This window comes from Mesoplodon bidens (assembly GCF_964165515.1).
Source record: "Mesoplodon bidens genome assembly, chromosome: 3".
In the NCBI taxonomy this organism is placed as follows: domain Eukaryota; kingdom Metazoa; phylum Chordata; class Mammalia; order Artiodactyla; family Ziphiidae; genus Mesoplodon; species Mesoplodon bidens.
In genome coordinates, this window is record NC_138178.1 from 102,806,338 (window position 1) to 102,867,285 (window position 60,948).

At 48.1% G+C, this 60,948-nt stretch overlaps 5 protein-coding genes across 11 annotated transcripts; 3 read left to right on the forward strand and 2 right to left on the reverse strand.

The window, feature by feature from the left end:
- The first annotated feature begins 24,178 nt into the window (after positions 1–24,178).
- On the forward strand, positions 24,179–30,843 carry METTL17 (methyltransferase like 17). Its single transcript, XM_081227661.1, is given in 15 exon segments — positions 24,179–24,371; positions 24,523–24,676; positions 24,765–24,899; positions 25,817–25,895; positions 26,132–26,213; positions 26,731–26,804; positions 27,267–27,361; positions 27,726–27,796; positions 27,988–28,095; positions 28,367–28,435; positions 29,131–29,181; positions 29,438–29,530; positions 29,755–29,939; positions 30,054–30,144; positions 30,146–30,843. Coding segments are annotated over 15 exon segments (1,395 nt in total). The 5' UTR covers positions 24,179–24,290; the 3' UTR covers positions 30,173–30,843.
- A 1,418-nt stretch (positions 30,844–32,261) lies between these two features.
- On the forward strand, positions 32,262–34,454 carry SLC39A2 (solute carrier family 39 member 2). The gene is made up of 4 exons (XM_081229174.1): positions 32,262–32,506; positions 32,695–32,825; positions 33,071–33,118; positions 33,565–34,454. Exons 1-4 carry the CDS (start codon positions 32,392–32,394, stop codon positions 34,195–34,197), a joined length of 927 nt encoding a protein of 308 aa, XP_081085300.1. The 5' UTR covers positions 32,262–32,391; the 3' UTR covers positions 34,198–34,454.
- Positions 34,455–40,493: 6,039 nt separating this feature from the next.
- Positions 40,494–49,476, reverse strand: NDRG2 (NDRG family member 2; the record flags this gene model as incomplete). Of its 7 annotated transcripts, none has more annotated exons than XM_081229269.1 (17): positions 40,494–41,483; positions 41,723–41,774; positions 41,928–41,963; positions 42,217–42,264; positions 42,505–42,556; positions 42,853–42,897; positions 43,361–43,464; positions 43,640–43,696; positions 43,890–43,976; positions 44,179–44,239; positions 45,190–45,252; positions 45,435–45,555; positions 45,786–45,891; positions 46,520–46,561; positions 46,903–46,983; positions 47,707–47,773; positions 49,409–49,476. In XM_081229269.1, the coding sequence occupies 15 exons, from the start codon at positions 46,975–46,977 to the stop codon at positions 41,317–41,319; spliced, it is 1,116 nt and encodes a 371-aa protein (XP_081085395.1). In that variant the 3' UTR covers positions 40,494–41,316. The 7 variants fall into 7 exon arrangements, with proteins under 7 accessions (XP_081085395.1, XP_081085396.1, XP_081085394.1 ...); XM_081229270.1 differs by lacking the exon at positions 49,409–49,476 and adding an exon at positions 49,128–49,344; XM_081229268.1 differs by lacking the exon at positions 49,409–49,476 and adding an exon at positions 48,768–48,850.
- A 4,676-nt stretch (positions 49,477–54,152) lies between these two features.
- On the forward strand, positions 54,153–55,718 carry TPPP2 (tubulin polymerization promoting protein family member 2; the record flags this gene model as incomplete). The annotated part of the gene is made up of 3 exons (XM_081228638.1): positions 54,153–54,325; positions 54,575–54,728; positions 55,530–55,718. 3 exons carry the CDS (start codon positions 54,153–54,155, stop codon positions 55,716–55,718), a joined length of 516 nt encoding a protein of 171 aa, XP_081084764.1.
- Positions 55,719–58,700: 2,982 nt separating this feature from the next.
- RNASE13 (ribonuclease A family member 13 (inactive)) lies at positions 58,701–59,162 on the reverse strand (the record flags this gene model as incomplete). The annotated part of the gene is made up of 1 exon (XM_081228962.1): positions 58,701–59,162. One exon carries the CDS (start codon positions 59,160–59,162, stop codon positions 58,701–58,703), a length of 462 nt encoding a protein of 153 aa, XP_081085088.1.
- Positions 59,163–60,948: the final 1,786 nt, after the last annotated feature.

Sequence of the window (60,948 nt, forward strand, 5' to 3'; positions counted from 1 at the left end):
GATTTGTTTTTGTCTGCTATTGAGATTTTAGGCACTGTTTCCATTTGAATCACATAAGGGAGAGAGACTGTGACAACATGGATGGACTTGGAGGGTATCATGCTTGGTGAAATAAGTCAGACAGAGAAAGACAAATACTGTATGATTTCACTTATATGTGGAACCTACAAAACAAAACAAATGAACAAGAATAACAAAATAGAAACAGAGTCATATAACAAACATTTCTGATTGTGTTAAGGGTTGATCTCAGAATCAACCACTGTGACCTAAGAAATGAGAGATGCATGCACTGATCAGGTCAAGTATGGTTCGAGGAACCTGGTGGTCCCACAAATCCTTTCACAGTATCTATTAGGTTCTTACCTTTCAAACCACATATCTATGTGAGGCCAGGTTCTCTTTACATAGTTTAGCAAAACAACATAGTACAATGGATGAATGCAAAAGCAGATGTGAGAATCCAGCTGTCGATATAGAGTCAGCCATTAAAGAAAATGTGAAACAACGGCATTCTTCTTATTACTATTTTTTGTTTTAGAAAATAAGTTTTTTAAAAAATATATAATAGGGCTTCCCTGGTGGTGCAGTGGTTGAGAGTCCGCCTGCCGATGCAGGGGACACGGGTTCGTGCCCCGGCCCGGGAAGATCCCACATGCCACGGAGCGGCTGGGCCCATGAGCCATGGCCGCTGAACCTGCGTGTACGGAGTCTGTGCTCCGCAACAGGAGAGGCCACAGCAGTGAGAGGCCCACGTACCGCAAAAAAAAAAAAAAAAAAAAAAAATATATATATATATATATATATAATATATATCAACATTTAATGATTCAATATTGTTATTAAATGATTTTTGAATTAATTACTAAGCATTCTAAAATTTCTTGGTTCAAATTTCTAATACAGTAAATATAAATAGGTATAATCAACATAAACAAAAGTTCTTTGCTGTTCTCAATAACTTTTAGAGTGTAAAGTGATACTGAGAGCAAAAACTTTTAGTCTTGCTGCTACGGAATACTGGGCAGAGTTTGGGGTGTATGGTCGAGGTGAGGTTGTCCCATACTGAAATCTGTGTTCATACCCACCCTGCTGCTCTCCTTTGACATTTTGTGAGGCCAGAAATCCAACCATGGTTTTTCTGGTATCAAGCTATTATTCTAGGCAATGGATATTGGTCATAGCCAACCAATATATACAACATTGTATCTGGTCACTCATCATGACCTCCACAGAGTCTCAGAATGGGGATTGTTTTACTGAGAGGTCAAATGAGGTTGAATTAGTGGGCACTTTCCATGGTCTTTATTAAGACTCCTTAGAAGAAACTAAGGCACTGTGGTGATCACCGATACCTAATCTTTGTGTTCCACTGAGTCACAAAGTGAATCTTGCCTATGCCCTTGTTCATGTAGAAAACTGCAGAGTTTGGGAGCTCAGGAGTCAGCACTTCCAAATCTTTCTTCAGGTGTTTCTGTTGTAACCTGTCCCCAGCCTGGCATTTGGGACTCACTTTAACTGATCCTGACTTCAGAAGCCTATGATGGAAATTGATAGTGTCTCGATATTGGGGCTATTCCAAGGTGAGAAGAAGTGGAGGTACCATTTGCCTTGGGAGCCCAAGACAACTCCAGCTACAAATACTTCTAATCATGCACCTATATCCTAGGATAAACCTGTGTTAACTTGACCCAATCATCACCTGAGTGCACACAACTGACCTACCTGTCATTATGACATTTTCCCGTTGAATAAAGGGAGAAATGATTAAAGGTTTTGGCTGAGACCCATTACATAGAATAAAAGGCCTCAGTACATTGCTACATCCCTTGTGCCTAGAATAGTACCTGGTACCGATCAGATGTTAAGTAAAGTTTTTGAAGGAATGAAGACACATAGATCGTATCAATTTTTCATTTTTGCATAATAAATTAATGAAAAGTTAGCAGCTTAAAAACAACATATAATTATTATCTCATGGTTTTTGTGGATCAGGAATCCAGGCACAGTTTTTCTGGGTCCTCCACTCAGGATCTCACAAGGCTGCAATCAAAGCGTTGGCCAGGCCACATTCTCATCTAAAGGGTTGATTAACAGAGAATCTATTCCCAAATTCATTCAGATTGTTGGAAGAATTTATTTCCTTGCAGCCATCAGGGTCCTTGGACCACACTTTGACAACTGCTTTACTAGAGTGCAAGTATTATACTATATGTTATTGCAAATATCCAAAAAGAAACACACGTTTACCTAAATTAAGGAGGAATAACAGAGGCTAATGAAACAACTGAACAGAAAGTATCTATGCCATGGTAAAACCATTTAACTCAGGTACTCAAAAGTATCACATAATAATTATACATATAATATATATATATATTATATGTGATCAATTAAAATGGCAAAAAATAATTTTATTACTTGTGTTTATAAACATAGCTTCTGCATGAAGGGAAAATAACAAGGGTCCTTGGGGGTATAAAAGGTGAGAGAACCATTAGAATGGAGATTCACATTCTATAAATACATTTTATTAAGGAAACATTATTACCTAGGAAACAAAACCCTGACATACCTGATGAAGCAGGTATTTCAGCCTGGATGATATGCCCATCTTAGACAAGGCACTCAAAGGCCAGCTGAATGGATGAAACTTACCTTAAACCTACTATGCATCCTGCCTCCTTCTAAGAAGCAGCCAACAATGAAGGAGAACATCATGCTTTGAAGGAGCCACCTGTGGCTCTGCTTCTACCTGCTATTACGTTCACTCTTTGGGCCTCAGTATAACCTCTAAAATGGGGATAATTATACCTGCCTTCTGGGCTATTGTGAGGGTCAGTTTAAATAAAGAAATTGTTTTACAAATGAGAACTTTCAATTTGCTCTAGAATATATTCAGTGTGAATATAAAAATAAGTTAGTTATCTATCTTTGCATCTTAGTTTGTCCTCCATATATAAACATGGTTATTATTTTAACCCTCTCCAGTATTAAAAGACCAAAGTTTGATCCAATTGATACTGACTCCTCAGATTCCCGTTACAAGAAAAAATAACTGAGTTGTGCTGAAAATGTTCCCTTTCCCTAGGCTTCATTAGATGCAGTGACACCATGTGCATCTGGAAGGCTTTTCTGTTGTCAGGCCACAGCATTCCCCACCCTCCACCCATGCAGGAGCTTCAGCACATAAGGCCCTAGGAAGCCCATGACAAGTATATGGGGTGACTTGCCAATAGCACATGCACTACAAGTAAACACATGGTGCTTAATGTTGCTGCTTTGTTCCACTATAATCATTCCAATTTGTTTATACTAGTAAAAGTTTGGAAACAAACAGAATATCCTGAATATGGGACTGGATAAAATACAATGGTATATCCTTACAAAAGAATACTATACAGCCACTAAATAGAATAAGGTACACTCTTGCTATGGGCATGGAATATGTCCAAAATATATTGTCGCTAGGAAAGAGGTAATGGTGTAGAACGCTGAATATAAAATGTTACTATTTGTGGGGGGAAAAAAAGAGGAGAGAAACACTCGCATCTATACTCATGTCAACAAACTTATAAATGTGTTTAACATGTGTAGATTATATAAAGACTGTAAAAGTATACCAAAAAAAACTGAAAAATTATTGCGTCTGGAAAATAAAATTTGGGCCTATTAGACAAGGACCCGACGAAGACATCCTTTTTACTAGATTTGCTCTCAACGTTTGAATTTACGTCTGCCATTTGCAGGTACAACGCATCTGTATTTTGAACGGAAAAAGTCAAATAGGCTACCTCACTGTAGCCCTTTCTCAGTCGAGTAAGGAAGGGTCCCTGGTCATAGAAAGTTCAAACAATGAAGTGATGAAATAAAACGTAAATTGCCTTGGTGATGCAGCATAGAGCTGACCTCGAAACTCCCACCTCTCCCCGCGAGGCGGAGAAGCAGAGCGCCACAGATACCCCTCCTTCCTCGCCCGGCCCTCCTTCCGCAGATCAGCCACCTTCGTGATGGAGAGTTCGTGGTACACAGTAGGCGCTCATTATCTGAAGCCTACTTACTTATTATCCTGCGGTTTTCCTCAGTGACTGAAGGAGGCTTTTGAAAGTTCGAAGCCATCACTAAGAACCAGGAGGTAAAAGTTCCTGGTCCCTCTCGGCCTCCGGGGTCCAGGCGGCGCAGCGCCCCGTGCCGGCCAAGGCGGCGGCCGTGGAAACCCGCCTGCTAGAGCATAGGCTAGTGGAGAGGTGGGGTCGCCCCTACTCCGCGCCCCCTCCTCTCCTGGCAGCGCCTTGTCCTCGGGCTGTGCTTGCAAGTCTGAGGTTATTTTCTATGAAGGAAGCAGAGACCCTCGGGGTAGAGCCTCCAGACCCCTCTCAGGAGCCCGTGATCTGCCCCCGCGGTGGCAGGGGCTTTGGGGGTGAAGAGACTCGAAGGAAAACGCTGTGGGCCCGGTCACTCGGGACTCAGGGTCAGCACCATCGGAGTTTTATTAGAGCGGCCGTGCGCACATCTGTCAGTGAGCCCGGAGAGCATCATCCCACGGTGGGAGCATGGCTTTCCGACTAGATGCCCACCGTCCCATCACCACAGTCGCGCGTACGCAAGAGCTTGCCGACTCTCCGGGCCCGGTTTTCTTCAATCCCGCCCAGGAAGAGGGCGCGAGGAGTTTGGGGAAGAGGGGAGAACTAGCCAAGAAAACCGGCAAGGCTGGAGCAAGGCGCGAGCCCAGCACACTATTTCGCAGCAGCACCTGCCCTCTGTTGGCGGGAAGGCGCATTTACACATGGCTCCGCTTTGCAGTCAAAGGCCCTCAGCCATCGGAGAGGCTGTGAGAGAGGCAGCCGGCTGGGGTCAGCGAGGGGTGCGGATTCCGGAGAGGAAGCGTTAGAAGGAAAGACTGAAGTTCACCGAACAAAAGGGGATTGGATCACCAGCACTTGTCCTACTAGGAAAGGGGGTGTCTACACCAGATCCCTATTAGGCCTCGTGGGTGATCAGTGTGGAGCTTCAGTTGCACAAGCAGCTAGCTAGTAAGGGCTGGCATGGAGCCTAAATCAGTCAGGGACCTTGACATCTCAGGAATATTGTGTCGTGGCAATTGATTTGAGGAGGCTTATTCAGCAAACATTTCTTGAGTACCTATGTGTGAGACACCGTTAGAGGTATATGGGAGTCATCAGAGAATACAGCAGACAAAAAAGAGACAATAAACATAATAAATATGTAAGTTATATAGACCGGGTGATGAGCTCTACGGGGGAAATAGAGCAGGAAGGAGAATGGAGGGGTGGGGAAACTACGGGTAGCATTTTATTTATTCATTTGCCAGGGCAGCTTGTGGGATTTTAGTTCCCCTACCAGGGATTGAACCCAGCCGCCCTCGGCAGCCAGAGCGCAGAGTCCTAACCACTGGACCACCATGGAATTCTCTACCTGTAGCATTTTAAATTAGGGGTCATGAAAGAGCCAGGAGACAGTGGTGTCCCAGACCCAACATGCAGATTGACACGACTATCTGTCTTGAGGGCATTGGGACTGATCTCACAATGCTTTTCACCCGTGTTTGTGTCACAAGAAGCCCCGTTGCCAGGTCAGCCTCATCAAGGAGGAGGGACTGATCAACCATGTCTGATGCTGCTGAGCCTGGAGAATCAACCCTACTGGGGTGGGGAGGTCTGACTTCAAATGCAAGGAGTGCCCCCTAACCCTTACTAATGATGCTGAGGAGTCATTTGAGGAAATTTACAAAGTTCTTGGCCTAGAAGAAGACTGTCTTGTCCAGAAGTGAGTACGAAGAGGATACGCATCTGAGTCATGTTCTCTGTCCTAGAAGAGGGAATGGAGAGATAGAAAGTAGGGCATCTCTGTCTCACTTCCCCTAGTTACCAGTCCCTCCTCCTCCAGACTCCAGGCCCTCAGGACTCTTCCTTTCTCCTCTTCCTCACTCATCTAAGTACTCACTTGAGAAGTTCACTTTGTCATACTTTCCTTCCTCTTGTGTATCGAGTTCCAGCTCCTCCCTCCTTCCTTCTCTCTGTCCCACTACCTTGATTCTGCACGTTCTCCTGGGGATCTCTACAGGTTGTACATAGACCCACCTTGTTTTTTAAATAGCCACGTAGTACTTATGGAATCCTTGTTTCAAGGAGCCATGTGTTTCCTTCCCAGTACTATCTCTACTTTTCTGTGTCAGCTAGATAAATCACTCTACCATTCTGGTCCTCAGATGTTAAATGAAGGACTTGGAACAAATGTCCAAGTTCCTTCTAACTGAGACTCTTGTAATTCTCTGAATTCCTGATAAAGGAGTAGGGTTGTGTGTGTGTGTGTGTGTGTGTGTGTGTGTAATGGAATGTCTACAGAAAATGCAATCCTCATTTCTGAATTTTTCTACTATGTAAATCTTTTTTTTTTTAAAGATTATACCTAAATCCAGAAGAAATAGCTCGATTACCTGAAATAAAATATATGTATGTATATGTGATGGTTAATTTTGTGTCATCTTGACTGGACCATGGGGTGTCCAGATGTTCAGTCAAACACTATCTTGGGTAGTTCTGTGAGAGTGGTTTTAGACGACATTAATATTTAAATTGGTAGATTGAGTAAAACAGATTGTCTCCCTAATGTGGGTGGGCCTCATCCAGTCAGTTGAAGGCCTGAATAGAACAAAAAGTCTGACCCTTCCCCCAGATAAGACAGAATTCTCCTGCCTGATGGCCTTCAAACTGGGACATCGGCTTTTTCCTGCCTTTTGACTCAAACTGAAACATCAGCTCTTCATGGGTCTACAGCCTGCCTGCCTGTCTTTGCATTAGAACTACACCAACAGCTCTCCTGGGTCTCTACCTTGCTGACTCACTCTGGAGATCTTAGAACTTGCCAGCCTCCATAATTGCATGAATTAATTCCTTACTACAAATCTCTTTATATATTTTTAATAACATTGGTTCTGTTTCTCTGGAGAAACCTGACTAATGGAGCATGTATATTTATTACTGTTATTGTTGCTTTACTATTATCGAGAAAAACATTTAACTATTATATTGCAGGCAGCATGCAAATCCCTACCCCTCAGAACTGTTGTTTAATTGAGCAAGATAAAAGATCATCACAGAAGACTACAGGGTGATCTTAGGCCTCTGAGGCTGTCTAGATGTGAAGACTGGCCAACTGGCTAATGCACTTGGGGATACCTGTCAGTCAGCAAACATTAATGGAGTAGTTCCATTCTTGGCACTCTCCAGTGAGGTTCACCAACCTCTGGTCTATGAGGAAAACAGAAGGCCTAAAACTTATGAAACCTAAGAGAAAGCTTTGATGGGTGCTAGACAGCCTAAAATATCTCAGCATCATTCACGATATTTATACCTTATGGAGTGTTGAAAATAAATGCAAAAAGGGTTGAAAATAACAAGAAAGCCACCACCTTATGATGCACGTATTTCATACAAGGCAATTGGGATTAAGCCTCACAATAATGCTGTCCAGTTGGTAACACTCCCCACACTTTCTAGTGTTTTCAGCGGTGCTCAACATCCAGCATGACCCACCATCAGACTAAGGATGTCTGTGTATCCAGAAAGAATTTTACTGCTTCCCTGGTAGAAAAGGGAAGGCAAACTCCTTGAGTGAGGTCACATGGTTGGTGAAGACCAGAGCTGTGAGTCAAACTCTGATCTGTCTTTTTTTTTAAAGCCCATGCACTTTAACAGACAAACAAGCTTGTTCTTCTCACGTGAGGCTGAGGTGAAGTAGGAGATAACATTCCACACAGGAAAATATCCTGGCTTTGGAGAAAGAACATACCTTAACAGTTAAGAGGCCCAAAATTAGCCTGAATGGCATCAAAAGGAAAGCCTTAACTACTAAAAATTATCAGCAGTAATGACTATTGTTGAGAAACAAGTGGAATAGCTCAAACTGAGAAACAAGACAATTAGGGCATAGACCCAGGTAAGCCTGACTGTTTATCTCAGGGTTTCCGAGACATCAGATATCCTGCACCATAGCTCCATTCCATCTGTATTATTAATATTTCCTTTTTATCAACTCAGTTTTTCACACAGTTTTGTTCTAAGCAGTAATACATATGAAACCACAGAGTTGACACACTGATAATTCATCACATTAAAATAAACCCATAACAATTAACACCTTAAATATTTCTCTGTGTACTCCATAACATCAGTCAGCTCACTTCTCAGCAGTTGTACACTTTTCATACTTTATACTTCTATAAACAGCTTTCATACTTTTATACTTTTATAAACAGCTTCATACTTTTATAAACAGCCGTATCTTGAGGTTTAAGATACTTTTAAAAGCAGCTGTATACTTTTCATACTTTTATAAACAGCTGTATCTTGAGGTTTAAGTTGAAAAATTCTACCTGGAAAAATGCTTTCACAGAAGAATAAAAAACCCAAGGACAGTAGAAAAAATGAAGCCCCAAATCAAAGATTTGGTCATATTTAATCAACTCTGTCCAAAAGAGAGGCTAAACCAAGCAGTGTTTATAATTATAAAATGTTATTACTGCATTAGGAAAGCCGTGTGCAGAAAGGAAATGTCAGTTGGCATCTCCCTTTCAGCAGGTTAAGGGCACACATCGCAAGAGTACCCTGGGGGTACTAGCAAGGGCTAGACATCAGATGACTTTGAGAAACCCTGTGGTCAATGTCCTCAACAGTTGTTTTTACCACAATGCAGAAGACTGTTTCTCAAGACTATATCTTACAATGCCCCTGGATTACAAATAATGGCATAATGACATTGGCTGATAATTCAGTGGCTGTTGATGTGGTGATTAAACTAATGAAATAACAGAACAAGCTCACATTTAGCAGTGTTTTGATACTAAAGACAAAATCATGCTGAGAATCCAGTATACTTTCAATATGGGTTTGCATTCATTTCTTTTCAAATAAACAGATCCTCAGCCCAAGATCTTTCCTGTCAACTAGGTCATTTGGATTTAATTTGAAGGCAATGGAGGGCAATTAAAAATGTGCAGAGGGAATCTATAGAAAAAAACTATCAGAAAATGTGTTTGGGGATGTTCTCTGAATACAATCTAAAGAAGAATGGTCAAGGATAGGGTAGAGTATCATCTAGACTTCTCTCAGGACACTTAACAAGTCTGATGGCTCATAAACACAAATGTCTACAGGAGCCAGATAGGTATCATCACTGAGTGAACAGACAGTATGGGAGTCAGGAGGGAGGAGTGGAATCAGGGAAGAGTTCTTGAGCTTTTTAGAAGTGGCAGTTGCTACTCTGCTCTAGCTGATGGTTACATGGCCACATTTTGGTGGGCTATTTTAAGGCAAACCAGGGATCCACATTTTCTGTGTGAGAATCCCTGTTGGGAAAGGTTATCATCAACTCCAAAAATTATTTTTAAATTATTTTAGATTGCTAACAACAACAACAAAACCCACTGACTAGGCCAATCAGATCAGCTCTTGAGCCAGGTAGACTGCTATGACTGTAGTATATGGGTTTTGCCTCATATTAGAAACACTTGAGTACAGCCTTGCTGCCCACTGAGACACTAAAGCATCTCAGAAGGGGTACAATATACCTAATTCACTTTTATACCCTCATCACCTATAAAAATGCTTAACACACAATATATATGAAAAAACTTGCTTAATAGTCAAAGGAATTAAGGAATTCCACAAAACAACATGACAAAACAGAGTTCTACTAGCTTTGCCTTCAGTCCTGTCTAGGTCAACATTTGTGTCCATATTTGTATAAGGACAACAATGGTAACAGGATCACATTTTCAGATGAGAATATAGAAAGGTAGTAAAAATTATGTGGATTAATTTTGCTGAACGATTATAGTATGCCAGTTCAAGAGTCTAATTCCAATTTTTCTCACCTAGAAGCTGGGCCAGTGATTTAACCTCTATCTCTTAGCACTCAGTCCTTTTCCACCTTTGTGCATTGTTCCACACCAATTCCTTCACCTAGAATGCCCAGCCTTTCCCTAATGCTGAGCAAACCCCTGCTTATCCTCATGGCCCTGCTCTGATGGAGTCTCCTCCTGGAAGCCTTCCTGGACCTATCAGGGAAAGTAACTTCCTCCACCCCTTGAACTCCCACTAAGTCATGTTTATACAAGTGATATTACTTCCATCACAAAATCAGTTTCTCTACTTTCCACAGGCCACTTGGGGATCTAGACTACCATTTCATGCATCCTGATATACCTTGTCGGTAACACAGTTTCAGGAATAGAGTACACTGTCCGTAAATGGGTGGTTTACAAAAAAAGATAAAATTCCCAATTTACATAGTGAAATACAAGCACTAAGAATGTACATGACAATTGTGTAGAAAACAGCACATGTGTGAATAAATGCAAGATTCTAGAAACCTAGATTGGAGTCCTTTATACAACACCAGATATTCATTCTTTTACAGATTTTACAGAAAGACTTTTGTGCTTTTTCAGGTTGTTAGTTGACATAGAGTAGAAGCAATGATCAGGTCCAGACTGAAAATTAGAGAAAGTAAATCCAATGCAAGTGAAACAGAGGAAGAAAACTCAAGAAGTACTTAACAAACTGTTCTAACACTTTGCAAAACTGAACAGCAAAAAAAATCAAAGACTCAAGTTTCCAGCATCAGGAGGTGATGAGATGCAGAATGTTTATGTGAAGAGGAAACAAGGGGCATTACTAAAAACAAAAAGGAAGCTGGGTTTCTCCTTTGCAAACAGCCTCCCCTGGCTCTATTTGTTCCAACTATTAGAACTCTTTTTTTGTTGGCCGCACCGTGGGGCTTGCGGGATCTTAGTTTCCCAGCCAGGGATTGAATCCGGGGCCTCAGCAGTGAAAACGCGTAGTCCTAACTACTGGACCACCAGGGAATTCTGGGCCTCTTTATATATAACATGGCTCTTTAGTGGGCTGGAGTAGGATTAAAGAGTTGAAGGGGGTTGGGGGAAGACTGAACTGACCTGTAGAACCTTAGGAGATTTTATTGATATCTGATGCCATAGTACTTTCAGAGCTTGAATAAAGGCACCTTACTGAGTTCAAAATGGAAATTTGGGGGCTTCCCTGGTGGAGCAATGGTTAAGAATCCGCCTGCAAATGCAGGGCACACGGGTTCGAACTCTGGTCTAGGCAGAGCCCACATGCTGCGGAGCAACTAACTACTGAGCCTGCGCTCTAGAGCCCGTGAGCCACAACTACTGAGCCCGTGAGCCACAACTACTGAAGCCCGCGTGCCTAGAGCCTGTGCTCCACAACAAGAGAAGCCACCGCAATGAGAAGCCCGCACACCACAACGAAGAGTAGCCCCTGCTCACTGCAACTAGAGAAAGCCCGCACACAGCAACGAAGACCCAATGCAGCCAATAAGTAAATAAATAAATGTTCCTTTTTAAAAAAATAAAAATGTAAATTTGGAACAAGGTTTGTACAAGAAAAAGAAGATAGCACCTCCCATAACACATTCCACTCCTCTCCTGGTTTTAGCCTTTAACACAAGACTTGGCACATCTAATGCAGTCAGTAAAGGATTCCACTAATTCAGAAATGAAAAATAATTTCCATATCATTAATAAATATATTTTCTCATTATATACCTTTCTCTCTTCTCTTTTTCCTCTCTCTTTTTCCATCCCTTTCTTCTCACATTTCTTCTTCATTTTCTAGACAACCTCCTGGGCTGAGTAGCTAGGTTGCCCATGTTGGTTCCTAGTGATTCTCAAAAACACTGACAGATCCTTCCAGAATTCTCTCTTGAATTAGTTCCTGTTGCAGGGCAGTATATTAGAAATGGTATTTCTAGAAGGCATGGAGAAGTTAATGATGAACCCAAGTTTCCTGGGGATTCCTCTCCGGAAACTGGAATAGAAACTGCTAAATAAGTAAGTTGTTGAACAACGGAGGCCCCTGGCCCAGATGACTACATTTGGGATAATTTTAAGATTTCCTTCAGAGAGTCATGAACTGAGAGCAGGAAGACTTCTACAGCCTCTCACTGCCATGGCCACTCTGGTGCCCATGTCGAAGTCCCAGGTCCTTAGGAGAGATATGGGAGATTCCCAGTGGGTATCCAATCCTTTGTACCTCTAGAGAAGCTCCTATATGAGCAAGACTCATGTTCTCAGGATGTCAGGTATCCATTCATGCCATCCCATGCAGAGATGAGCATTGCTGTGACACTATGTGGACTGGAGTTCTCCTACTCCCTTGTCCTATATCTGTAGGGAGCCCTGGCAGGGTCTACCCATTCAGTTTTTTTTAAATGTATGAGCCCTCTGGAACCAGCTTGCTCTCTTCAACATAGGTTTTTGCCAAAGGAGATACCCTAAACATACGGTGCACCCCAGCGCCCTCTTCAGAGGCAGCCTGGAATAAATGGGAACACTTGGCTTTTGAGGGAGACACTCCTGGTTCTGCCGCTATTGTCTGTTAACTGTGTGGGCCTCTGTTTGATCACCTTTAAAATGAGAATAATGGGGACTTCCCTGGTGGCACAGTGGTTAAGAATCCGCCTGCCAGGGCAGGGGACACGGGTTCGAGCCCTGGTCCGGGAAGATCCCACATGCCGCGGAGCAACTAGGCCCGTGCGCCACAACTACTGAGCCTGCGCTCTAGAGCCTGTGAGCCACAACTACTGAGCCCAAGTGCCACAACTACTGAAGCCCGTGAGCCGAGAGCCCATGCTCTGCAACAAGAGAAGCCACCCAATGAGAAGCCCGCACACCACAACGAAGAGTAGCCCCCGCTCACTGCAATTAGAGAAAGCCCGCACGCAGCAACAAAGACCCAAGGTAGCCAGAAATAAAATAAATAAATTTTTTTAAAAATGAGACTAATGGTAGCTACCTCATGGGTTGTCATGAGGGTTAAATGAGTCAATTTATGTAAAGTGCTTACCCCATAGAAGTTGCTTGAAAATGAGAGCTTGCAATTTGCTCTAAAATTCTCTCTATATGAAACTAAATTCGCGGTTCTTACTTGTATCTAATTTATCTAACACATATAAATAGGTATTTGCTTTCTCTAGTATTAAAAGACCAGAACTTTGAAACTATAATGCTGACTTCCACGTGCAGATATGTCGCTGGGCTCTCATAACAAGGAAACATTCCCTGGTCGTGTTGTTATGTTCTGAAAAATAATAGTCTCCCAGGCTTCCTTGGGGTCAACGATACTGGGTGCATCTGGAAGACTTGGTGCTGCCAACTCACAACTCCTCCCCCACCCCACAGCTTGCAGGAGCTTCAGTGCTGGGGTCTTGGGAACATTAATCATGTATGGGAGTGAGCTTGTCAACAGCTGAATACAAAGGGTTTCATGTTGCTATTTTGTTCCAGGATCTACATTCTATCTTGTTTCTAGCAGTAAAAGACTGGAACAAACTGTATGATTTTATCTATGATTAAATAGCCATAGATGAGAATACCACGCAGCCATTAACTAGAGTGAGGTACATCCTTCGCCAAAACATAGTAGTTAAAAAATAAGGTGCAGAACACTGTATATGATACCACTATGTGCGGGGTAAATGAAAGAGATACAAACACACACAAACCTCTATACATACCAATAAATGTATAGAGGTGTATAGGCATATATATTATGTATAGACTGTGAAAAGATACAAAGAAACTAAATATTTGTTGCTTTTAGAAAAGAAACTGGGGCCTAAAAGACAAATATTAAAGGAAGATATTCTTTTCACTGGATACACATTGCTAATGTTTGAGGTTATATTTTTACCATATGCCCGTACTATCAGAGATAGAGATACAAATGATGATAGTGAGAGAGAGAGAGAGACAGAGAGAGAGACAGAGAGAGGGAGAGAGAGAGAGACATGCTCACAGAGAACGCTTGCTCTTGGAGCAGAAAAGAGAAGCGTTCTGCTGATACTCTCTCCCTCCTCCCCTGGTCCTCCTCCATCTTCACTCTACTGTTGGCGGCTCATGGTACACAATGGATGCTCAGTAGACGTGTCTGCTTCTGCTTTTCTCTCTTTGAAAAAGTGTGACTATCCCAAGGCAGCAGGTAGAATAAGGCAGGGGGCCAGTTCGCCGCGGAAGGGTAAAAATATTGTACTTTGGCAGCTGATCTGTTTTAAGATATTTAAATCCTATGTGTCTATTTCTCTATTGTTCCTCTCAGGGCTCAAAAAGGCTTTTAAAAGAAAGCCGGTCTCAGGCTTGCTAAGCAGAGCCAAGAGGGAAATTTCGACCTGTTGCTCTCGGCTCGTGCGGAGCAAGCAGCATAGCGCCCCCTGCCTGCCAGTGCGGTGCGCGGCGCCTCCGCCAGAGAAGAGGATAGAGCCGCCAGAGGAAACGCTGCCAGCCAGGATCAGTTTTATGAGAACAGCTCCTGAACAAATTGCCTCCATGACTCTGAGAGCATAACCCTAGAGCGGGATCAAGGCTTCCCGAAGTTGATGCTGCCCCGCTCCCACCCCACGCACTGCGAACCCTGCCAAGATTCCCCAGGCGAAAGGGGGACCAGGGAAAAGCCGGACAAGTGGCAAGTCTGAGCCTAGGATGTCACGGGGGCCCTGCACTCATCTGACAGGAAGGGCGACAGCATAGCCATTCTCCCGTCGTACACTCACGTCTCCTCACCCCACTCCCTGTCACTTGAGGCGCCCTGAGAGAGATGGTGGGCTGGGGTCAGTGAGCTGTGCAGATTCGGGGAAGAAGTCTAACGAGGGAGAGCACCACAAAAGGCGGTCCAATGAAGGTGCTGGGGCGCTGAGATCCTCAGACGGCCCACGGAGGACCCGGTGACCCGGGAGTCCAGCCCTCCAGATGAACATGCTGGTTTGGCACAGAGGCCACTCGGATGTGCCAGGACCAGATCCTAAGACCTGTAAGGACAGTCAGAGCACTAGGACCCCAGAGGTACCACTTGGTGGTGAGTTTTCAGAGGTGGAAAACTCATTCCTTCCGGCACCTGGTAGGTATGGCGCTGCACGTCATTTATCCTTTGCAAGCTCTGGCGAAGGAAGGTCCTGAGGGACTTGCAGACCCTAGAGACCATTCCCCTGTGCTGCATCATCACGTGGTGGTACTGACTGGACCCATGCGGGATCCTGGACCTGGGGGAGTCATGATGACGCTGTGGGAGTCCTGGGCCTGGGAGAAAAACAGTCTGATCTAGCAGCAGAAACTGGATGAGGGTCCATGTCATAACCGTGTTTTCTGTGAAAGGCACTCAGCGAGAATGTCTCTTCCCCGAGATACAGTATCTTCCGTCCTCCTAGTCAGGAAATGTAGTACTGCAAGTTCTTGCCACTCTCTGTTGGAATTTTCTGACACTCCCTCTTCTGCACCAGTTCAGACACTCACTTGGCCACACCCTCTTCTACTTGACCCATATCCTTTTCTTCTCTAGGGCTTCCCCTTCCTTTATTCCCATCCCTCTGCACTGGCCCAGCACATTCCTAATCACAGTGCTGGGTCTAGATTTCTTCAAGGAACTGAGGTAGAGGGAGCTGTCACACAAGAAGAGGGCCACATCCCACCTCCTTCTAAACGTGGTGCAGAGATCCCACCTTATCCCAAAGCATCTATGATCCTCACCTAATCGCTCCTCAGTAATTGCCATAACTTACATTTGTGAAGTGGTTTAGGGATTACAGAGCTTTTTTTTTTTCCCCATCTGATCCTCACCACAACCTTATGAGTTAAGGCAAGCATTTTTACAATCCCATTTTATAAAGAGATAACTGACTCTCAGAAAGTTTCAGCCACCTGCCCGAAGTCAGACAGCTAAAAAGTGAGAGGCAGGCTAGAATAATGGTGAGCCCTTCAAATTCAATAAAAATAAAGTTCTCCACCATTAGAAACCTGCCTCATGCTGCAAACTAAGAAAGCCTCCCCAGCCTCCTCTTCCTCTCATGCTCACTTTGCCTTATTTATAACTACCTCACTCAACCCCTTACCCACTCTTCTCCCCAGGACCACAGAAGGGTCACCACAGCTATTGCTACCCCTCCAGTGAGAATCCTCACTTCCACAATCTTGATCTCATGTGTGCAGCCCCCTTTACTAGGCCCTGGGGCTGAGGATCTCGCAGAGTTACAGTTGAGGATTCTGTGGCTGGAGAAGTGTTGAGGGTCTTTCCTCCCAAGGTGTATTGTTATATTGCCCAGGGAGGGAGGGACTGGATGTGGTGGGGCTGAGTAAGGAGTACTGTCCCATTATCTTCCAGGGATGAAAGTTGAGACTTTTCAGTCTTGACACTCAAACGGGACCTCAAGCAATATGTGACGAGACTGCATAGCAGGAGCCCAATGGTCCTTGAGGAAATCAGACCCAGGCATGGCCTGGAGGGTGAAAAGAAGCAAAGAGAAGGCAGCCCCAACTCCCGGACTCCCCAGATAATTGTCTCCTCTCCTTGAGCCTCTTGTTTTTGCCACAGGTTGTAAGGGGAAGGAATCCAATTGTTCCATTTCATCTGGAAAAGCAGTGGTAAGGAAGAAGAGGGTCTGACTAGAAAGCATAAATCCTTTCACCAAATGCAACCCAGTCTGAGCAACAAGCCAGCCTCCACCCTGACTGTCCTCTCCCCTAAGTAGCCCTGGGGCTCTCTCATTTGAAGCCAGGAAATCAAAAGGGCCCGGGGAAAAGAATATTCATAGATTCCCAGTGAAGAAGAGCCCCTCAGAGTCAGCTGGAAGGAAGGGAAGAGGGCCTGAGGATGGAAGGTAGCAAGAGCAGGAGCTGAGACCTGAGGAAAAGAATTGGTGCTGACTGTGTAAATAACGCTGCTCCCTCAAATGCCCTCCCAGCTTCCATGAAGAAAAATCCTAACCCCCTAGTCCTGTTCTCCTTCCATCATGAGAGCCAGAACTTTAGTCTCAAGACGTTTTTGGTCACAGTCCACACTTGGGGACAGCTCTCTAAATGCCTCATCAACCTCATGCACTGCAGGCTGGGTCACCCTCTCGCTCAGCCAAGTCTTTGCTTTTCTATTAGTTGGTTCTTTCAGCCTGACCACTCAGCACTGATTGGCCTTCTTCCTCCTGATTCAGGGCTCCCGCTGTGATTCAGACCCTATTCTGATCTGCCACAGGCCTTTAGACAAGAATCATTATCCGTCATCTGGAAAATTGAAGTAAAAGATAGATACAGGGCTTCCCTGGTGGCGCAGTGGTTGAGAGTCCTCCTGCCGATGCAGGGCACACGGGTTCGTGCCCCGGTCCGGGAAGATCCCATATGTTGCAGAGCGGCTGGGCCCGTGAGCCATGGCCGCTGAGCCTGCGCGTCCGGAGCCTGTGCTCCGCAATGGGAGAGACCACAACAGTGAGAGGCCCGCGTAACGCAAAAAAAAAAAAAAAAAAAGATAGATACACATTCACTTATGATGCATGGTCCATAGCACTTGCTAAGCAGATCTTTACCGAATGAAATGGAGCCACCCCCTAGGTGAAAGGAGAGTGCCTGAGTCCCTAAACCTGGCATCTCAGCCATCTAGCCATTCACAGCATGGTGGGGTGATAACAGGGCTTCTCCTATTGATAGAGCTCTCCAGGGTCTCCCAGATTCCTTATGCTGGCATCTACATGATCACTGCTAGAGAGTGCTTTCTCATGTCTAAATGCCTTTGGGACCAATGTACTGCAATTGTGACCCCATTCAGCTTGCTCTTGTTTTGGAGGAAATGGAATATAAAAACAAACTACATGTTGACTCTTCTTAGTGTTGCAAAACTTTTTCTTCCCCAGGCCCTCTCCTTTAACTTTTCCTTTAGGTTATAATTCTCAGGCTTTCAATCTTCCCATCTCACTCTTGGCAATGCTGGTGAGCAGGATTAAGTCCATTCTTCTCTGGAGACAGTTAGTGTGTGTTCCCATCACTTTCTTCTATACTGTGGCCTGACTCTCTGCTCTGCCAAGGCACCAGGGGCCCCATGCCAGATGGAGCTGCCATGGGAAAGGGAAAGGATCATGTAGGTCTTGCCTGTCTTGTGCCCTGTGGCTCCAGCTGCCAGTCTCTCCTACCCAAGAAGTCATCTCTGCTTCATATTAGGGGCTCAGGGATCACTGAAGTCCTGCATTGTGTTAAAGAGACCCAGGGAATGCAGCTCATGCTTGCCAGCTGCTACTACAGGGGAGTTTGTAGCCAAGGTGGCATGATTTGCCTATGTCTATCCCAGGGAAGTGAAGGGATGAATATGTACCTCTAGGCAGAAAATAAAAGCCAGAGTCAAGAGAAAGAAACTAAACGTGTAAAAAGTTTTTCTAATGTCAGCCTTGAGAATGGTTGAATAACTTTCTGAAATCACTTCCAGGCCTATCCTCTAGCCAAGCTGAACCATGGACAGCCACCTCCAGGTCTTATTCTGGATCTGCCTGGAACATCCTTCCCCACATGGTTTTCTAGGGTAATTATTTATCCTCCCAGATTCAGAGTGGTGTCATCTCCTGCAGGAAACCTTCCCTGTCCCCTGCCACACACTCACCAGACCTGCAGTTAGGCCCCCATCTTCCCCATTCACCTTTGTATTATTATTATCTGATTATTGGTATGTTTTTCCCCAGTCGGCTGTCAGTTCCTGAAGGGCACAGTATGCAACACCAATCTCTGATGTCTCTGCCTAGAATGTTATCTGTCATTTGGAAGGGACTCTATAAATGTTTACAGAATAACAAAATTGGGATCAATGGATCAAAGAACACAAAAAATCCTTTTGGCTCTTGATATATTGCAAATTGCCCTCCAAAACGTTAACACCTATTTATAATGCCATCTGCTGTGGAATATAAGTTTCACTGCAACCTTGCTATTTTAATAGGAGAAACTGTGCCCTAATGCTTATTTTGTGTGCGGCGGGGGGGGGGGGGGGGGGACGGACGGTATTTTTGGCTGTGCCACACAGTGTGCGGGGATCTTAGTTCCCTGACCAGGGATCAGACCCGTGCCCTCTGCAGTGGAAGTGCAGAGTCTTAACCACTGGCCCATCAGGGAAGTCCCTATCCTAATGTTTTAATATGTATTTCTTTACTAGTGAGTTTAAATAGTTTCCCCAATGTTTATTTCACTAATCATAATCCTCTATTGTGAACTGTCTCTTTATATCTTAGTAATCATTTTCTGACAGCTTGTCAAGGCTACAGTCAAATTTCTTTCTCCCCTTCAGCAAGGAGCCACAGGCCCAACCTTGCAGTTGAATGAAGGACTTGTTTCCTAAGCTCTGTAGATCCATATCAACATGCCCCAGAAGGGCAGCTTACAACCTAAGTTTGCTACAAGGCCCAAGACAGGTAAGATTCACCACGTTACAGACTTTATTTTCTTGGTAGGAGCTACAGATAAGAATTACAGTCTGACAGTTTTCAGCAGATGCCTAAAATTTATGGAAATGTGCGTCTGTAAAAAAAAGATCCATCCCATCTATCCCTTGAAATTTGCCAAGTCTGTTCTCTAGAACTTCTTCCCTTAAACCTCTAGATGGAGAGGGAAAGCAGGAGTAGGCAGCAGGTGGTTTTGCCAGAGCACAGGTCAAGGACATGCCCACACTGAAAACTTCTTAGCCAGCTTTGCAGTCAGCTGGTTAAGTTGTTGCAATATAAATTTGAAAGGCAAAGTCTTTTTCTCCAAAAAATGTGGCCTGAGATCCTATTCTATCCCTATATCTCTCTGGCATGAGGGAGGCCTCTCCCGTTTCCTCTGACAGATAGTTATGTAAAGTGTGTTGTCACCATGGTGACGATGACTTTTCACAGTACATGCTAACTAGAGAGCATTAGGGCAAATTTCTGGGTACTGTCTCAAGCCACACAATGTGCTTGGCACACTCTCAGCCACCATTCAGGCTGTGAAGCCTGCTGCAGTTCATTTCAAAGTTCACATGTACGGCTAGTCCCCATCTTAGGCCAGAGCTCTTTATCCCTTGATCTCTGAAGAAGCAGGGTTCTTTCAATCTGAACTCTGGGTCCAGCCTTCATGGCTCAAGTAGAAACTACCCTCCTTAGGTCCATACAAAGTCAACCTGAGAGCTCATCTGTATTCTGTTTGGAGAACATTTCTAAACTAGTCTCTTCCTGGCCAACAATTCTAACCCTTTCCTGCCCTGAAAACATTCTCTTCTTTTTTGTTCATGCCGAGGCTGTTGAAACTTACTCCTGCAGCTTAGTTTTGTTTGTTTGTTTTGTTTTTTGCGGTATGTGGGCCTCTCACTGTTGTGGCCTCTCCCGTTGTGGAGCACAGGCTCCGGACGCACAGGCCCAGCGGCCATGGCTCACGGGCCCAGCCACTCCGCGGCATGTGGGATCCTCCCGGACCGGGGCACGAGTCTGCGTCCCCTGCATCAGCAGGCGGACTCTCAACCACTGCGCCACCAGGGAAGCCCTTCTCTTCTTTTTTAAAAGTTCACCAACTATAGAGCATCCAGAGAGCCAGCAACACATCTCTTTCAGGAACTCATCCAATTCACTCAAAAAATTTTTGATCAGATGCTTATTAGGAATCTGCTATGACTATATGCCTGACTTTGCCTAAGTGCTGAAGATATAGCCAGAACTACCCTTAGGCCCAAGAAAGGAGAGCCCCTTCCCTGGGCCTCACATTTGAGGAAGCCCCACAAGTAACTAATGTAGACATATAAATAATAAATTTACTAAACAACAGATGTGCTTCTGTTACTTGGGATCCAGTGCAACCTATCATCCTAAACTTCTGCTTTCAGGACTGACGTGGCTCTAATCCAGGCGAAACACTTTTCCACATCTCTTGCCCAAATCCTTAAAGGTGACTATGTCGAGTGACAAGACTCCTTATAGATTGTGCCTCTTCCAGGATAGGAGACAGGCACTGCTTCCAAATACAGGAAGGACTAGGCAGCAGAAGCATATAGGGAAAAAAAAAAAAGACAAATCTGTCAAATTCTTCCTCTCAGAGAGCATGACTGCAGTCCATTTTTATATTATGATGTAACATGGTACAAAGCACCTATTTCTTTTTTTCCTTCATGTTCCAATGCACAGTTCTGAAGGTACTCAAAAATTAGCACAATATCCCCAATAGTTGTACATAGCAGCTGAGGCACAGTTTGCAATAGCCAACAATGCCTTTACTCTTAAATTTGTATATGTAGGTCTGGACAATATGTGTGAACTTGATATGAATTCTTTATAACTATCTATGTATCTAGATAATGTTTTAAGAAATGGTAAAAATCACAATGTAAGTTATAGTACTTTATATAATAAAATAGTCCTTAATATTTAATGTGATCATGTTAATTTAACATATGCAAGCCCATTACAGTGTGAGAACATGGTATATAAAACTACCAATTTGGGGCTTCCCTGGTGGCTCAGTGGTTGAGTCTGCCTGCCGATGCAGGGGACGCGGGTTCGTGCCCCGGTCCGGGAAGATCCCACATGCCGCGGAGTGGCTGGGCCCGTGAGCCATGGCCACTGAGCCTGCGCGTCCGGAGCCTGTGCTCTGCAACGGAAGGGGCCACAAGAGTGAGAGGCCCGTGCAAAAAAAATAAAATTAAAAAAAAACAAAAAACAAACCTACCAATTCATTTCCAAATCTAAGTATTGCTTTAAGAACTGTATTAACAATGCCAGTTGCTATGGACTTAACAGAGCAAAATATTTTCAAATTGCATTAACTTTTAAAAACTAGTAACTACAATGATTCAAGAAAGACTGGCTAATTTGACATCAATTGCTGTCCAAAGAACACAAATTATGTAGAAATCTGGACTGTAACAACACAGTGATTTTGCTGAAATGAGGGCAAAAAAATTTTTCAGCTGTGCCTTTAGAAGGTCGATCTGTTTGCCCTGCTTCCTTTAAACAGAAGACGCCCCACACACCATCGATTCTCTGCTGCTTTCAACTCCAGTGACCTTGCCCAGACTTCGGAAGGAGAAATTGGAAGGGACACGATTATATGGAAGTTAGAGAGCTACTTCTGGTACAGAGGATTTGTATGACTGTAGAAAGGAGGCTTGAGGAGAAGCACATTAGGTTCCGAGGCTCTTCACATGTTTCTGGGTCACTGATGCTATCAGCATTTGAGGTCAGTGAGCAGAGGCTGGAGATTTCAAGCATGGGTGGGTCATGCATTTTTTGCCCCCTCCCATCCCAGGGGCCTGTAGATTCCCCTGTAGCCTCCTCTGCTTTCAGCCATACTTTCAATGACCATTTCCTTTTCTTTTCCCAAGATCCTTACCAACCAGGACTGGAATCATCTTTAGTTTGAACCATATTGTATCAAGAGCTGGAACAGAGCTAGAGAATGCTTCATAGAGAGAACATCAGGATCAGAAAAAGGAATAATCTTGATCATTTCCGAAAGCTCTGAATCCCCAGCAAGGAGCCAGAGAGGGCTCTAAGGAAACAGAAGATGAACAGAAGTGACTTCTGAATGAGCTGGAAATGAGGAAGAATGGAATAAGAACCAGAGGACAGGAGAGAGAGCTGAGTTAGTTGGGGCGTGGTAACTAGAAACCAAATTCAGGATTGACTCAGGAAGGGACCTGGGAGCTGGGGAAAGTTAGGAAGAACCATGCCAACCACAGGGGGGCACTGAATCCCCATGGGCTAGCCTGGAGTGTGCAGGACCAACAAAGTAGAGAGGTCAGTCAAGGACAGCAAAGCCCTTCTCCCTTGCTCCCAGCAGACAGCATTTCTCCCTCTACCTAACTCTTGGGTTTCTTATAGATGCAGAGGCATCTGTAAGAGAGAGACACACAGTCACCACCCATTTCACACACATCCTCCATGACAGATACACACACACACACACACACACACATACACACACACACACGCTCTCTCCTATGTACACACAACTGTAATTTATTCCCTCTTCCGAAGATTACCCTGCTAACAGTGTTATCTTTTTAGGCAAATGTACTGAGAAGACCTGCCCTCCCTTCCATAACAAGCAACAGCAGCTATTGCCAGTCAAGGCTGTTGAGTTCTTTGCCTTTTCCTCATGTTTATCTAGGAGCTGTTTGGTCCACTGATTCCAATTATGCTGTTTCTTTTCTTTAGTGTGGCATTTAAGCACTGCTTGCTGCCTGCCCTGTGTGTGGTTAGCCGCCCCGTTCCTGGCCATAATGGGGCCACCTGCTGCTGATCAAAGAAGTTTGATGATTTCTGGAAATTATTGGTAATCATGAGACAAACCCTCTTTTTTTTTTTTTTTTTTCCGGTACGCGGGCCTCTCACTGCTGTGGCCCAGGCTCCGGACGCGCAGGCTCAGCGGCCATGGCTCACGTGCCCAGACGCTCCGCGGCATGTGGGATCTTTCCAGACCGGGGCACGAACCCGTGTCCCCTGCATCGGCAGGCGGACTCTCAACCACTGCGCCACCAGGGAAGTCCAGAGTACCTCATTCTTGATCTCCACCCTGAACTCCTTTCAGAGAGTGTTAAAGTTCAGCAGCTGCAGCAGCTCATGATTTAATCCTTGTAGAGGTAAATGGCAAGTGCCAATTTGTAGTTGGCACTTCGTAACTTGCATTCTAAGTACCAACATTATGCAGTAGACCATATGTTTAAAGGTGACGATCAGACTTAGACTGCTGAGGTTTAAATCTTGTTTTCACCTAACAAGCTCTGGGATCTTGGGCGTAATAGCCACCTGAACACTCACTTTCCTTGGGTGCAAAATGGGGTTACAGTAACCTACCCTATAGAATTGTGGGGACTAAATAAGGTAGTGCCATATAAAGTGCTTGCCACACTATCTGGAACATAATGTTCTCATGGTGGCTATTCATCTAAGAGTACTGGTTTAATATTAAGAGAAACTAACATGCAAAAAACATTAAATATAGTATTACCTATTATTCTATTAAATTCGGACGCCTAAATCTGGCTTTCCTTATTTCACCTTTCCGATACTGCATTCTCTCCGTTTCACACAGGAGGTAAAAATCCCAAGATTTCAGCGTTCTCCAGAAGAGAAAAAAAAGAACACAGCTAGTTAATACAATCAGAAACTCTGCCTGTCTCCGCCGCGTTTCTAGAGACCGCAGCAAAGGGCCCGCCCCTTCCCCCTCCCGCCCTCGGAGGCGGAGACAAATCCCAACATAAGAGTCGAGGCCACCTCGCTTCCGGCTCGCTACGTCGGAACTGAGGAGCACGTATGCTCTTCAAGGAGATTTTACGTATCGATTGCTTATTGGCTACTAGCAAGCACTCGTTCTCCTCATTGGCTGATTCTGCTCCGCGCCGACGTGCCGCGGAGGTTGTTCGCCGCGGCGAGTGAGAGGGTCACTGCACCTACATTTCCGGTGCCGGTTCACCTCTGGCTCCATGGCGACCGCTAGAGGACCGGCGTGTCTGCTGACATTAGGCAGATGGCGCCGCGGCCTTGGAATCGCTCCCCAGTCCCGAGTGAGTGCTTACTTTCCCTGCAGTCGAAGAGTCTGTGGGTCTCAGAAACAGCTCCGCTCCGAGGAGGAGCGCTCTCGGCCGCCCCTCCCTTAGCCAGCGTCCGCAGCCATGCTTTCTGCCCCCCAATCAGCTTTTCTTTCCCCGCCTGCAGGCGCTCGCTGCCCTCGTGCCCGGCGTATCCCAGGTGGATAACAAATCTGATTTCCTGAGGAAGAGGCCCCATCGCCGGCACCCCGGCATCCTGCAGCTGTCGCGCGTGCGGCTGCCGCAAGTATTGGTTGACGCCACGCAGTTGCTGCTGCTGGGTGAGTAACGGGGGGAAATGGAGGCTCGAGAAGAAGTGGAAACTGGGCCTGCGTGCAAGTGATTCCACTTTTCATCTTTGGTCCTTAGAGAGCTCGATGCCCAATATGGAGAAGCAGGTGCAAGCACTGACCAATTATCTCTGGAGTCGGCATTTACCTGTAGAGCCAGAGGAGTTGCAAAGACGGGCTGTCCATCTTGAGAAAAAATTCCTGGAAAACGCAGGTAGGGCTTAAGAATAAAGAGTAGGCCAAATTGAAAAAGCAGAGGGAAATGAAGAGCAAGAAATAATTTCGCAGTCTCTTAAATAGATACTGCAATTTCTTATTTGACTTTCTGGCGAGAGCAGTTATTACAATGATGCCTTACTAAGAGAAGACAGATTATTTCAGAGATTGCGCTTGGGGCTTGAGTAAAAGTCAGTGAGTGCTTCAGTATCCTGTCAAAACTTAGATCTTTGGTTTTGTCCCCCAAGTCCACTGGATTAAGACCATCTAAGTTTTTGTTCAAGTAAAATAAAGTTCGTGTCCAGTACTAAAACCCACAACAGGGAAAGGAGAATAATTTATCAGGTTATTTTTATGGTTATGAGTTGTCTCTTATTAAGAGACCTGCCTTTTATTCATCTCGTATTCTCCAGACTTCTCATAGTATCTGGTTCATAGTAGGTGCTCGGTAGATAAGATAGTATTGAACAAAACACAATCATGAGACTTTAGTTTTTCAAGCCCCTTTCCTCCCTATAGGAGCATTAGAGACGTCACAATATTAAGTTTTGGGGAAGTGAAGAAATCCACAAAATACTGTGTTTATTCTAGCCTTTAAATTTTTGTTACACATCCTTTTAATATAGAACAAACTTGTGGGATAGAGTTGGTTGAGTTGAATAAACTGCTGTTAGAGAAAATATACTATCTGATACACTTTGGTGGTGGTGGTGGTCATTGTTATTCTTACCTGAAACTTTTCTCTAGGTTTGACTTCTCTCTTAAGCTTTGAGGCTTTTCCCAGATGGGAATTGGGGATGAATGGGCAGGCAGTCTATTCAAATATTGGATCTGAGGGCAGGCAGTCTATTCAAATATTGGATCTGAGCCCTGTTCTTCCTAGGTCCTCACTTCCAGTCCTTGTTCTCACCCCAGACTCATGTCAGATGGAAAAACTTTGTAGAGGAGTGCTGCATGCTCTGCGTAGAACTACCTATCATTGGCAAGAGTTGAGGTAAGTGAGACTAGAAGGGCTGCCGAAGAAGGAGACTTGGGGAAGTACAGTTACACAGTTTTGTGTTTGAAAAAGTGACCTGGCTTATAAGCCTCCCTAGGACTCTTCTGTGTTGAGAAGTGAAAGTGTTGAGCTGGAAGAGCACTTTCCAAAGATTTCATTTCCTAAAAGTCTAGAGGCTAGCTACGGGATAGAGGTTATTTCCCAATGGTATGACTCTCTGGTTTTTCTGGCAGCTACAATGAGGGACTGAGCCTGGTGTATATGGCAGCAAGACTGGATGGTGGCTTTGCAGCAGTCTCCAGGGCATTCCATGAGGTGAAATTTGCTCAATTTCCTACAGTCAGTTCCCTTATTCATAAAGTAGTTTTCTGGAGTAGGATACTTGGGACGTTGCATGTGCATTTTTTTTTTTTTTTTTTAGGAGGTTCTCTATCCTCTGAAAGGATTTTTTTTTTTTTTTTGCGGTGCGCGGGCCTCTCACTGTTGTGGCCTCTCCTGTTGCGGAGCAAGGCTCCGGACGCGCAGGCTCAGCGGCCATGGCTCACGGGCCCAGCCGCTCCGCGGCATGTGGGATCTTCCCGGACCAGGGCACAAACCCGTGTCCCCTGCATCGGCAGGCGGACTCTCAACCACTGTGCCACCAGGGAAGCCCGAAAGGAATTTTTGACCCAAGAAAGGTTTAGAAGCACTGTTTTAAGAGCTTTCTATTCTATAAAGCATTTACATTGAATCTTGAAAGGCATTCATATCTCATTTTCTCTGTTGTGGTCCCCTAATTCATGTTTACCAAGCGTCTACTTTCCCCACTGTGGGGTGTTGTATATTTCTTTAGATCCAAGCTCGACTTCCAGAGTTCCAGCCACAAACCTTGATGGACTTTGGCTCAGGTACTGGCTCTGTCACCTGGTGAGTATCTTTCTCTTTCTCTGTCACTTCTAGCTCTAGAGAGCCATGCTTACACCACATCAATATCAAGAGACTGGAGAACCAGAGGGAGAACAGGAAAGTTGGGGACTGGAATGTTTCTTCCCTCAGATTAGACAAGGCATGAGAAGGTATATGGATTAGGGCCAGAACATAAAGAAATGTCAAGTGAAAAAAAGATCCATGATTAGAAGGATAAAAAAGGAAAGAAATTTAGTCTAGGGTGGAGGTTTTACATATCATCAAGATTTTTTTGTGCACAAATAGTTTTTGAGTCTGCCTTTTTTTAAGGAGTTGTAAATGAAATAAGAAAATAACACTATTCGTTTTTCCAACTATTTTAACATAGCACTCTGTTTCTCCCGGGGTGGGTTGGGAACAGAGGGGTCTCTTGCAGGGATGACTCTGTCATGAGAGCTGGCGATTTATTTTTTGCCATTTTAGGGCTGCTCATAGTACTTGGGGCCAGAGCCTACGTGAATATATGTGCGTGGACAGCTCAACAGCCATGTTGGAATTGGCAGAAAAGCTACTGAAAGGTGAGGACAAAGTATAAGGAAGGGCTTTTCCAAAGTTGAAGGAATTAAAAGAGCAAAGGAGTACAAGAGAGGGTCTTTTATTGGGGAGGAGAGGAGAGGGCTAAAAGTTAAAAATGAGTCTGATCTTCCAGTGCGATAGTCCAGCAGAAGATGCTGGAGGCCTTTGTTGGACTGTGAGTGGGTAGGATAAGAATAACCGGACAGGTGACCCAATATTCTCCCGGCCCTTTTTTATAGTTGCTTACTTTATTGCATCTCACCCTCAGCTAGCGTTTTTCTTTGTTCTCGGGGCCATGTTTCTTATCGGAATGTCACTTCAGTTTACACCTGTACACTCATAGTTGCCACATCTCTACTTCTACAGGTGGTTCAGGATCCGGGATGCCTTATGTGCCAGGTGTCTTTTTCAGACAGTTTCTGCCTGTATCACCCAAGGCAAGTGGCGATGTTTTAAAGTATACTAAATGTGGAGTATGCACATGGAAAACTGTGGCCTTGGCTTTGCAACCTAGTGTTAAGTGTTAGAAAATAAAAGAAAGCAGAAGAAATTTAGTGGGATAGACCTTTGTTGTACTCTTGGAAGAGGGAGATGTCAGGTCTGTCATGTTCGTTGTCCTGTGCACCAGGTACAATTTGATGTGGTCGTATCAGCCTTTTCTCTCAGTGAACTTCCCAGCAAGGCCAACCGCACTGACGTAGTCCAAACCTTGTGGCGCAAGACAGGTCATTTTCTGGTGAGTAGAAACCCCTTTTTCCCTTCAAGTTTTAAAGCAGCTTCATGGGTTTCATGCCTTTCCTTCTCCCCATTGGAGCTTGTCTTCATTCTTGACCATATTTCTCTTACATAGATCCCTTTGTCCCTCTTTTAGGGTCTCCATCCACATCTTATATATAATGCCCATTTCTTTTAGGATCCCTATTCCATCTGGGAATGTTCTTACAGAGCTCCTGACATTTATGTTTTCATGTAATTCGGGGCTTCTTATTTTCCCCTTTTGTAATCAGATATTGGTGGAGAATGGAACAAAAGCTGGGCACTCCCTTCTCATGGACGCCAGGGACCTGGTCCTTAACGTAAGGTTCTTTCTCCTTTTTTCACCTTACCCTCCATACCCTACCTATTCTCACCAGTTACTGGCACGCCTGTGAAAACTGAAGGGACTCTGTCGTACAGTGGTGAGGATAACTCTCAAGATAGTAGGCATGTGAAGTCATTATGATATAGGGTAGTGGTTGGCAAACTTGGGCCTGTGGGTCAGATCCAGCCTGCCACCTGTTTTTATATGAGCCGTACTTGTTTGTGTGTCTGTGGCTGTATGTCTGTTGTCTATGGCTGTTTTCACAGTACAAACGGCAGTTGAATAGTTAGGAAAGAAACAGGCCTCCTCTGTGGGCCTTTTAAAAAAAACATGTTTGCCGACCCCTGATCCAGGGCATTTCTGAGCCGAGAACCTTATCTCTTTGGGACAGTATGAGCCAGTGTATAATCATAAATTTAATTGTTTTATAGTGGGATCTTTTTGAGAGTGGAGGTTGCTGACAAGGGAGAGCACCATACTATGTGCCAAGTTTCTGCCTTTCTCCTGCTGCAAAGAGAAAGTTCTTTGTCTGGAGTATTAAAGAAGCAGCCAGCTTAATTCAAAGAACATAGTTAATAATTACCAGAATTGAATGTTAGAGGAGTCCTCAATTTACTGAGTACAGAGATTGAGTTATGAGAATAGACCCCTCAGGCCCAACCTAATTTTTTTGATTTCCTTTGATTTCAGGGAAAAGAGAAGTCACCTTTGGACCCTCGACCTGGTTTTGTCTTTGCCCCGGTGAGTATTACTTCTCCCTTTCCCAGCACGCAAAGATCTGAACTCAGCTGTGGCCAGGAAAAATAAGAGAGTAAAGCTAAGCCACCTCCAGTACCTTGTGTCCCTATCCAGTTTCTCTCTTAGTGATTCCTCTGGCTTTCCTACCCTCTGCTCCTGTGCTCCCTTATCCCTAGCCCTTCCTGACTCTCACTCTTAGTTTTTCGGTTTTATGATCTGTTCTTTTGTCTTACCTCATGTCTTTTGTTTGTGTTCACAGTGTCCCCATGAACTTCCCTGTCCCCAGTTGACAGCCTCTAAGCCCCTGGCCTGTAGCTTTTCCCAGGCCTACCATCCCATCCCCTTCAGCTGGGTATGTACCCTGGGAATACTGTGGTAGGGAGAAAGTAGCCTGGGAGAGCACAATGAAAAAGACTCAGAGGCGGGAGGATTTGGAAAATTCAGAGAATAGCTTGGAGATTTTAGGCCCTGAATGTGCATGACTTATAGAATATGAAAAGGGCTGCATGAATGAGGTTCAAATTTTTTTTTTCCCTTGTCTTTTACCTCTAAGCCATCTCTATGTCCTTATCTTAGAACAAGAAGCCCAAAGAGGAAAAGTTCTCGATGGTAATCCTTGCCCGAGGGTCTCCGGAGGAGGCTAATCGCTGGCCCCGAATCACTCAGCCTGTTCTTAAACGGCCACGCCATGTGCATTGTCACCTGTGCTGTCCAGATGGGCATATGCAGCATGCTGTGATCACAGCCCGCAGACATGGCAGGTATAGAGGGTGCGACCAAAATTAGTGGAAGGTAGCAAGAACCTGCAGCCCACATTGACCCTCTGTTTTATATAGGAGAACCTGCAGCCCACATTGACCCTCTGTTTTATATAGGGATTTGTATCGCTGTGCCCGTGTCAGCTCCTGGGGAGATCGTTTACCTGTGATCACGCCGTCTGAGCTTCCTCCATCACCTGCTCAAGATCCCCCTGAGAGTTGACAAGGATGTGTAACGGGTTTTCTTCCATCATGACTGCCAAGGCTGAAGCTACCTGGTATCCAGGATAGGAGTGCTGGTACTTTTACAGCAAAAAACTAGTTAAAATAGCCTCCATTATAGTAGGCCTTATTCTTTTAGCTCACTTGGCCATCCTCTCACAGATGCTTTTCTTTCTTGTTTAATTGCACTTTGCAAATGATTGCCTTCTAGCTAGAATTGTACTATGCACCTGGTATTTACACCTCCAAGGAAACACTCCCTAACACTCCCTTCCCTTGTGAGCATTGTTCCTTCCATGAAAGAAGGTCACCGTGTGATAATCTCAAGGACCACCAGAACCAGTCCGGAGAGCACCTAACACGAGCTTTGAAATTGTCTAGAAGTGAAGAATGCAAGCTTGCATCTACCCTGATCCTTATCTATGGCCCTATTTTCCACTTGCAAACTATAAGACCCCTTGCTGTTCTCTCTTAAGGGAGGGCACAGTCTTTAGGGCATTAGCCTGCTGTGGCCTCTTTTGCCTGGCAAAGCAATAAAAGCTACTCTTTTATACTTCACCGAAAACTCTGTCTCTGCGTCTCTGTTCAGCACCGGTGAACAGGGCTGAGTTTCAGCAACAGTACCCCTATATATCTGTGTTTGCTTAGGTTTTAATAATAATTAAAAGTTTTCAAAGAATGGAAATGGATCTTGTGATTCTTAAAAGGTGTAGAAGTCTATTGTCTTGGCCTATCCTATAATGAAGAGAATCCTCAGATTTTCAGTGTTTCCCACGCAAATCTCCAGCTCACCCTGTCCTGGAAGAATCCTGCTGCTTCCACCAGATTCCAGGACTTCCCACGGAGTCCTGGAGATAATCTGGAGTAGTGGGGAAAGCCATCCCCAGCTCCCTGAGAACTGGCTCAACAGGTCTCAGGGTTGTTAGGCAGGCCACCTGAATAGGGGAATCAGCAGCTGCTTGGCTTCTATTTTTTTCTCCCTCTTTCCCTTTCAACTTTCTCAGCTCCCTCAGAGTTCAGTTCATACATTTCTCTCGAGTTGATTCCCCTCAGGCCTGAATCTATACCCTCATATATCCAGGCAGGAGCCTTCAGTTTTCCCTTAGGCCTTGCTGTTTCAGAGCTAGAGCAACTTTCTTTGTCTTAAAACTCTCAATCCCTCTTCTATAATTTATATTAGGAAACAGGCGTAGTCAAAAGTTACAACAGGGCTTCCCTGGTGGTGCAGTGGTTAAGAATCCGCCTGCCAATGCAGGGGACACGGGTTCGAGCCCTGGTCCGGGAAGATCCCACATGCCGCGGAGCAACTAAGCCCGTGTGCCACAACTGCTGAGCCTGCGCTCTAGAGCCCGTGAGCCACAACTACTGAGCCTGTGTGCCTAGAGCCCGTGCTCTGCACCAAGAGAAACTACCTCAGAGAGAAGCCCGCGCACCACAATGAAGAGTAGACCCTGCTCACCTCACCTAGAGAAAAGCCCGCGTGCAGCAACGAAGACCCAACGCAGCCAAAAATAATTTTTTTAAAAAAAAAAGTTATAACAGTATTGATGTAATACTAGAAATCTTCCTTCTAGCCATTTCCATGCCTGGAGCTATTTTTCTGGTGTTACAAGAGAGGGGAGCCCCCCTCCTCTGCTAGTTCCCACAGAGTGGTGGCAGCTCCACTTCCCAGGCCCTCCTTACCCCAAGTGGCCCCAAATCCCCTCTGAAAGGGTGCAGTTCAGGTATCAGCATAGCAACCTATAAGACTTGAGGTGGGGTAGAGAGGGTATGGAAGGCTTAGATCAAATGTCCTGAGTGAGCCAGGACCAGATTGTCCCCAACACAAAACAGCTGCGGAGAGCTACCATAGACTCCCGTTTTGGATTAGAACAGCCCCAGACTAGAACTAAGACTCCACAGCCCTTGGGTTAGAGCATTGAAAAGGAGGAGAAGACACAGCACCAGGCTGTGCCTGGCAGGGAGTCCGGAGTTTCTGATTTCTGAATTCAGGAAGGCGTCAGCCAGGGGAGGGGCCTCCATGTAGGGGAAGGGCGGGAAGCTGGGGCTGGGCAAGTTTTCTATGCAAGGCTGCGCAAGAAGAGGCCGCACAGACCAGAAAGAAGACCCAATAGCCTTCTGAAACTCCAAAGAGTGGACGCTCCAGCTTTGACCACCTGAGACACCACTCCTGCTGCAAAGATTGTCAATCCATTTGTTATCCTGAGGCCTCTACTTACCCTGTACCATAAGGATGGAGCCTCTACTAGGAGTAAAAGTTGGCTGCCTGTTTTCCCTGCTGGTTCTCACTCTGGTCTGTGGCCTTTTCCCCATCTGCTTCAAATGGTTCCAGACTGCTTCAGCCACAGGTACAGCCCGACCATGTCTTTGTCCCCATAACCTAAGTCTGACTCAGCCTTGTCACCCTATCCTGATATCTTGCTCTGATTCTCTCATCATCCCCAAGCTTGGGACGTGGGGTGCTGCCTGTGGCCCTTTAGTCATTGTTGTCTGTCTCCTCTTTGGCAGCTGGATTGTAACTCGTGCTTTTTATTAGGTCGTCACCGCCGGGTTCTCAGCCTCCTGAGCTGCACTTCTGCTGGCATTTTCCTGGGAGCGGGGTTCATGCACATGACTGCTGAAGCCTTGGAAGGAATTGAATCAGAGATCCAGAAGTTGGTGATACAGGTGAGCAGCAGAGTTGCTAAGCTGCAGGGCTGTGAGGCCAGAATGGTGAACAGAACCAGGAGTAGAAAGGGGGAAAGTAATGAAGCCAAGGACACAGGAGGAACAACAGGGAAGATGACAGCTCTTGCGTGGAATGATGGAAACAGATCAGATTGGCCTTTAAGGAAAGTGATGGAGCTGAAGGCACAGGACAGGAAGCTGAGCTGCTCTTTCCCTCGTCTAATTTGTGCTTTTTTTCCCCCTAGAACAGCACAAACAGTGAGGGGAATTCTGATGATGCTGATTCAGCTTACGTAAGTATCTCCCACCAGCCCCTACCTGGAGAGTAAGAACCAGAGATGCCGTTCATGCCCAGATCTTTTTGAGAGGATTTATGTGTGGAATTCCAGGAATTCCTTCTGCTCCTCAGCTGCGGCATTGTGGAGGAAAAGAGGAGCCACCCAATCCTTTTGGGCCTATGAAACCCCAGAAAGAACTCTTGTTTAGCCTTCCATTCTTTCTCTGGACCCTTTGACATGCTTCATATCATTTTCCCATATTTTTAAACCTATTGATATTGTTTCCCTTAGTTCCTCTGGTATTCTTGTTGTCGAATGTCCATGTCTACTCTTGGCTTCACTTCCCTTTTTTTTGTTCTATTACCACACTTCCCACTCTCTTCAGTCTCCCAATCCCATGTCCATCCAATGCAGTTTCTTCCCTTCCTTTCCCATCTCACAACCCCTCTTTCTGTTCCTAGATGGAGTATCCCTATGGAGAGCTCATCATCTCCCTGGGCTTCTTCTTTGTCTTCCTTTTGGAGTCCCTGGCATTGCAGTGCTGTCCTGGGGCTGCTGGAAGATCAAAAGTGCAGGAGCAAGAATGGGGTATGGCTAATGTCCTTGAACCCCATAGCCATGGACCTCTACCCTCACCATCACGAGGTCCCCTGCGAGCCCTTGTCCTCTTGCTCTCACTCTCCTTTCACTCCGTGTTTGAAGGTCTAGCTGTGGGACTGCAGCCAACAGTCGCAGCTACCGTGCAGCTCTGTCTTGCCATCCTGGCTCACAAGGGGCTCGTAGTGTTTAGTGTAGGACTGCGGCTGGTGCAGGTAGGCACTGGATCACGTTGGGCCGTGCTCTCCATACTGTCGTTAGCTCTCATGTCCCCCCTGGGCCTAGCCCTAGGGCTGGCTGTGCCTCAGGGAGTCTCTGAAGGGGGGCAAGGCTTGGCCCAGGCTGTGTTAGAAGGCATGGCAGCTGGCACCTTCCTGTATGTCACCTTCCTGGAAATTCTGCCCCGGGAGCTCGCAGGTCCTGAAGCCCCTCTGGCCAAGTGGGGCTGTGTAGCTGCCGGTTTTGCTTTCATGGCCTTTATTGCCTTGTGGGCCTGAGAGATTCCTGACTTTTCTGATGGATCTAAGATGATCTCCCTCCCCCCAAGAGATGCCTCCCAAATGACCTTAGCCCTCTGACATTTCTTCACTGAGACAAAGTGACATTCACTAGACCTCATTCCATAACCTGGACCCCAGCTTTTCCCTACGCGAGATGCCATTTCTCATGCAGGACTGAGAAAAGGATGTTTCAGTTGAGTGCCTATAAATTAGAGGACTGATATAAAGACCATCACTCCAGATTTGACTCTTGTCCCGTTTATCCTACTGTGTGTAATAAAATGTTCATTTTATCCTTCCCCTTCAGCCATGCTATCCTTCATTTCTCCAGGTTGCCTAGGAGGTACCTGGTACAGGAGGTGGTGGAGTGGAGAGCGGGAAGGGTGAGTGTGGGATGCAGTCTTATGTTCTGGAATTGGGCCTCCAGCTATTCTGTCAGTTGCAGGCCATGCCTCTCAAGACATGGGAGCACTGTTGAAATTGCAGCAACCTTCTACCACCTTATGCACAGGTGTTGAGAAATAGCCAGAGTTCCCAGCATTTAGAGAGAAGAGGTTAAAAAACAGAAACCACAGGGATCTAGATTTTTTTCCTGTGCTAACCACACCCACCTCACCCCCAGCGCCTATTATCCGTCTCCCACAAAGTGTCCAACAGACTCTTGAGATAAGGCTAAATGGAGCCTATTTCCATCGGGTTCCTATGTTTCACGCTGAGCCCTGTGTGGCTTCAGGGCCACTCTTGCTCTTCTTTGAGTCTCTGTCTCTCTCCAGCTGCCTTGTGCTGAGGGATTAAGAAGCAGTGTGTTTGGAGAGGGAGAAAGGCACCAGAGAAATGCCTGGGGTGATTACTTGGCTCTGCCACGACTTAGCGGTTTTCCTTCTGCATGCCTGACCCGCCGCTAGGGCTCCAGCCCCTCCCTGCTAGACAGTTTGCCTTTCAGTGGAGTAACTCCCACAGTGTGTTGCTTCTCTTAGAAGCTGCTAAGGACATATACATTATGTGCAACTGAGGAGGAACAGGATGGCTGTTGCCCAGCCCCTGACCCACGAGATGGAGGAATATATCAGACTTAGTGGAGAAATTGGGAAAGAGAAGGTGTGCCCTGTGAGCTCAACAGCTTACCACTTTGCCCCTTCTCATATTTTCGGTGTGGAAGCCCAAGTGGCCTTAACATGGACAAGGTCTCCTGAGTTTCATTCTTGTCTCAGTCTGTCCTCTGTCCATCCCATTCCCCTCCCCATAAATTAAGATACACAAACCTCCTCACCAGCCCAGCTTACACACACAGGGATCAGTGAGAAGGCAAGCTTCAGGCAAAGCTAACTAAAAATGTCTGACATGGGAAATAATTTCCCTGAAGCACCATCCTATTCCGTTTTCCCTTCAGTATTAAATGCTCTCACGTGGAATACACTCACAGGTAGTAATAATAGAATTTCTACATTGAGCACCTGGCACTGCACTAGTGCTTTCACATACATTATCTCACCTTCCCAACCCTGCCAGGTAGATCTTATCCCTGTTAAGTCTAGGGAAGTGCACTTAGAAAAGTGAAATAACTTGATAGCTAGCTGGGGTTCAAACCCGTGTCTCTGTGATTCTAAGAAAAGCTCAAGATGTAGATTCTCTTCTTCCTTACCTTTCCCTCCCCATCTTCTTCATTAGGGTCTCATAAGAAAGCAGAGAACACATTGGATAAGTGAGGCAAGTTTAATAAAGGCAGTATATAGAAAGGTGTGGGCAGGGTTTAGACAGAGCAACAAAAGATGGTGTAATTCCCTGGGGGTGAATAATAACAACGCTGTTACCTAGGCTGAACAGGGGGAGCAGCTACCAGAAACTAGAGGGCCATCCAGTAAGAGGTGTGGCCTTGGTGCAGGGATGCAAGCAACCTGCAGGGACTTGACCAGGAGGAAGCCAGAGGAATACCCTCACTCTCCTTCTACTCTCTGACCTACTGTCAACGTCTCCTGTTGGCCATACCCAAACCAGGAATGAAAGAAGCCAAACCAAAGAAGCCAAGGACGAAATTGTCTGTTGGTGCACTGCAGACGCGTCAGCCTTGTGAGGTACAGGTCCTAAAGAAGTCTGGAGAGGCAAACAGAAGACGCCCCCCACACCATCGATTCTCTGCTGCTTTCAACTCCAGTGACCTTGCCCAGACTTCGGAAGGAGAAATTGGAAGGGACATGATTATATGGAAGTTAGAGAGCTACTTCTGGTACAGAGGATTTGTATGACTATAGAAAGGAGGCTTGAGGAGAAGCACATTAGGTTCCGAGGCTCTTCACATGTTTCTGGGTCACTGATGCTATCAGCATTTGAGGTCAGTGAGCAGAGGCTGGAGATTTCAAGCATGGGTGGGTCATGCATTTTTTGCCCCCTCCCATCCCAGGGGCCTGTAGATTCCCCTGTAGCCTCCTCTGCTTTCAGCCATTCTTCCAATGACCATTTCCTTTTCCTTTCCCAAGATCCTTACCAACCAGGACTGGAACCATCTTTAGTTTGAACCATATTGTATCGAGAGCTAGAATAGAGCTAGGGAATGCTTCATAGAGAGAACATCGGGATCAGAAAAAGGAACAATCCTGATCATTTTCAAAAGCTCTGAATCTCCAGCAAGGAGCCAGAGAGGGCTCTAAGGGAGCAGAAGATGAACGTGATTTCTGAATGAGCTGGAAATGAGGAAGAATGGAATAAGAACAGGCGTGAGAACCATAGGACAGGAGGGACAGCTGAGTTAGCTGGGGCATGGTGACTAGAAGCCAGATTCAGGAGTGAACCTTGATTCTCTCAGCCTTGAGAGATAGGTTGTAACTGAAGAAAATTAGAATCATGAGAGTTGAAAGATAAAAATAGGAGTGAAGATATACAGGTTAGGAAAGTAGATAAGAGGAGAAGCTAGTTGGAATAGTCACAAGAGAGTTTACATGAATCAGTTTTCAAGTCTTCTCAACTCCTGTGTCCCTTCCCCACCCCTCGTTCTCCACCCCATCTATTTTTTATATATTTAAACAGAAACAAAAACAAAAGAATGAGACCTCCAATTGCCCTCCTGCTTTGAGCCAGCTTTCCATTTTTGCACCAATAAATGATTTTCTGAAGCAACTCCCTGGAGCTTTCCACCTTTCCTTTGCTTACAAGTTGAGGATTGGGTTTGGATATTGCAGTTGTAAGATAAGATAAGAATTTGTGAAGAAAGGGAGACGGGGAACAGCATCAAAGGGAAACCAGAGTTTTGTGAATACCCCAGAGCCAGGCGGGAGGCCAGTTAGAGAACACACATCAACAAGATACACCCAGGAACAAAAACCAAAGAGCTCCAGACTAATTCTTAGGAGACAATTCATGCCACTTCGCCCTTCCCTGAAGGACAGCTTTCCAGTGTTTTTCCTCCCTCACCAGAGGAAACGGTCCCTGGCTCTGGGTGACAGAGTACAAGAAACAGCTGCCAGATTTGGAGTGGGCTGGTACATGTGAGTGTGCTGACCGGCCAGATGCCCTCACATTCCCCCCGCTGACCTGAGGAAGAGCCCATGGTTACTAGCAAAGGTGAAGCCAAAGGGGTGCAGACAGGGGTTATGCCCACCCCCAGTCTGTGGGGATACTTAAGGACTAAATCTAAAGATGCCAGTTGTCAATGCTTTCCTTTTTATTTCAGTTTTATTCTGAGTTACTGTCTTTAGACTCATTGAATGTCAAAAACAGAAAGCATTCTACTTTTACTGTATATTTATCCAACTGGCCAAAAATTCTGATGTTGGTGAGGAGAAAGTGTGCAAACGACTACATTGTTCTGGGCATGGTTTACCCTGACCACACCCCTGGCTTCTGCTCAGAATAGACTCTCACTTTCCAGTTAGTCCTAAAATCTCCCTAGAAAGGTCATGTCTCCCACTTTGGCTTTTCCCTATCAGAGGAGTACTCTTTAAAGCTTAACATCTATCCCTCCTGCTGTAGTTTCACTGCTTTGTGTGTTCCTTTAGAGAATCACCCTTTAATATCTCTTTATGAGTTCCAGAATTTTCAAGCTGACAACCCAAGGCTCTCATGACCGTGTTCTTCTAGTTTTAATCTCCTTCCCATAGCACCGTTGCTTAGCTATCTTGGGCTTCTGTTCCTAAAGTCAGGGAAACATTCCTTGAAAATGAGAGGAAGGGAGAAACAGAGTCCTAAGCCTGAAGTTGAGACAAAAGGGTGGTAGTTTGCGGTTCAACATATGTGAAGTCGCCCCACCTCTCCTCTGAGCCTCTGAGCTCTGATCTTGAGAATGGGCAGGAGCCACAGACCACTGCTGACCATGGTATCAGGCCCTCCTGCCATAGCTACTGCTAGAATCACAAAGAACAGCGGGGGACTCAGGAAGGGACCTGGGAGCTGGGGAAAGTTAGGAAGAACCATGCCAACCACAGGGGGGCACTGAATCCCCATGGGCTAGCCTGGAGTGTGCAGGACCAACAAAGTAGAGAGGTCAGTCAAGGACAGCAAAGCCCTTCTCCCTTGCTCCCAGCAGACAGCATCTCTCCCTCTACCTAACTCTTGGGTTTCTTATAGATGCAGAGGCATCTGTAGGAGAGAGACACACACAGTCACCACCCATTTCACACACATCCTCCATGACAGATACATACACATGATCTCTCCTATGTACACACAACTGTAATTTACTCCCTCTTGCAAAGATTACCCTAACAGTGTTATCTTTTTAGGCAAATGTACTGAGAAGACCTGCCTTCCCTTCCATAACGAGCAACAGCAGCTATTGCCAGTCAAGGCTGTGAGTTCTTTGCCTTTTCCTCATGTTTATCTAGGAGCTGGTTGGTCTACTGACTCCAATTATGCTGTTTCTTTTCTTTAGTGTGGCATTTAAGCACTGCTTGCTGCCTGCCCTGTGTGTGGTTAGCCAACACCCTCCCCATCAATAACTAGCTCTATAACTTGTATAACTCTGCTGGTCACCTAATACTGCCGCCTTCTGCTCCTGGCCTACTGTATTTAAAATAGACTTGGTCCTGTGAGAGAGAGCGAGGAAAAGCTCAAGATTCAAGAACATATTCCATGCTCCACTTTTATGCCAGTGTATTGGCACCAGACACCAAGCTGCATTAGTCCTCAGCTCAGTTCCACTGAGGAAACTGTAATTGCCTGTGGGGTTTCTATAAGGTAATCTGGCAAATGACCTTGTAATAATCTATCCACAGTCCTCTTGCCAATAATGCTATATGGTTCCTTCTCATTTTTACTTATTATTTTTTTAAGTTTATCTTCATTTTTAATTATTTTTGGCTGTGTTGGGTGTCCGTTGCTGTGCACAGGCTTTCTCTAGTTGCAGTGAGCGGGGGCTACTCTTCGATGTGGTACGCAGGCTTCTCATTGCGGTGGCTTCTCTTGCTGCGGAGCACAGGCTCTAGGCACATGAGCTTCAGTAGTTGTGGCACGTGGGCTCAGTAGTCGTGGTTCACGGGCTCTAGAGCGCAGTCTCAGTAGTTGTGGCGCACGGGCTTAGTGGCTCCGCGGCACATGGGATCTTCCCAGACCAAGGCTCGAACCCGTGTCCCCTGCATTGGCAGGTGGATTCTTAACCACTGCACCACAAGGGAAGCCCTCATTTTTACTTCTTGTGCCCCAAGAGCCCAAGAATCAGCCTGCATCAGCCACAAAATATCTGAAGTCCTCTTGATGATTGTTCATACTTGAAAAGCTTCTCAGAGAATCACAAACATAGTCTAATTAACTCCCTGATTCAAAGGAGAGACTTCTGAGAGGAAGTCTTCTTTTTTGCTGTGACTCTCCTGAAGGAGTCTTCCTACTGGGATCAACTATGAGCAACCCAACCCCTCTAGCAACTGCATGAGGCCTGGTCTACTGATTGTATCCAACCATCTAAAATGGAATCTAGGTGACCCTAGGGAGGATCCTGCCGGAAAATGAGTCACAAGATGTCCCTGAACACTTCAGTCAGCTTTCTACGCTTCCTTAAGATCACAATGTTGGTGACATCTCTGAAATCCTGTGGCATTTCTCAATGGTCCATTCCACAGATAGGAAGTATCCTAAGATCTGAGTAGCTCCTCCCACCCCAAACTTGAAAATACTATCAATATCGAGGACAATGCCATTCTATTGGAATAGGGACCAGTAACTATGAGGTCACATTTTGTGGTGTGTCGATGCTATATAAGCCCTCTCCCATGGTTTTTGTCACTTTGAGAAGAGAATGTGAGAGCTGGGCAGGGAGAGGGCAGGAAAGGGGCATGAGGCAGGCATACTCAGACAAAGAATAATAGAACTCAGATTCATCTACAGTTTATTGTTACAGCAGAAGTTGTGGGAGACAGGAGGGCGCCCCCCACACATAACGCACTGTGGTCAGAACCCCAAGGCAGCCCTTCCCACCGCGATGCCAAGCCCCAAGCAGCCCTGCCCAGCTTGGCTCCCTCCCCCCCTCCCACTCTAGACACACACTGTCTAGACAGCTACCAAAGTTAGAGCAGCCAATGGCCCCAGCCCCCTTCCTATTGCCCAGCTCCAATCCTTCTGTCACACTTGTTCACTGCCCACCACTTCCCATTCCAGCTTCCAATTCTACACTGAATGTTTCTGTCACGTCCTGAGGACCGCTAACCCACAAGTAGTTCTCCCGACACACATTCATCGAGGCCCATACCCTTCAGCAGTTTGAAGGGTTCACGAGAAGCCATATCAGCTTTGGTGAGTTGTGCCCCAGCCCCGAGCCCCTGACTCCTGCAATATGGCAAAAGGAGGCAGAGTCTGGAGGAGGCGCCACGGACAACTACAACCCCCTCTTATCCCTTAGCTACAGACACCCAGAGTGGGGAGAGGGGATACGTGCCTTCTCTGCCTTAACACCATGATGGAGGGGGGTCATTTAGGGGTCTGGGTCCCTAAGAGATATTAGGACGTCTCTCCCAGGAGCTGAGGGGAATCACAGGTTAGAGGTCAAGGTTAGGGTAGCAATCAAAGATCAAGTTCCTCTCCGCACACGATCTGCCCCGCTTCCCTTGCTCACTCTGGCCCAGTGCCCTACGCACCTCCCAGGTTAGTGCTGGGGGAGATGAGGGCTGGGTCCTACACCAGGGCAACAAAGGTCATTCAACAGGAGACCTCCATGGTGTGCCCTGGGGGCCCTGAAGGGAGAGGCCCAGACTCGCTGCTCTGGGACAGGGTGCGAGAGCGGGATCGGTTGCCATCCAGGGATGCGGCACTGGTCAGGGAGGCTGTGCGAGACCGGGACAGGCGAGTCATGCAGGACGAGGCCACTGTGGAGACAGGAGAAGCAGGCAGTCAGAGAGGAGAGGAGAAGAGAGGCTGGGAACTCAGAGTCGGGTGCCTGGCTGGAGAAGAGAGTTACAAATGGGGCCAGGGGGTCAATGAGCTTGATTTGGCAGATGGTGGTAAATCCAGGAATTAGCCTAAATGGGTTGCTCCCCTCAGTGCCCCTCCCTCCTCCTATGCCAACACCCTTGTCCTCATGACAGCCTCTGACACACATACTCACTATAGCCCATGCCTTGCAGGAAGTACTTGAAGGCCTCGGTCAGCTTGCCTGGCTGTAAAAGTAAAACAAGGAGAGGGAGACAGCGAGGGGAGGTTAGAAGCTGAGCTAGAGCTCACGGCCGTGGCACGTTACAGATGGGGTGTGTGGCAAAGGCTATAGTTCAGGGCCACTAATATCCCACCCCACAGATGGCAGGGGTACTCACCTGAGTCAGCTGGGGCTGACCTCCGGAGTCAGCCATCTGTTCAGGAGAGAGCCATCCAGAAAAAGTGATACACACATAAATAAAAAGCCATGCCGAGAGGTAGAAGAGGCTCTCTCTTCCCCAGGTTCCCCACTCCAGGCCTTTAGGGTGTTTTATTTTTTTTTTTTACTCCATCCACCCACTTGCTTCCATGTAGGACCCTGGAAGCCTAGCAGCTGAATCTAGAGAGGATCTATGGCTCTGGATAGGGGGCCAGGAGTCAGGCTGGGCGTGGAGTACGGTTACTGACCTTGAGGAAAGAAGTCTGGGTGGGGTCCAGTTTTGAGTTACATTCCACCTGGAGTAAGGAAGAGGCTGAATGAATGAGGTCACACTACCTGTGGCCCCTCCCAACCAAGGGGCCCAGGGACCCAGACCCAGTTTCTTTCTTATCAGCCCCCTACCCATCTCCTTCTTACCAGGAATCAAACTCTTATGCCCCAAAGTTGCTCTCCCTGTCCCAAACAGAGCTTGCCTCTTGGCAAGACAGCCCTCTGACTGCCACCCTCCCTCACCCACCCCAAGATTCCCTACTGACCACTGCATCTTCATGGGGTGCTTGGTCTCCTACCACCAGCATCACAGGGCACCTAGAGGCATAGTGTCGGGGAGTCGGCGGTGAGCCCCTGGCACTCCCTCCCCCGTCTTCTCCCAGAAGAGCAGCTGGAAGATGTTGGCTCCAAAGAGGAAACAGCCTTCTGAACCTCACTGACCCCACTAACAGGATTCAAAGTGGTAAGACCTAGAGGGTCGTGATTTGCCAAATAGGATGGGTGGGGGGCAGGTGACAAGAAAATTCCCTGGCAAAAGACTCTCCTTCTAAAGGATGGAAGCACCTAGGGAAGATCCAGGGAGAGAGGCAAAGTTTTATCCCTTAAAGTCTTACTTGAGGGTGATATCGCTTCCACGCTCAAAGTTCAGGTCTCGGCGACTAAAGTGGGTGCAAAAGAAGAGTAGGAATTTTAGGCAAGTAGTACTATCCATCCAGACATAAGCCAGGTCCCCCGTGAGGAAGTTATCTTCCTCCCCCAAATTAGAGTCAAATATTGGTGATTACAGGTGGGAACTGAAGGAGAAGGTGGCAGACAGGCCTCAAGCATGAGCCCTATGGTCATTTGTGCCCAAGGTCCCTGGTCAGAGGGCAGTGAAGGGGATGAAGGGCACAAGGACACGAGATCATCTAACTTCTGCGAATCCAAAAACCTAAGGAAGTAACAGGAGAGAGGGGGCTGGCTCCTCATAATTCTCCCCCTTGGGTCTGTCCTGCAGCTGCCCCAGCTGCCCACCGAATCCTGCCCACCTTGCACGGCCTACTTCCCAGTCTCCCCTCCCCTTCTCTGTGCCTCCCAGGACCCCCGTTACTGCTTCTACATTTCTCTTACATGCCCACTCACTTGTTGTAGCTGTTCCAATACAGTTCAATGTTCTCCAGGTTGGGGGCATGTGTCATGATATTTCTATACTTTTGTATCAACTCAGAATTTCCAGACAGCTCTTCCTGAAGGAAAGAAGAGGGGGAATAATTAGGGCTTGGAAAGGAAGTCAACAGTTACTGGATGTGAAGAGGCAAGCCCTCTTCCCTCCCCAGATCCTATCCCAAGTAAGGAAGTCACCCCGAGCATTCCAGTCCCTGCTGGTCCCCTCTACTTTTTCCAACTTCCACAACCACGTACCTGGCTGAAAAGATGTCCAAGGATCATCTCCGGAATGGAAGAGGTGAGGCCTGTTAGCTACGTGGAAAGGGCAGGTAAGAAAGCTCAGGACATTAGGTGGAGAAGAGACCTAGGCAAAGTGACATGACTTCTTTCCTGCTCCATCCTCCCTCCTTGAAGCTCACAGGCCAATCAGTTATGTTGTTAGAGCCTGAATGGACCCATACGGGGAAAGCCCGCCCTAGATCTCAGCACACAGGCCCCTCCAAACCTTGTGGGCTGCCCAATCCATCCAGCCCTTGGCATTGGGATCGATGTTGATGAGGACAAGACCCTCGACAGTATCTGGGTGGGTAAGCTGAGGGGCAGTAGAAGGAACGGAAGTCAGAGGCATACATGGCCTTACCCCCTCCCCAGTGAGCTCCATCCACCCCAGGCTGCATGGGGCCTGTCTCCCCACCCTCTTACGCACGTCTTCCCCCTAAGCACACACTAGTAAACGATATGCTGCCTGGGCCTTGGACCTGCCTTTCCCTCATCTGGGGTTTTTTATTTCTTACAGCATATCGCGACAGGACGTAGGCCCCAGCTCCAACACCGACTCCAATTATTGTGGAGAAACTGTGAAAGGGAAATGTAGGTCTAATGGGTCCTGGTGTCCCAAACTTTGACTCTCCAAACTCCTCACCCTCCTTCCCAAGGCCACGGGCACAAAGGACAGAAAGGGACCTTCCTTTGGGGGATGCTGAAAAAGAAGGTGCCAAGGAGCTAAAAATGGACACTGGTGGTCAGCGTCAGTCCCTGAAATCTTCCCCCAGCTCCCTCTGGGAGAGTGAGTGTCTTGAAAAGAAACACCTGTTCACCAACCAACCAGACACTGTTTCCTGTGTAGCTGTTTGTCCATTCTCAACTTTCAGGAGCTAGTTCAACTTGTTCTGTTTTAGTTCCTGGTTCCTCTAGAGGAACTGGGAAGAAGGGAACTTGAACCAAGATGTTAAATAAAAGATACAACTTTACTGAACAATAGGAAGAATGGGGAGAAAGAGAGCCAAAGGGTGAACCAGAGCTGCCCAGGACCCTGGTGCCCAGGAAAAGCCAAGCCAAGGACAGAGCCCGGCATCATCAGCATAAATGTGCATCAAGGAGGCCTTGCCTGGTTTCTTTCTTTTCCTTCTCCCACTCCCCTCACACACAGGGTGCCCAGGGCACCAGGTGTGTGTCTGGAGGAGGCAGAGGGGGTGGGAGGGAAAGACAGGTCTGTCTGGTTCCTCGGGGGTTGTGTCCTCTCTTTCTTCTCTAGCTTCCAGATCAGAGAAGCCCCTCCTCAGCCTGAGGCAGGGCCAGGCACACAGCTTCCTTTTCTTCTCCTCCATCCCTTAGGGCTACTCTGCTGACTCAAGTCAGTTTTCCACACCCACCCACTTTCAACAATCAGATTGGAGCGTGGAGAAGGGAGGATACTTCTAGTCCAGACAGAACTCGCCCAGGAGCCATGGTGGACACAGGAGCTCTAAGGGCCACCTTGTGCTGGAAAGAGAACTCTGGCTTGGAGGGGTCCCCAGGCCTCTCACTTTAAGTACTGCAGGATGCAGGGGATCATGTCCGCAAGCTGGTCCAGAGATGGGTACTGATATCTGGGGAAGAAAGGAATGTTGAGGAAAATAGCAACCTGCCCTTACGGCCCCCACCTCAAGTGTCCTACTCGTCCTCTCCCAGAATCACCACCCGCCCTCCCTTCCTTCTTCCCCGGTCCAATCTTCTCCATGCCTGCCATGTGCCTCACAGTCTGATGAGGAAGGAAGGAGCTAATTCTCACCCCAAAGGGAACACGGGAGCCCCCTCTTCCATTCCAGGGGCATCCACATGAACCCGCACGAAGTTCTGAATGATTTCCTGCATATCCGCAAATTGAAACAGCGGCTGGAAGCAGGATTTATCTAAAGAGAATCCCCATCACCCCAACAGTAGAATTAGACAGGGAAAATGTCCCCAAGTCAGAACCCACCCTCTTTCTTTCATGCCACAGTCAGGCTAGGAGAGAACTTTTCCTTGACATGCCACATGGCTCCCTTCCCATACTGACCCTTCCCCTCACACTGACCGGGGTTTTACCCTTCCCCGCAGCCCCTTCCCAGAAAGAAATGGGAGGGGAAGTGAAGGTCCTTACAGTTGAGTCCCACATCGTGGTAGGTGAGTATCGCTGGGCGTTTGGGTTTGGGGGTGCCATAGACAGTAAAAGTGATGGAGCCATAAGGTGTCTCCACAGAGTGAGTCTGCAGGAAAACAGGTCACACCATCAGGTAGGAGTTAGGCTAAGAGGAAAAGAGGCAGGGGAGGAACCTCCACAAAAGTCAGGGAGTTGAGGGAAGAGGGGCAAAGAGAGGAGACGGGGACCAAAAAACAGAAACAGGATTGGGCTTCCCTGGTGGCGCAGTGGTTGGGAGTCCGGCTGCCGATGCAGGGGACACGGGTTCGTGCCCCGGTCCGGGAAGATCCCACATGCCGCAGAGCGGCTGGGCCCGTGAGCCATGGCCGCTGAGCCTGCGCGTCTGGAGCCTGTGCTCCGCGGCGGGAGAGGCCACAACAGTGAGAGGCCCGAGTACCGCAAAAAAAAAAAAAAAGAAGAAGAAGAAAAAAAAGAAACAGGATCGGCAAGAATTCAGTTTAGGTAAAAATGACACTGGAAGATGATTTTGAGGGTGGAAAAGAATAATGAAAGATCGCAGAGCATCAGGGAACTCTGAGAAGGGAGGAGAAGGAACGAAAGGGGAGAGATGGGGACAGGAAAGGACTGGAATAGAAGGAGAGGAAGCAGAGAGGTGAGAGAGCCAGGTAGCGGCCCTTTCCTTCCTGGGGAGAGGACAGCCCCTCCTCCCACCTGCGGCTGCCCCAGGCTGTTACCTGTCCCTGGTCCAGGAGGATTCGGGCAGCTAACTCAGCCTCCTGGAGAAAGACACACACGGACAGATACACACAGAAACACACAGCCACACAGAGTCAGATGGAGAGACAGATACAGATAAAGAAAGGTAGGTAAAGAGAACAACAGAGACCAAAGACAGAAAGAGATTGACAAAAAGAGACATGGAGAGGATGAAGGTTAGCGTAGTTACAGGACAGAAGCCTGGACTCTCAATTGTGGTGTATGGGGAGAGAAACGCGGGTAGACATGGAGAAAGCAGTGGTGTGGTTAGACGGAGATCATGAATTTGGGAAGGTAAGGAGTGAGGGGGATGCCTGAAGGTCTGGAATTCGGGCCTGGGAGTCAGAGGGCCTCTGATAACCTTGGCCACCTGAGGTGTCTGCCCGGGCAACAGCGGCTTCTCCTCCGTGATCTGCACCTCCTGCAGCTCCGCCATGGTGGCCTGGCAGGGTGAGGAAACACGGAGACTGGGGAGGCTGGCTCCATACCCCCGCACCTCCTCAAACAGCTGGCTTCCTCTCTCAGCCCTGGACAATAGGGCGCAGAGGGCCCCAGGAGCTGAGGACTACTCCGGGACACAGAGAGAGCCTTTCCTGCCCCCAGCTCCAGATCCAGGCAACTGGGGAGGAGGGCTTGTGGAGGAGGGCTCAGGATACCACTTCCTTTTAGCCTGGCCATCCCCAACACCCCTCAACACCCACACCTCCGGACCCCTCTCCCCTGTCCTGGATGGAAATACCAGGGTGGGGCAGCAGTGCAGCTCGGGTGTCCCAGGCTATATTTAGGGGCCACCCCACACTCCTAGTTAGGTAGGGGGTGAAACTCGTGGCTCAGTGACTGGGTGCTCTAAAGATACTAAGGATGGGTAATGAGAGTTCACCGTGGACTGTGACCTTCAACTAAAGCCCCAAGGTCAGCAGCGCAAAGGGAAAGGGGCTAAAAATGACCTGAGTAACATGACCAAGAGGGGAAGGGGGAAACAAGAAAAGAAGGACAAGGCACATCTGTGTCCAACTGACTCAGTGCCTCCCTTCCTCTCAAGACTCTTCCTCCTGACTGTGAATAAATTAGCATATATTCCATCTTTGGGACCAGGGTGAGGAGCAGAGCCCCTGTGCAGACCAGCACAGTAAAGGGCCAGCAGCCTGGGGGTGGGGTCACTTACTGGGCTCCTATTGGCTGGATGCAGTGGGGTTAAGGGTCAGGGTTCTCACTCCTCCTGGCTCTGGGGTCTGAGAAAACAAGGCAATGAGGTGAATGACATGGGAGACAGACCCTGGGTCTTTTAGGGACAAAAAGCCTAAGCCAAGACCTGGACTACCTGGGTCACCAACCCTTGCCAGGTCACTAACCCTCTCCAATTTGTACCCCCAAGTCCAGTGAACTAGTCTTCCCCAGGCTTCAACTAGAATCAGTACAGGCTGGAGGGGTCTGCGGGGCAACACAGAGAGCAGGTATCAGTCCAGGCGCGGCGGTGGGGGGCGGGGGTGGCTGGGAGAGGAGAGAAGGAAGTGCTGATGTGGAGGAAAGAGCATGGCTTGTGTCAGAACCTCTGGATTCTAGTCTGGGGTTCTGCTGCTACCAGTGTGACCTTGGCTCAGCCTGTCACTACTCTTGCCCTCAATTTCTCATTTGCAAACTACAAGTGGGGACTAGGGGATCCCCAAGATTTCTGACAGCTCTCGAGTGAGATGGGGTAGCAGAGCACGACTGTTTCTCTCCACTGTTAAAAAATTTTTTTTTTAAGCCTCGTGCCTTCGCTTCTCTCCTCTACCCAGTCTCGGTGTGGGTCCGCGAGTGGAGAAGGGGTGAGGGAGCGGGGAGTGAGGGGCGGTCCCACAATCTCTTCCCAGCCTGCCCCGACGACCTGCAATGGCCGAGCGCCGGCTGGGAAGGGATGAGTAGGACAGAAGGGACTGACTGGGCCCAGCCCCCGGGACCTGTCCATACGAGTCCCTTCGCTGAGCGTCCGCGTGGGGACTGACACGCTCGCGCGGCTGGCGCGGAGCGCCCTGGACCCCGGACACAAACTCGCGCACGCCCCAAACACGCCCTGCAGCCCGCAGAGCCTCCGCCTTTGTGCGCGGCGGCCCAGCGGCCCTCCCGGCGGGCCCCTTCCCGCGAGCCGTCAACTCCGAGGGATCGGGATCAAACCTCCCCCCGCCCGCCACCGGCCCCGCCGGCGCCAGCCAGGCCCCGCGGCCCCTCGCCCGCCCTTCCCCCTACCTGCTGCCGCCGCGGCCGCTTCCACCTTCACTTGCCTTTGACTCCCCGGCCCGCCCAGGCTCGGGCTCCCCACAGACCCGCCCCCGGCCCGCCCCCGCCCGCCCCCGGGCCGCCGGATCCCAGCAGATCTGCCCCAGACCCCTTGTAAACCCGCCCCCCTTCCCCCCGCCCCAGGCTGCCTGCCGCTCTGGGAGGGGCTGTGCTGGGGGCCCGAAGGGAGCTCTAAGGAAAGCAAACTGCTGGGTGCTTCCAGGCTCCGGCCCCGGCTACCCGCAACGGGGCGGCGGTGGGGTACACGGGGATCCCTTAGTCCCGCGGGGGATCCCCACGCCCGCCCACAGCACTGCCCCCGCCCATGACCTGGCTCTGCCTGTCGCACTCAGGCTCCTTGCTTCGCCCCCAGACTCCGAGGTGGGGACGGGTAAAAGGGAGGCGAATCCAGGGCGCTGGCATCCCACGTATTTGACTCCACCCGCCCGGAAACAGAGTACTAGGTTAAGGGAGGATCGCTGCTGAGGAGGCGGGGGTCTCGCCCGCTGGGAGGGGAAGGTGTGCCTGCGCGGACTGGGCGGTGGGGGCTGGAGGTGGGAGCGTCGAGGGCGCAGGAGTTCCAGCTCCGGGGCTCCCAGGGCCCTTGGTACCTCCTCTCTCTCCGCGGTGTCCCGACGCCTGCTCTCCGGCCGCTCCCTGAGGAGTTGGAAAACAAGGCGGGGAGGGGGGACGGGGAGTGCGGGGGGCCGCTATAAATAGAGGGAGATCGCGGGAGGGGGGGGAGAGGATGGCCAACGGGGACTCCCGGGTCAAGGCCCCAAGGGGGGGTGCGGAGGAGGGGCCAGGGACCCCCAGGGGTTCTGACTCTTGGGTAAACAGGCGCAGGGGTGGAGTTAACTCTGTGGAGGTGGAGTGGGGGCTTGGGGAGGACGCAGTGTCCTGGGCTGGGACCCAAGAGACCCTGTGGCTTCCGTGCTAACCCCTTCTAGTCTGACCCAGAGAAGGACGGTGAGGCCAGCTCGGCCCGGCGGAATCGCATTGCCCAGGCGCTGGTTTCTCAGGCACTGCTGCGTCTCTCAGGGCCTGGGTGGGTTTGACGTCCTGGACCCCTCGCTCGCCGTGCCCTCCCCCCACTTATATGCACCCTCCCTGTGCCCCTAAGAGGAAATCCACCCAGAAGGGGATCGTTATGTGGCTAAAGGGATTCAAAGTTGTCTTAGACAAAAGGACACCAGACTGAATTTCTCCCCACCTGCACCCCTTCCAGGCCCCCGCCCGCCCTGAGGTCCCCACCCTATCCTCCTTCAGCCTGGCTCCCGAGTTGCCATTTCGGGGGCTGGGCGCCAGGCCAGTTGGGAACAATGGCCAATGGAACTGGAGCTGCCAACTGCAACACCAGCTCAGACTGCCCCCCCAAGACCCCCAAATTGCCTGCCCCCTCCTGCCTGGGAACTGCCCACCACCACCACCCTCACCACTCACGACCCAATCCCATCCAAGGAACATCAATGCCCCTTTCATCCCCACTTGGCAGGGTCTATTGGAAAGGAGGGCCCAAGAGGGAGGAGGTGACCCAGAGTAGAACCGGTCAGGATCAAGCCCAGCTTTCAGCAGCCCCACATCTAAAGGATCTCCCTAGATCCCCCAATTTGGAGCACCCAAGTTTTCCTCCATTCCCTTCCCCCACTCCCTTCATAACTATTTACCCAGAAACTGGCACAGAAGCTGGGCACCCTGGCTCCTCTCCTAGTCCCCTCTCCCCTCCGGATGTCATTTTAACACTCTCCCGGACAAGGAAGAGCCTGCTGGAATTGGGACTGTAGATAAAGATGCATAAGACAGAAGAGAGATTTCCCCAGCCCGACTGCAACTAGGGGAGAAAGAGAGCCTAGGGTGAGAGCTTCTGCCGGCAGCCTCCTCTGATGTGTCTAAAGTAGGCTTACTTGGAGTGGGGGAGGGAAGGACCTGGAGGTTCCAGCATCTAAATTCGTCTCTGGGTCAGGATGACTCAGGGGGAACCTGATAAGGGGCCAACGCAGGGGCGTAGGGCAGACACTTGGGAAATTTCCACTGGGATCTGTTTGCTTCCTAGGCTTGGGGTCTCAGCCTGCCACAGGCAGTAATGAGGCTGCTTCTGATCTAAGATGTGGTTCCTCCTTGTCAGGGCAGGTCTCAGCCTGGCCCAGTGTCAGTGGCCCAACAAGAATACTTCTGTCTCTCATTTCCTTCTCTTAGGCCAGAAGCAGCTTCAAACTATACCTTCCAGTAAGCCACAGTTTTAAGTACCTGCTCCATACAAGCCACTGTATAGATGGAATTCAAAGAAGTGTGATGTCTAGTCATACCCTCTCTAGAGCGTAGGATCCAGTAGCTGAGTGAAGGTATAAAGATAGAAAAAATTAAGAAGTGATATATATATATAAATTGTTTAGACAATAAGTCCTATAGCAATAGTTTCCCACCCTTTTCAAGTGGGAGATCAGAGATTTCCATTTCCAAATGATGGTTTTAGAATCTCCTAATGGGGACAAACCGTGAATTCAGCTATACTTTCAAATAAATTTGTTCAGTCTTCTGATAATCGCAACACCTATGCATCTATGCACCTACGTGTGCAAAGCTTATTATTTACTCAACGACCGGTCTTCTGTGTACATACAGATTGCAGAGGTCCTTGCAATAACTCAGAAACCCTTGCCCCAGGAGGCTGCAGCCCACAGGCTAGGAACCATTATCTTAGTATAATTCAGAGGGGGAAAAGCGTTGGTTTTCTTTTAAAGCAACCAGTGCTCAAGCTGTTTCATTTTGGGCTTTTTTTTATGAATTTATTTTTTTACTTATTTATTTTTGGCTGCATTGGGTCTTTGTTGCTGCACACGGGCTTTCTCTAGTTGTGGCGAGTGGGGGCTGCTCTTTGTTGCGGTGCGCGGGCTTCTCATTGTGGTGGCTTCTCTTGTTCCGGAGCACGGGCTCTAGGCGCGCGGGCTTCAGTAGTTGTGGCTCACAAGCTCAGTAGTTGTGGCTCACGGGCACCAGAGCGCAGGCTTGGTAGTTGTGGCGCAAGGGCTTAGCTGCTCTGCGGCATGTGGGATTTTCCCAGACCAGGGCTCGAACTTGTGTCCCCTGCAATGGCAAGCGGATTCTTAACCTCTGTGCCACCAGGGAAGTCCCAGGAAAAGGGTTTTGTTCCTAGGGTAAACCCTACGAAGAGTACAACAATGGAGTACTTGAGTGGTAAGGAGGGGCATTCTATCCAGGCTGAGAGAGATCATGAAGGAAAGTTTTGGGACAGAAATACACAAGTTACTTTGATGAATTGAATAGTAGCTACTATGTGCAAGGTAATTCCCATATATTATCCCCTAATACTATATAAAGTAAGTACTATTGTTCTCACTATACAGATGAAGAAACTAAAGCTCAGAGATGTTTAATGACTTGCCCAAGGCCACTCAGCTAGTAGATGACTTATCTAAGACTGAAATCCCCAGATTCATTCCACTCCAAGTTTATTCTCTCTCCACTAGGCTTCAGGTAGCTTGTGAAGCGTATAATGATTAGGCCATTATGGCCCCAGATGAAGAGTAATGTTGATGAAAGGTGGGTGATGTTTGGTAAGGTAGAGTGGAGCCAAGTGTGAAGGTCCTTGAATGACAGGCAAAAAGGTTTGGCATTTCAGAAAGGTTTGAAGATCCATAGAGTATTCTTGAGTAGGAGCAATGGATAAATAATTGTTCTGTGAAAATTAATCTGATGGGGGGTTTAAAAGAGATGGATTATGGGGTGGATAGGGGTGAAGCATTTGACTTAGGAAGGCGGTCATTTAGAAGTCAGGATAATCAACTAGATATGAGATGACAGGGACTTGAATAAAGTGTGGGAGGAATAGCAATGGAAAGAAAGGAGTGCATTTGTAAGACAAGGGAAATTATAAGAATTGGTGACTGATTAGATGGGAAGGAGAGGAAAGTCACCAACCTAGCTGCTCTCTTTTAGGGGCCCTGAAGTTCATTCATCTGTATGGTTTCCAGCCAGAGAAAAGGCCAAAGAGAAATCCCTTCTGAAAGTAGAAACAACACATTTAGAAAAAACTGAATAAAATTATAGCATTACTTTAAAAGAAAAAGGGGGGCTTCCCTGGTGGCGCAGTGGTTGAGAGTCTGCCTGCCGATGCAGGGGACACGGGTTCGTGCCCCGGTCTGGGAAGATCCCACATGCCGCAGAGCGGCTGGGCCCGTGCGCCATGGCCTCTGAGCTTACGCGTCCGGAGCCTGTGCTCCGCAACGGGAGAGACCACGACAGTGAGAGGCCTGCGTACCACAAAAAAAAAAAAGAAAGAAAGAAAAGAAAAGGCGGGGGTGGAATTCCCTGGCGGTCCAGTGGTTACTCAGTGCCTTCACTGCCGGGGCCAGGTTCAATCCCTGGTCGGGGAACTAAGTTCCCACAAGCCATTAGGCGCAGCCCAAAACAAACAAACAAACAAACAAAAAAGGAACATCCTTGACCTGCACAGAAAATTATCTAAAGTCTGAGGCTCAACCTCACCCTGACCCTCACCCTGACCCACCCAGATGTGTGACCCTCCGAGGCCCGTGCTCTTTCCACGTGGGGCCCAACTTTGGAAGCCATTTAAAGCTCCTATTACACCTGGTCTGCCAAAGCCAGTGGGATTCTCCATGTTGGTCATGAACCTGGGCCTGGAGACTAGAAAAAAGGACAATGCTGGACTGATGTCAACCTGTTTCCATTAACTCCTTCCCTGAGCTCTCCTCAGCTTTTGTTGAGGGACAGAGCATAAGGCAATTTGATCAAGACCCAGAGGACTTGGTCAAGCAGGGCTGAAACCATGAGGGAAGCTTGATCACCTGCAGAGATCAGGAGGTTAGCAACATGCTCAGTGCAGCATGCATTAGGTCTTAGGGACCTAAGAACACCACCCCCAAAGATTAGGGCTGTAACAAGGGCTGAAAATGATGTCACATAAACACTGCTAAGGTCACAGAAACTTCCCTCTTCTCCCCAGTCTTCCCACTGCCACACAGTCTCCCCAGCCAGCTGGCTCCCACAGATCTGCACACACTTACTTACAAAGGCTGGGAAGGGTCAGACACCATCTGGGTACTCTCAGGTACACAGAAGTGATGGGGCAGTGGGTGGTGGTGGTGATTATTCAGTATGTAGGATCCACACTAGTATCCCTTGTACTGGGAACAGTAGGTCAGATGGGAATCAGAGGGAAGGGGGGAGGGAGGGAGAGGGAAAAGGGGGTTCGTTCCTGTTGCTGATTCTGATTTTACTTTAACCTTCATCATTATTACTCCTCAGTCCTCCCTTCCCCTCCTCGCTCACACCCGCGTCTCCCCCAATACTGTCCTCCCCCACCTCCAGTTGACCATGGCATCAGAAGCAGAAAGAACATTCCAGCGCTTTGCTGTCTTTGGAGGATTGTCAAGCAGTGGCACTGAAATGAACAACAAGAACCTCTCCAAGCTGTGCAAAGACTGTGGCATCATGGATGACCAGAGGGTCACCTCCACTGACGTGGACATCGTGTTCATCAAAGTCAAGTAAGGGACCAGAGACGGGAGTGGAGGGTGGTGAGTAGAACTAACAAGGTGGTGGGATGTGGGAGGGTTTCTGTGGTGGAACATTTGTAATGTGTCTCCTGAGCACCTGCTGGGTGTCTGGCATTGTGCTAGTCCCTGTCCTCAAGGCACTCAGTGTGTAGAGGCCCTGTCTGAGTAAGGGGAGGGTTGGACATTGGGAGGTGATGAGTTCATGTTCCTGAGTTCCTGGATTTCTGTCTGACTGATCAGGGCCAAGAATGCCCGAACCATCACTTTCCAACAGTTCCAGGAAGCAATGAAAGAACTGGGCCAGAAGCAGTTCAAGGGGAAAAGGCTGGATGAAGCCCTGGAGAACATTTATAGACTCATGGAGGGCAAGGACCCAGCTACCACCGGTGTTACTGTGAGTGAGTCTTCATTCCTGACCCCTGACCCTACTTCCCTGAGTCCCTGCTGCTCCTGTGTCCCTTCCTCCATGCCGACGTCCCTAACCCCTGCCAATAGCAGCACTGCAGGGAGATAGGGAAGAAGGCCTCTGGGCACTGTTGGTATTGAAACAGACTTTAGAGATCATCGAGTCATTTCAGAGGTGAGGAAACTGTGAGAGGAAATGACCTACCCAAGGTCCACAGCTATTTTAATAGTAAAACTTAGACTCATTCCCAAGCGTCCAGGATCTGGGCCAGGCAACTAGGGCCTGGTGGCTTTTGGGGGACACTGAGTGCAGACGACTTGGTACCTGATCCTCACTCCTCTTCCCGCTCTCATGTAAGGTGAGATATCTGACTTCCTCCCTCTCACCCGCCCTCTGCTCCCTACTTGTCCCCTCTCTACTAAAAGCTCTTCCTATTCTAGGTTTCAAATAGGGCCTTCCCAACAGGACAGACTTTGTGTTTTGGGTCTGGGGTTGAAGTCCTCTGGCTGCAGCCTAGTCAAAATAGCTCCTCTGGAAGCAGAAAAGTCCACACACACACACACACACCCCACTCATTCCCATACACCAGACTTCTTCCTCACAAGTGGATGGCTCTTATTATAGTTCCTGCCTACAGCTGCACCTGGGCCCTAAGCAAGCAGCACCATGCCAAGGGTTGAACAAGAGCTCTGAGAACTAGTTGAACTACTAGAAGGCCATCTCTAGAGAAGGGGCGTGACAGTGGAGGGGAAGGGAGAGGGCTCAGACGCTTCATCCTCTGGCTTGCAGAAAGCGACGACGGTGGGAAGGGTGAGCCAGCTGACGGACACCAGCAAGTACACGGGCACCCACAAGGAGCGCTTTGACCAGAGTGGCAAGGGCAAAGGCATCGCGGGACGGGAGGACATGACTGACAACTCAGGCTACGTGAGTGGCTACAAGGGTGCTGGCACCTATGATAAGAAGGGCAGCAACTAGGGAGTAGCATCATCTTAGCCTGCCGGCCCTCGACCGTGCATCTTTGTGTGTGTGTGTGTGTGTGTGTGTGTGTGTGGTACGTGGGCCTCTCACTGTTGTGGCCTCTCCCACTGTGGAGCACAGGCTCCGGACGCGCAGGCTTAGCGGCCATGGCTCACGGGCCCAGCCGCTCCGCAGCATGTGGGACCTTCCTGGACCGGGGCACGAACCCGCGTCCCCTGCATGGGCAGGAGGACTCTCAACCACTGCGCCACCAGGGAAGCCCCGACCCTGCATCTTTTTTTTTTTTTAATTTAATTTTATTTTTTATTTTATTTTTTTGCTTTATAAAAAATTTAATCAGTTATACATATACATATGTTCCCATATCCCCTCCCTTTTGCGTCTCCCTCCCACCCTCCCTATCCCACCCCTCCAGGCGGTCACAAAGCACCGAGCTGATCTCCCTGTGCTATGCGGCTGCTTCCCACTAGCTAGCTATTTTACATTTGGTAGTGTATATATGTCCATGCCACTCTCTCACTTAGTCCCAGCTTACCATTCCCCCTCCCCATATCCTCAAGTCCATTCCCTAGTAGGTCTGTGTCTTTATTCCTGTCTTACCCCTAGGTTCTTCATGACATTTTTTTTCTTAAATTCCATATATATGTGTTAGCGTACGGCATTTGTCTTTCTCTTTCTGACTTACTTCACTCTGTATGACAGACTCTAGGTCCATCCACCTCATTACAAATAGCTCAATTTTGTTTCTTTTTATGGCTGAGTAATATTCCATTGTATATATGTGCCACATCTTCTTTACCCATTCATCCGATGATGGACACTTAGGTTGTTTCCATCTCCAGGCTATTGTAAATAGGGCTGCTATGAACATTTTGGTACATGTCTCTTTTTGAATTATGGTTTTCTCAGGGTATATGCCCAGTAGTGGGATTGCTGGGTCATATGGTAGTTCTATTTGTAGTTTTTTAAGGAACCTCCATACTGTTCTCCATAGTGGCTGTACCAATTCACATTCCCACCAGCAGTGCAAGAGTGTTCCCTTTTTTCCACACCCTCTCCAGCATTTATTGTTTCTAGATTTTTTGATGATGGCCATTCTGACTGGTGTGAGATGATATCTCATTGTAGTTTTGAATTGCATTTCTCTAATGAGTAAAGATGTTGAGCATCCTTTCATGTGTTTGTTGGCAGTCTATATATCTTCCGTGGAGAAATGTCTATTTAGGTCTTCTGCCCATTTTTGGATTGCCGACCCTGCATCTTTAACACCGGGGAGCTTGGGGGACAATAAACATCTGTGTGTGCAGCAGCTCATGGGCTCTGTCTTCCACCAGGGTGAGGGAAGAGGGGCCCCTTGATACAGAGACAGAGAGAGGAGCTGAGAAACCCAAGGATGGGGGTTCTCAGCACCACACCCTTTACTCTACTTGGCCTCCCCACCATTAGGTAGCATCCCCTTCAACAGCTGCTTCTAAGAACACGACTGAGGAATATATTTGGAGATAAGAGAGAAGCTAGATGTGGAGGCAAAAGTATTTGCTACTTGTGTTCACATAATACTGATATCCATCCCCTTTGACCTGCCAAAGGGGAGTAGAAATTCCTGATTGGAGCTAGTAGGACCCAGGTATTAGCAACTAGACCCTTCCCGGTCCCTCCACCTTCCTCATCTGTTGCAATCCATGTTTTGTTGGGGGAGAAATAGAAACTAGAGAGGGTAGGCCAAAGATCTACTTAGCCTAACTCCTGTTATGAGTTTATTCTAGAGCTGATGGGGAGGGAGAATCCATTTTCAACACCCAGCCTGGAACTGAGTTTTACCCCACCCCACCTCCATCATGGTAGACATGGAATGGAAGATCCTACTGACTGCCAAGCATAGCCCAGGAAGATGGCCAGAGGTGGGTGGCCTCCAGGACTCTGAGAGTAGGAGTTCTGGTGCACTGAGGAAAAAGGAATGAAATCAGAACTAATTCAGATGTGTTTTTTATCTTTTTATTTTGCAGTGATTCACAGGCAGATGCAAAAGGTACAGACAGGTCCCCTGTACCCTTCACCCAGTTTCATCCAATGGTTATATCTTACATAATTCAGATATGGTTTTAAAATCTTCTGTGACTACAGCTGGGCCCACTTCACCCCTGCCTTGTCAGAAGCAGATTCTGGAGTTTGGGGGATGTTAGGAGGAGGTTGGGAAGTAAAAGGATGCAGGAATCTGGGGGGAATAGGTCAGAGAAGATAATTTGGAACTCCAGTGAACCAAGCTGAGACGGATGGAAGGAAAAGAGGTCAGAGAAGAATAAAGGGTGACTAAAGAGGTTGGGTGTGTAGGGGAGAGACTGCACTGGGCTCCATGGTGGAAGGAGGACAGAAAGGACAGGTTACATGAAGAGGAAATCAGTGATTCCATAGAGAGGAACAGACTGAGAGCTCGGGGGGAGGGGGCGTGGCCTGGAGAAATGAAGCTAATATGAGTCTAAAACTCTCAGGGAGGTTCCTATAGCTAGAGATACCTACCGTGTGGGTGAGCGAGTAGAGGGAATCATAAGGGAAATGGGGAAGACTGAGAAGGGAAGGGTGGCAGGGATGGGGATTTGAGATTCGGAACTGGTACCATGGTGTGAGCTGAGGCTCTGGGCCTCCAGCCACGATACAGGATCTGGCCCAGTAGATGGACAGTCACTGCCAACTGGACACAGTCAGCTTCTTGGGTGGGTGAAACTGTCTGTGGGAGAGGGAGGGTGGTGGCAGGAGTGATGGGGGGAGATGAACAAGTTAGAAAGAGCCTAGAAGACAACTTTGCATGGTGACCAAAGCTCTGGACATATTTCCTACCTCCCTGGTCTCTTGGGAGGGGATCCTGACTACCTTTGAAGCCAGGAAGGAAGCCTTGTACCAGGGATCAGAGCTTCAGGAGTGGGGACAGGCTGGTCTGTAGCGGCAGTAGGGGGGCTAGTTCAGACTTAACACCTCCCACCCCTAGTAGAGGCCAATGATATCTATCGGATCAGCATCACACTTTTGGGAGCAGGGCAGATGGAGCCTTTGGTTGGTTAGGGTGCTGGTGTAGTGGCAGCTGGTGGGTGGCTGCTTGGAGCTCAGGGAGCAGGTTGTGAGGGGGAAGGAGTCCTGGGTGACTGTACAATATTCATTGTAATTCTCACAGAAGCTCTCGCTGTACTTGCAGAACTTCTTGATGGCTGTCCACGGGGCATGTAAGACATAATGGATCTTTGGGCAATACCAGCTTTGTTGTCTGCCCCGTACATAGGACATCAGACCATTACAGTAGCCCCAGAAACCCTTTGCGTAGTTAACCTTGGGATAGTCGATATGTAAGGTACGGAATTTCTTGATGGCAAGCTGTAGCTGGATGTTTTCGACCAAGGCTGGCCCTGGAACAAGCTGGAGGAACAGGAGCTGGACCACAGGTGGTGCCATTCTTCCTGCTGGCAGAGTTAAGGTGGTTGGAAGCAGAGGTGGGTCTCGAGTGGCTGTCCGCCCCTTCCCAGAGCTTCCCCCAGCCTTCCCCATGTGCCTTCCCCTATGCCCTCAAAGCCGGACTGTTCTTCAGAGACCATCTGGCCCAAGTCTTCATGCCTCAGAGAGAGGAGACATTTGCCCAAAGTCACCCATCTGGTCAGCCACCTCTAGCTTGGTCTATCTTAGGGTCTCAGCCTCACCCAGTCCGGGAGCTGTAACACTTACGAAATACGAGATCCAACTGGTCCTTGGGTGATAGACGCTTCCCCTTTATCCCTGGCCCCATTAATCCTTCTGGTAAAAATGCAGAGGGTCCAGAAGGGACAGGCTCAGATACACTTCTCTGACTGAAGTGGAAGGACAGGAGCTGGAGGGCAGCAGGGCAGGGGTGGGATTCTTCCTTCCTGAGGCCAAGGACAGCCCAAAGGTAAGAAGAGGCTAGAAAGGTTTCTGGATGAAGACCAGTCTGGGAGGAAGGAGTGTCCCCTGGGTTTGAGGAGCCCCTGTGCTGAGGGGGGTGGATGAGGGGGAGGAAAGAGACATTGCTTTCTGGTCTCCTCCTCTCTGGTGTCATCAGCACACTTAGTTCCAGCCTCCTTGTGAGAAGTCCCGAAGTTCTTGGGTTTCCTTTGATGTCTTCTCTGGTTCATAGGCCATGCTCCTGTGGAAAGGTGACAAGGAAAGCACCGTCATGTTCCTGAGGAACAAAGTGCTGCTTATTCCTGACCCTCAGAGAACAGAGGGTCTTCTGCCCTCTCATCCCACTCACTAGATTCCCGGAGGCCAGGTACGCAAGGGCCTCCCGCCTGAGTGCTGGGTTGAGAAACAAAGACCTCGGTGTGGACCCCCCCCACCAACCCCACCATCAACTTCACTCCAATCGTGATCACACTGACACTCTCACCTGTAACCTCAGGCCCTCTCAGAGTCACAGCACTCCTGGAAATCTATGCATGCTGACCCCGAAGCCTCAAACTTGTCAGGTGGGATTAGACAGCATAGCCTGGACTTGAGGGGGTGTGGACCGCCTGTGTCCAGCGGATCAGATTCTTGCTGTAGTTTGTCATGTTGGAAACAAGGGCCAGGCTCCTAACTCTTTTTCATCAACACCTGCCCCTTCATCAGAACCAAAGAGCTCGCTCCCCAGAGCCTGCCAGCCACAGTTCATGATGCCCACAGGCCTCTCAGCCTTGCCTCCACGCACCTGTTGTCCAGGCTGTGGGCTTAGGACAGCTTACCATTCTCTCCCTGGAGAGCGGGAGAAGGGAGTCAAAACAGAGAATGCTGAGTGTCCCAAGGCCAGTGTGTAGTTCAGGAAGGGTGGGGGGCACATGAGAGAGACGCATGGGTGTTCCTCGTTCACAGCCCCCGTACACTTGCTCTTTCTGGCAGCACAAAGCAGAGTCCAAAACTGAACCCATCCTTCCCCAACTCGCTTTCCCTCCTGCCTTGTCCCTTTCCTCAGTTACTTATGCAAGAAATCTGAGTGGTCCTCGACCCCGCCCTCTCCTTAATCCCACCTGTTTGGAGGCGGTACTGCATGGTGGTTAAGAGCAAAGCTTTTGAGTAAAACAGACCAGGAATTGCATCCTGGCTCTACTGCTTCCAGGCTGTACACCATCAGTCTAAGTTCACTAAACCGGTATAAGCTTCAGCTTCTTCATCAGTTAATGAGGATAATATTCTGTACCTCGTGGCAGTCTTAGGATTCGTTAAGATGTATATCAAAAGCTCTTAGCCCAGC

Coding starts and splice junctions, on each gene's coding strand:
- SLC39A2 (XM_081229174.1), top strand. CDS start 32,392: ATGGAGCCTCTACTAGGAGTAAAAGTTGGCTGCCTGTTTTCCCTGCTG. Junction 32,826..33,070: donor TCCAGAAGTTGGTGATACAG/GTGAGCAGCAGA, acceptor TTTTCCCCCTAG/AACAGCACAAACAGTGAGGG. Junction 33,119..33,564: donor ATGATGCTGATTCAGCTTAC/GTAAGTATCTCC, acceptor TTCTGTTCCTAG/ATGGAGTATCCCTATGGAGA.